The 63,746-nt window shown below is 34.6% G+C and overlaps 6 protein-coding genes across 6 annotated transcripts; 5 read left to right on the forward strand and 1 right to left on the reverse strand.

Moving 5' to 3' along the window:
* The first annotated feature begins 7,245 nt into the window (after nucleotides 1-7,245).
* LOC133175098 (ectonucleoside triphosphate diphosphohydrolase 3-like) lies at nucleotides 7,246-11,337 on the forward strand. Its single transcript, XM_061310229.1, has 7 exons — nucleotides 7,246-7,448; nucleotides 8,692-9,019; nucleotides 9,121-9,307; nucleotides 9,420-9,661; nucleotides 9,806-10,092; nucleotides 10,787-10,949; nucleotides 11,068-11,337. Exons 2-7 carry the CDS (start codon nucleotides 8,695-8,697, stop codon nucleotides 11,223-11,225), a joined length of 1,362 nt encoding a protein of 453 aa, XP_061166213.1. The 5' UTR covers nucleotides 7,246-7,448; nucleotides 8,692-8,694; the 3' UTR covers nucleotides 11,226-11,337.
* A 1,292-nt stretch (nucleotides 11,338-12,629) lies between these two features.
* On the forward strand, nucleotides 12,630-16,841 carry LOC133175116 (ciliary microtubule inner protein 1-like). Its single transcript, XM_061310252.1, has 3 exons — nucleotides 12,630-12,693; nucleotides 16,255-16,339; nucleotides 16,498-16,841. The coding sequence occupies exons 1-3, from the start codon at nucleotides 12,632-12,634 to the stop codon at nucleotides 16,762-16,764; spliced, it is 414 nt and encodes a 137-aa protein (XP_061166236.1). The 5' UTR covers nucleotides 12,630-12,631; the 3' UTR covers nucleotides 16,765-16,841.
* Nucleotides 16,842-16,857: 16 nt separating this feature from the next.
* On the reverse strand, nucleotides 16,858-24,309 carry LOC133175105 (probable RNA-binding protein EIF1AD). The gene is made up of 5 exons (XM_061310240.1): nucleotides 24,202-24,309; nucleotides 23,517-23,616; nucleotides 23,224-23,332; nucleotides 19,240-19,348; nucleotides 16,858-17,180 (listed from the first exon to the last, which is right to left on the reverse strand). The coding sequence occupies exons 2-5, from the start codon at nucleotides 23,601-23,603 to the stop codon at nucleotides 17,000-17,002; spliced, it is 486 nt and encodes a 161-aa protein (XP_061166224.1). The 5' UTR covers nucleotides 23,604-23,616; nucleotides 24,202-24,309; the 3' UTR covers nucleotides 16,858-16,999.
* Nucleotides 24,310-27,874: 3,565 nt separating this feature from the next.
* On the forward strand, nucleotides 27,875-36,390 carry LOC133178161 (collagen alpha-4(VI) chain-like). The gene is made up of 11 exons (XM_061312910.1): nucleotides 27,875-27,935; nucleotides 28,839-29,217; nucleotides 31,086-31,276; nucleotides 31,396-31,974; nucleotides 32,096-32,379; nucleotides 32,460-32,739; nucleotides 33,306-33,713; nucleotides 34,208-34,352; nucleotides 34,752-34,922; nucleotides 35,502-35,698; nucleotides 35,777-36,390. The coding sequence occupies exons 1-11, from the start codon at nucleotides 27,875-27,877 to the stop codon at nucleotides 36,388-36,390; spliced, it is 3,309 nt and encodes a 1,102-aa protein (XP_061168894.1).
* A 2,995-nt stretch (nucleotides 36,391-39,385) lies between these two features.
* On the forward strand, nucleotides 39,386-49,773 carry LOC133175125 (collagen alpha-1(XII) chain-like). The gene is made up of 15 exons (XM_061310255.1): nucleotides 39,386-39,491; nucleotides 41,415-41,793; nucleotides 42,255-42,445; nucleotides 42,554-43,120; nucleotides 43,231-43,514; nucleotides 43,597-43,876; nucleotides 43,958-43,975; nucleotides 44,340-44,897; nucleotides 44,992-45,018; nucleotides 45,820-46,015; nucleotides 47,423-47,593; nucleotides 48,015-48,211; nucleotides 48,298-48,861; nucleotides 49,176-49,226; nucleotides 49,693-49,773. Exons 1-15 carry the CDS (start codon nucleotides 39,422-39,424, stop codon nucleotides 49,758-49,760), a joined length of 3,621 nt encoding a protein of 1,206 aa, XP_061166239.1. The 5' UTR covers nucleotides 39,386-39,421; the 3' UTR covers nucleotides 49,761-49,773.
* A 3,915-nt stretch (nucleotides 49,774-53,688) lies between these two features.
* On the forward strand, nucleotides 53,689-62,213 carry LOC133175136 (uncharacterized). Its single transcript, XM_061310263.1, has 12 exons — nucleotides 53,689-53,851; nucleotides 54,186-54,360; nucleotides 54,813-54,936; nucleotides 56,282-56,455; nucleotides 56,690-56,874; nucleotides 57,239-57,412; nucleotides 58,550-58,788; nucleotides 59,566-59,702; nucleotides 60,341-60,532; nucleotides 60,642-61,246; nucleotides 61,477-61,555; nucleotides 61,638-62,213. Exons 1-12 carry the CDS (start codon nucleotides 53,707-53,709, stop codon nucleotides 61,938-61,940), a joined length of 2,532 nt encoding a protein of 843 aa, XP_061166247.1. The 5' UTR covers nucleotides 53,689-53,706; the 3' UTR covers nucleotides 61,941-62,213.
* The last annotated feature ends 1,533 nt before the right edge of the window (nucleotides 62,214-63,746 follow it).

Raw genomic sequence — 63,746 nt, forward strand, 5'->3', positions numbered from 1 at the left:
GATGGTCTTTCTTTAAAAAATTCCTCAGTGGGTAAACTATTGTACAGCTGACTTTGAAACACCAATGATAGAAAACAAAGGGAAAGCTGTAGATGTGACAGCTAACCGGTTTTTTCTTTTGTATGAACAGTACTGGTATTTCTCACATGAAATATAAACTTTCTTTTCTGAAAACTGCAGGAGGTGTCATTCCAACAAAATCAATGTACCCAATTACAAAATTTTGTATATAAATGCCTTAGTTCAACAAATGGTATTTTCCTTAAAAAATGAAAAAAAAATCTGATAAATGTACAAAAAGTTTCCGTCTTGAAAACAAGCACAAAATATAATAAGTACATATATGTATATGTATATATACATGTATCTGAAACATGTACTTTTTTGCAGATTATGAATATAGGAAACATCGTTATTCCGGATAACTCCTCCTGTACAGTTTTCAAGATGGGAACTTTTTATTTTGCGGATCAGTTGTACACATATTAAATATGTGCATATTACATGAACTTTGTTTATGATTATTTTTAAGAAAAAAAAACCAGCTATTGAACTTCGTCATTTTATTTTGCAAAATATTGCATATAGGTTACATCATTTGTCCGGATAACTCCTCGTACATTTTTCAAGATAGGGACCTTTAAATTTTGCAGATCATTTGTACATATTTTTTCCATTGTAAACAAGAAGTTTAAAGTTTGTCCTGTTCATATCTTTGAAGCCAAAAAGGAAATTAATTTGATACTTTATACTGAATTATTTGTCTAACTGATTTGAAATACATGTAACTTGCTTGTTATTGGTCATATCTTGAAAGACAATCTCATTGCAGCCAGTTTATAATACATGTAACTTCAAAATTGATTAAACCGCTCTGTCTCTCTGAAATGTTCACTTTTCGTTACATATTTTGAGTTCTAATAAATTCCAACATAAACTAGTGCTAATTGTAACGGGAACCGTTACAGATGTTCCCCAAACGGCTCCCCAAATCCCTTATGATGCCCCATTTTCTACAAGCTTAAATAAATTAGAGAATACTTTTGTAATATAGATGGACACTTTATTTTTAAGGGTATTTCATTGGAAAACTACTCCGATATAGCCATATGGGTATTAGCCAATCAAATTCCAGCGCATGTGCTTGCACATGTTTTCTACATTTTTCACTTTAATTTTCTTATAGTGTCTCACAATACATACAGTTGTGTTAAATATTAAAGAATTTCATTGAAAAATAAGAGAGATGTGACCCTTTAAGTATTAGCCAATCAGAATTCAGCATACGCACATGCAGGTCCTTGCATTCAATTTTGATAGTATTATAATGTAGGAGCTCTATGTGCCTATCCATGTCATAAATTTCATCCTGTTTTGTTGAAAACCAAGGGAGTTACAGACATTTAAAGTTTCAACCAATCAGATTGCAGCACACCTACATGCGCGTGTTTTCAAGAAATTTCCTATATAACATTTTGTAGCACCTTATAATATATACTTATATTCTAAATTTCAAAGTATTTTGTCAAAAAACAAGGAAATTATTGAGATTTTTGTATCAGCCAATCAGAGAAGAGCGCACGTGCATGCGCGTGAGTTCACGCTAATTTGACCATGTTATCTTGTCTAGACTACTAATGTTTCTTTATATTTTGAGTTTCAAAGCAATTCATCAAGAAATATCAAAGTTACGGCTTCATCAAGTATATCAGTCATTTCACTCATTGCACACGCGCGCACGTGCATGCATGTGCGCGCAAAATGACCTTCGTTCCGAACACCTACACAACATGCCTATTAACCCTAAAAAGGTTTCATGTCAATCGGATGAGTGGTTCTATGAGAACACTCGCGGACAAAAAAGTACCGGAGAAGAAAGTAGAAAAAAAGAATAATAATAATAACTAGATGAGATCTCGTTGCGAGCAACGAGTAGGTCCTCCGTCCGATTTTTCGATAAGATGAGATACGATTTTGACTATGATCTTTGTTAAAAGATAATAATATATAGACTTCCCTAATTAGATTTCATTCTTTTGATTTATATATATTATTAAAAAAGCTATAGATGACATGCTTTTGGCCCCTCTCAGCCCCTAGTTTGAGGGGTCAGCCCCTTTTTCTTGATATCAATTGAAAGGTCTTGTGATTTTGAAAACGTTTTGTTCAAGAAATATTCAGAGATTTCTTTTCGTTGTGAGATATGCTGAATTGAAATATTTAGGGGCCACCCATCCAAGTCCTTAATGGGGCCGTTTGACAAAAACTGAAAAGGTTCATATTGTTTAGAACATTATTTTGACCAACTTTTGTTCAGTATTGCTTATCAAAATATTCCCCCTTTTCGAGATATAAAGCGTCAAAGATTTAGCATTCTGGCCCCTTGTGACCCCTTATTACGTAACATATGATCAGAATCTTATCAGATATTGTTGTAAATCGTTAAGATAAGGATCTTTGCTTCAGTAATGTATTACAAATTATTGATCGTTAAAGAATTATAGATGAAAGACTTTTGGCCCCTCTGAGCCCCTAATTTGAGGGGTCAGCCCCTTTTTCTTGATATCAAATAAAAGATCTTGTGATTTTGAAGACTTTTTGTTCAACAACTATTCAGAGATTTCTTTTCGTTATGGAGATATGCTGAATGGAAATATTTAGGGGCCACCCCTCCAAGTCCTTAATGGGGCCGTTTGACAAAAACTGAAAGGGTTCATATTGTTTAGAACATTATTCTGACCATCTTTTGTTCAGTATTGCTTATCAAAATATTCCCCCTTTTCGAGATATAAAGCGTCAAAGATTTAGCATTCTGGCCCCTTGTGACCCCTTATTACGTAACATATGATCAGAATCTTATCAGATATTGATGTAAATCGTTAAGATAAGCATCTTTGCTTCAAAAATGTATTACAAATTATTGATCGTTAAAGAGTTATAGGTTGAAGACTTTTGGCCCCTCTGAGACCCTAATTTGAGGGGTCAGCCCCTTTTTCTTGATATCAAATAAAAGATCTTGTGATTTTGAAGACTCTTTGTTCAACAACTATTCAGAGATTTCTTTTCGTTATGGAGATATGCTGAATGGAAATATTTAGGGGCCACCCCTCCAAGTCCTTAATGGGGCCGTTTGACAAAAACTGAAAGGGTTCATATTGTTTAGAACATTATTCTGACCATCTTTTGTTCAGTATTGCTTATCAAAATATTCCCCCTTTTCGAGATATAAAGCGTCAAAGATTTAGCATTCTGGCCCCTTGTGACCCCTTATTACGTAACATATGATCAGAATCTTGTCATATATTGTTGTAAATCGTTAAGGTAAGCATCTTTGCTTCAGTAATGCATTACAAATTATTGATCGTTAAAGAGTTAAAGATGAAAGACTTTTGGCTCCTCTGAGCCCCTAATGTGAGGGGTCAGCCCCTCTTCTTGATATCAAATGAAAGGTCGTATCATTCTGCACAACTTTTCTTCTATATGTTTTAACAAATTCTTAGCAGGTATGAAGATATGAAAGAAAAGGTGTAAAATTTTGTGAGATGTTTCTGAGACATTTTTTGAGCCCTACCGAGCTTCGGCGCCTTTTGCGCTAGAGAGATTTGGACACCTGCCTGCAAATCTACCAACCTTCCCCTACCCTCACTGAAAATCTTGCCTCAATATCTTAAGTCGTTTCGGAGGAGTTTCCAGGACAAGCCGACCCTCTAAAAATCAGAAAATCCTAAATATCTCAAGATAGAAAGTGACGTCATCAACGAAAAAAATTTCCAATAAGGTTCAGATAAATACCTATCAGATCTGAAAGTTTCATGAAAATCGGCCAAGACGTTTTCGAGAACTCGCGTGCACAAAATCGGTTGATTATTAAAGGGTTATAGATTAAGGATTTTCGGCCCTTCTTGGCCCCTAATGTGAGATGTCAGCCCCTTTTTCTTGATATCATCTTAAAGCTCTCATGATTTTGAACACTCTTTGTTCAACAACTATTCAGAAATCTTTTTTTTGTTTTCGGGATATATGCAAAAGAAATATTAAGGGCCGGCCCTTCAAGTCCTAAATGGGGACGTCTAGCAGATATTGAAAGAGTGCATATTGTTCAGAATATTATTTTGAACGTCTTTTGTTCAATACTGTTTATCAAAATATTCTTCCTTTTCGAGATATATTGCGCCAAAGATTATGCAATCTGGCCCCTTAAAGACCCCATAATGCGTAACATATTATATCAACATTATGTTATTTAGATAAAGTGTGTGAAGAAGAACTATTTCGCTTCAGTAATATATTACAAAATATTGATCATTAAAATGTTATTGATTGTATACTTTCGGCCCCTCTCGGCCCCTTATTTAAGGGGTCAGACCCTTTTCCTTTATAACATCTTAAAGCTCTCATGATTTTGAAAACACTTTGTTCAACAACTATTCAAAAATTCTTTTTCGTTTCCAAAATATATGCGAAGAATATATTTAGGGGCTGGCCCTTCAACTCCTTAATGGGGACTTTTAGCAAAAATCAAAAGGTTGCATATTGTTTAGAACATTATTTTGAACATCTTCTATTCAATATTGCTTATCAAAATATGTCCCACTTTTGAGATATAAAGCGTCAAAGATTTAGCATTCTGGCTCCTTATGGCCCCTTATTATGGAACATATGATGTGAATATCATAATATATAGTTGTAAATTGTAGAGATAAACATTTTTGCTTCAGTGATGCATTACAAAATATTGATCGTTAAAGAGTAATTGTTCAAAGACTTTTGGCCCCACTCAGCCCCTATTTTGAGGGTCCAGCCCCTTTTTCTTCATATCACTTTAAAGCTCTCATGATCTTGAACACTTTTTGTTCAACAACTAGTCAGAAATGGGGACGTTTAGCAAATTTTGAAAGGTTGCATATTGTTTAGCACATTTTTTTGAACATCTTTTGTTTAATATTGCTTATCAAAATATTTCCCAATTTCGAGATATAAAGCGTCAAAGATTTAGTATTTCGGCCCCTCGTGACCCCTAATTATGTAACATATGATGTGAATAACATAATATATAGTTGTAGTTTGCTAAGATAAACATTTTTGCTGCAGTAATATTTTACAAAATATTGATCGTTAAAGAGTTATTCATGAAAGACTTTCGGCCCCTATCAACCCCGATTTTGAGGGGCCAGTCCCTTTTTCTTGATATCACATTAAAGCTCGTATGATTTTGAACACATGTTCAACAACTATTTAGAAATTCTTTTTCGTTTCTGAGATATATGCAAAAGAAATATTTAGGGGCCGGCCCTTCAACTCCTTAATGGGGACGTTTAGCAAATTTTGAAAGGTTGCATATTGTTTAGCACATTATTTTGAACATCTTTTGTTCAATATTGCTTATCAAAATATTTCCCAATAATAAAGTTTAATATTGCTTATCAAAATATTTCCCAATTTCGAGATATAAAGCGTCAAAGATTTAGTATTTCGGCCCCTCGTGACCCCTAATTATGTAACATATGATGTGAATAACATAATATATAGTTGTAGTTTGCTAAGATAAACATTTTTGCTGCAGTAATATTTTACAAAATATTGATCGTTAAAGAGTTATTCATGAAAGACTTTCGGCCCCTATCAACCCCGATTTTGAGGGGCCAGTCCCTTTTTCTTGATATCACATTAAAGCTCGTATGATTTTGAACACATGTTCAACAACTATTTAGAAATTCTTTTTCGTTTCTGAGATATATGCAAAAGAAATATTTAGGGGCCGGCCCTTCAACTCCTTAATGGGGACGTTTAGCAAATTTTGAAAGGTTGCATATTGTTTAGCACATTATTTTGAACATCTTTTGTTCAATATTGCTTATCAAAATATTTCCCAATTTCGAGATATAAACCGTCAAAGATTTCGCATTCTGGCCCCTTATGGCCCCTAATTTTGTAACATATGAGATTTTTTATCATAATATATAGTTGTAGATTGTTCAGATAAACATTTTTGCTTTAGTAATGTATAACAAAGTATTGATCCTTAAAGAGTTATGGATTTAAGACTTTTGGCCCCTCTTGGCCCCTAATGTGATGAGTCAGCCCTTTTTTCTTGATATCATATAAAAGATCTAGTAATTCTACACAATTTCTGTTCAATATGTTTTAAGAAAATATTCATAGTTTTGAAGATATGATAAAAAATGTCTCGAAAATTCACTCCTGATTCATGTCCTAAATTTCGACCCCTACCGAGCTTCCATACTAGGCACTTCCAGAAAATTTGAAAACTGAGGTGCACAACTAGAACATGTCCTCTATTATCACTGAAAATTTCAGCACTCTAGCTTTTGTCGTTTTTGAGTTTTTGTGTAGACAAAATGGACACTAAAAATTTGATTAAAGGGCGATAACTTCCGATCGGAAGTGAATTTCCAAAAAATAAAAAAAATGAATAAGGTTTAGATCATGATACATCATCTCTGAAAATTTCAAGTGAATCCATCCAACCATCTCTGAGAAATCGTCTGCACAAAATTTGGACAGAAAATAATAATAATAATAATAATAAAAGTGAAAAAGAAACAATAGAATAATAGAAGGGTCTTCCGTTGGAGACGGAAGACCCTAATAATAATAATAATAATAAGAAACAGAGTAAAAGCAATATGTTCCCAAACTTCGTTTGGGGAACATAAATATCGGAAAGGCGCGCATGCGTATTCTAGTGAGACAATGACATAATTATACAGATATACATCCAGAATAGTCAATTGCAAAGATTTCTGACGTATCAGGTAGATGTCATTTATTACAGAATAAGGTATCAAACAATCAATCTCTACTCTCTTCCATTAATATCTGAAAACAAGATATGTACTTTTTAACACTACAAAATTAACGTGATTGTAATTGAAAATCAGCACTAAATTTCTATTCTTACGCTATCCTTAGAAATTATTTTTCCCCTGCATAAACTAGTTATTAATAGAATGTCTGTACGTCTTCGCATATTCTCAACGACATAATGTTGTTCAAGGATATAATTTGTTCAACATGCACATAGTTAATTAGAACTTTGCTGAGTCGTTTTTTCTGATTTTTTCAGCATTTGCCGTACTAAAATTATACCAACATGCAATAAAAAATATTGCTTGCGTTTTCAATAATATAAACTGAACACATTTTGCTTGGCACATTATTGAATGATGAGAACACTTATCGTAGAAGTGTTTACTACTTGAAAACAGCACTACTAACCATTCTGAAATACCATTAGACTTATTATAACAAATTAAGTGTTGAAGTTGAACTTTTACTATATTTCGTTAATTTTTCTATCCAAACTCCTGAAACTAATGCGTGCAATGGCCTAAGACGGCTACTATTATGGATATATTCGAGGTTAAACTCTCTCATTACCTTTAAACTTTACAGTGGTTCAACAGGACAGAAAATTTCATATAAAGGTAAGATTAATACATATGCATGTATAATGTAATCAAGGTCTTTTTTCCCGAGCAGAAATCACATATGACTAGTATACAACATTCAGAAATCTTGATTAATCTATCGCTTGAATTGACTATATTTGAATATCATTGGCATTTTCATATTATTTAGAAATTGAGTTGTTAAAGACTAAAAGAGAGTGCACATTAAATTTCTCTATAAATAATTGTATGACCCCTGACGATATTCAGTGTACAAAAAATCTTGATTAACACAAACAAAATTGTGCGAATCAAGCTTATAATAAACATTCGAGCTTTGTGGTTATTGTCATGCTAGAATGAATTGTAATACAGAACACAAACCTATTTATGTACATGTGGTGGATCCAGAATTTCTTAACTATATATTCTATCACTGACATGGGTTAATAACTGTATAATAATGAACTCCACCTTTGTAAAATCGTTCTATTATCTCATTCGAACTCGCTGTTTTGAAGAAACAGATAAAATAATGCGAAAAAATGACCTTAAAGAGGTACATCTAATTATACAACCCAATCAGCTGAAAAATTCATGTGTAAGATTCACAGTCTGTTGACCAGATCACAAGGACCAGACCAGGTACCGGTTAGAAGCACCTGTAAAGGTGCAGTCAGCTATGTCGTGTAAGCCTCAGACTGCTCCCTGGCGTATGACGATACCAGTTCCTCCATCACTGTTTTTCATAAAAACTGTTAAATAAATGCTTGAAATTTTCTTTAAAAATTAGCATATTTAATCACAGATGACCAAAAATGCAATTATAACTAAATGAGAGAAAATGAAGAAAACATTTGAAAATTACAGTATGGGGCCACATCTCGCCCAAAATTAAAATTAGTCACGTTGTTTGTTTATTTTCATTCAAAAAGTTATGTGGGCAAAGCGTGGCGCCCATATTTAATGTGGCAACGAAGTACAGAATTTCCTGAAAAATAAATTTAGACACCTTGTCAGGTTTTAATATTAATATTGAAGCAAACGAGGCTTCTCCTACAACATTCAATGCAGATTTGCATTTGAGCAGTATTGATTTATCGAAGATTTAATATATTTTTCCAACATTTGATACAAAGTGAACTAAGTTCGATGCAAACACATTTAATACATTTTTATACATATGCATACAAAAATGGTAAAGGGTAATTTGAGTTTTCTGAATCATAGTAACCGAAATACCGGTACACATGTTTATCAGAATGACGTTCCATTACAGGAAATGGTTATATATATCATCATTAGTATGGTGACCCTCTGTTTGACAGACAGGGCATGCGCAAAGACGATTCAGTATTGTGTTATGCTTGATGCTGGAAGTTCTGGTACAACAGTTATAGTGTATTCATGGCCCGAGCGTAGATCCACTTCATCAACATTCAACATTACTGAAGAATTCTCCCAAAAAATAAAACCATCATTGAGTTCATTTAAGGATGACTTAAATTCAGTTTCGCAGTATATTCTAAATATGACCTCAATTGCTGAATCAAAAGTGCCGTCTTATTCTCATAACAGAAGTCATGTTTACCTCTTTGCAACTGCAGGTAATTACATCTATACATTTTGCTTATATCAAGCACATATTTGACTAAATTTTTGACTAAATCATTTCTGATAAATTCCATTACTTGACTTTTTTGTACAGGTCTTCGGTTTTTAGAAGAAGAAAAAGCCATAAATTTAATGAACACTGTACGAAGTGTGTTGTCTGATAAAAGAAGTCACAAATTCAAATACAGCGAAAGAAGCGTCCGAATTATCTCTGGTGAGGAGGAAGGTGTGTTCGCCTGGATTACTGCTAATTATCATAATGGATTTCTCGCCTCTAATCAGTAAGAAGCAGACTAAGAATTTATTTGAACAAAAAATGCACAACCATTCAAAGAGAACTTATCTCAGATATTCGATTTGTTATAGAATTAATTGCTACAACGTATTTTATAGATCTCTGTCGAAGGGTGTCGGTGTGCTAGAAATGGGAGGCGGATCCACACAAATCACCTTTCTACCAGACGGACCTCTCTTAGCTCACATGTTTACACTCCGAATAGCAGGACGAATATACAATCTCTACTCACACAGTTATTTAAATTTTGGAATGAATTATATGCATCAAAGAATTGACGAATACCTTATCGAACACAATCCACGGGAGACAGATATTCTAAATCCGTGTACACTGATAAGTAAGAATGCATTATGATATTTCACAGACTTAACTTTTGTCATTTTGAAAATTATAGATAATTTTATTTATAAGATACTCAGTACACACCTAAACTGGATTTTATTTTTTTTTGAAACAAAAAGCAAAATGTTCATTTTTCCAGATGATAGTTACACATACGACACTGGAGATAAAACAGTGACATTCCGGGGATCTGGTTCTCCCTCTGAGTGTTTCAGTATTATATCTAGTTTTCTCAAGGAGGCTCACGACACTTGTTACCCAAAGCCGTGTGCAATAGGTTCTATCTATCAACCTTCTGTGGGTTCCGACAAATTTTACGCCATAGCTGTTTATGCCTACGTCACTACTGATCTTAACGCTACAGACTCTTCAGGAAGACTTCATATCGATAAACTAAACAAAACGGCACATATATATTGTACTAAGGTATGAATGCTTTATAAAATAATACACGTAAGTAAATACTTTAATTCACGGCTGACCTTACATTTTGCAGGTCATGGACTGATACTTATATATTCTCTATCGTTTATCTTTTTGGGTTTCTGTTTTTACATTCTCGTTGAAGGAAAGATATTTTTAAAAAGTTTAGTATCGAGAGAGCAAAATCTGTAAGCGGAGACAGTCGTGAACATCATGGACATTCCCATCCTCATAATGTCAAGGACTGAGATAATTCCGAGTCCATTCTTGTTGTGGGACCCCTGACAAAACTTCATTTTTTTCGGGCCAGCTTCTCTGAGAAGCACTAATTAATGAAACTGGGCCTTTTATTAGTGGACATAAAAAGTAAACAAAAAATGAGCAGTTGATACCCCAATGTACTTGTTACAGGTTATTTGTGACAGAAAGGGTTGTGTGATTAGTCGAGAGATAAGAAAACAATCAGAATTCGTAATTTCTCCGAAAGACGTCGCTGCAGTCAGCCAGTAAAAAATCGAATGAAGTTTGTCAGGGGTCCGACGGCCACAAGTGGACTCAGGACCCCTGGCCTTGTGAAGCTATGTCCTCATCTCAATTTTTTTTTATGGGCGATGAAGTAATTGAAATTCTCTATTCATAGTGGTTCTAAGTACTGGGCCAAAAGATTTAAGTTTTTTTAAAAAATGATTTTTTCCAGACTATAGAATATGCAGTCTCAGTTTATAAAATACGTAGAGAGTACGCATCTCGTCGGTGCATGATGGGGCTGTACATTACAGAGTTACTGACTTTCTCTTACGGATTTCCGGTCAACACCGACAGAATTTACTCTTCACTGAAGATCAATGGGAAGTCACTAGGTGAGATTTGACCTTACTTAGTTTGCAAGGTCAATTGCTTATAATATTACTTATAACTCTTTACAACTACGTTTAACTGCTATTACACAAGTACACTGTACCTAATTTTGTATTGCAGACTGGACATTTGGAGCAGTGCTATATGAGAACGAACTATTGGCCGATAATTATCCCTGTCCTCCCATTTCATCCTCCATCAGTGCAGGTGTACCACAAGTCAACAAGCTTGATTTACTAGAATGGCTCCTTATCCTTTGTTTTCTTTTATATACTTGAATAACTGAAAAAATTATGATCAGCCATCAGATTTATAATATTTATTATATGTCAAATTTCCACAGAAAATTAACGATGTTTTCAAGGAGTTGGCATTTATCTAATACAATAAACTTCTGAATGTGTTTTTATTTGCTATCTTGAGAACTACATGTATACAAATGCATTTACGCTTATATATTAACAATAGTTTTTGTGGGGAAGGGGGTTGGGTGGGGTCAATAATAAGCATTCAATTATCTTTCGTGTGAGTGCCCACTGAACTGTTTCTTTATTTTTACAAGGTCCCGAGTTGAAATCTTGAAATTCATTAAAAGTTTCGCATTCTACACTTGGCTACACTTGGGGATGTAAACTTGTCCTTTTTACAGATAAATAACTATTCCGTACAGATCTTTCAAAAAAAAAAATTATCTGACTATTGTGTACGTTTCCCCAGTCATTTTAGGACATATAGTATAAGCATATACAGTGCTTATTTCTATTGTTGCAATTGATGATCAATCGTTTAAAACTGGCGAATCGTGCATAAATGAGATATCATAAAATGAGCCGAGACATGTAAAGGGATCGCACTAGATCATGATTGATTATACATGTACTTAGTTACTCCGAAAAAAGTGTAAAATTTTACCATTTTTGATCTTCAACGGAATCATTAATATTTTTGATTTTCTTTCCCTAAATTGACATTTTTCGGAATTTCAAAGTATTAAGAATTTTAAAGAATTAACCTATCTATAGGAGAGAATTATTTCCTGGAAAAAGCTAGTTAATTACATGTCAAAATAAGTAAAATGGGTTTTTCGTAATTGTGTATTAAAAAATATTAGAGTTGTGAATTTTTTTAAACAGTAGTAAAAATTAATCAATGAAGTTTTATCATTTGAGCTACATATATTTACAATTACATGTTCTCAGTTTGAAGTCAATGGTCTAAATTCAGTTTTAAAGTTTTTTAACACTAGTCCTCCTATCTATGCATGATCTATAGAAATAAAATGATGTATGAAATACAGTATATGCATGAACTATAGAAATAAAATGATGTATGAAATACAGTATATAGCCTAAAGTCATCACCGGAACGGTGATTGATAAGCTTTTCGTACCTGTAGATTAAATAATGCGGCTATAGGTCCGTTATATTTATTATTTAGGCCTATTGCGGCCACGGGAGGACTCAGGATTCCTGATGTTATGAGAATATCATTTAAGACTTATTATAAAAATTATTAATAGGCCTTCTGTCTCCATACATACAAAACTACAGTAACTATATTCATGGACAGCATTTGCCCATCCCTCTCTTTTTACCAAGTTTTATGCCGTAATAGTGAAATCTGTCAAGTAATTCCCACGTCACAATAACGATATTTCTATTATGACGTCACCAATTCGATAACATGGCCAACTTATTACTACCTATAAAAAATCATACAAATTTTGTTCACAATGACCAGATTTGGTAAGTAAATTGGCTTTTTCGTAATTGTATATAAAAAATATTAGAGTTGTGATTTTTTTTTAAACAGTAGCTAAAAATTAATCAATGAACTTTTATTAATGTCGTTATTATAGCGTTCATGAAAAATTCCATCTTGAAAAAAGATGGTTCTAAATCATCTTGAAAAGTATTTTGTTAAAAGTAATTTCACATTTCATTCAAACAGTACAGTTTATTTGTCATTTGTCCGCGATTTATCAATACTCCCCCTCCCCCTTTACTTTTGGTGTAGCCAATGTAAGGATCATTAGAAGACAGGATTATTTCAAAGAGGGTGATTTTAATCAAGTAAAAAAGAATCCCCCCCCCCCAAAAAAAAAAATAAAGAGAGTAAGCAATGCATTAATACAATAAAGCGCTTTTTGTGAGGTGCCGGAAGTAGTAGAACTTAATTTTCAAACTCATTAAACTAGGAATGGACACTTGTCAATTTAGAAAATGTTTGGCAAAGCAAAATCGGATCCGTTTTCCCAGTTACCAACACTTGTTTTATGTGCATAAGACTTAATAGAAAAACGCATAAATGATTTATAATAATATGTAGCTTTTTCTAAACCGTTTCATTAATTAATATTAAGTAATTAAATTAATATTGGTCACCTGTCGTAGTAGGTGCTGGCTAAAAAGACTCCTCACTGCTCAAAGGCGCCGAGTACAGGTCTTTTGCAACACTCCACCGGCAAGTGGTGGCGTTTCAATATGAGTGAAAAATTCTCGAAGGGACGTTAAACAAACAAACAAAGGTATCAAACCTTCTCAAGAGTGAGCTTGCTCTAAAAAAGATCGTGAAAAAATTTGCAAACATTCCATCTGTGTTAAAACAAGAGGCCCATGGCCCACAGTGTTCACCTGAGTCACCTTGGCACTACAGATCTTCGGAATATACATCTATTCCTATGAATAATTTTTCGTCCCCAAGACTGAAGAGGTCATGACTTAACCAAACTTGAATCCATACTAAATGATGATTCAGAATGTTAAAATAAATAATGTGCCCTTTCTGTTCTGGAGAAGACATTTTATAAAATTTTCCCACATTCACATGTATTATGTGAAATTTGATCCCTGATTCTAGCCCCACCCTAACTCCAATCGCATCTTCTTGGACCTTTCTTGCAAGGTCAGATAAACAACTCGAATGTATTTACATCACGGTACGTTAAAATTTTTATACAAAATTGACTCGCTCCTATTAAAGTATTGGATAGACAGAAATGAGTGTCCCATTATGGTAAATTTTAAGTAATTAATTTCTTTACATTCAATGATCCTAAGCTTCAGACTCTACGGATAAGAGGTTTTCCTACACGCATTTCCATGTTTATAAAGGGGGGGGGGGGTCATGGACGCCTACGTAACACATTCGAGTTTGTTTTTCCGTTTGTCAGAAAGGTCCAAGAGATTTCAAATGACCTAACTCCATTGTCTATAATTTAAACACACCTGAATCCACATGTTATGGGAAAGTTTCCATATCAGTAAGATTTAGTGTGGCCTGCTACTCTCAACAATTCTTTTTAAAAATGTCGTATACATAGATGCACTGATTCGATACGCAAGAACATGTTCTAAGTACCATAAATTTTTAAACCGAGGCAAGCTACTGACAAATAAATTCATGTTACAAGGATTTCAACATCCCCGTTTAAAGTCAGTTTTTCGCAAATGCTACATAATGGTCGTTTTAATGACTTTTTTTTTTTAAATACAACCTATCGTTGAGTCGTATTCTGTCTGACATGTTTCCTACCATTTGTTAAGTTATTGCTTTTGTATTAAATTTGATTACAAAATACTGTCTACCAGATCAATACATAGGGCTTACGGTGGGTGTGACCGGTCGACAGGGGATACTTACTCTTTCTAGGCACCTGATCCCACCTCTGGTGTTTCCAGGCGTCCATACTTTTGCCCTGTTCACGTTTCTTTTTTCCTGCTGTATTAATGAGATTGATCGCTATTCGTTATCTTCACCTTTTACATTGGCAGCTTTTGAAAATAAACTATCTGTATGTACTATACTCAGTATGTTTTACTCTGAATTATTATGAATCTGGTTCATGTTTTTAACATACATTGTACATGTACTTTATCAACACCTCCCAAGAATTCTTAACTGAAGCTCTGCTGTTCCCAGAAGAATGTGTTATTTCATGACTCCCCTCTTACAGATAAAAATCTTTTAGAGTCTGGTTTGGTCAAACCAGAATCTGACTCTCACCTTTCAGCTGAATATTTTGTTCCGAGTTCTATGAATGCATTGTAAATACAGTTGAACTTCGTTATCATATACATGTACATCTATATTTTGAATACCATGGATATGTTGAAGTGATTAGAAGTCTGAACCACTTTTCCTTTATGTATTTTAACCTCATTATCTCAAATCCTCAGATATCTCCAATTTTTTTTTCTCAATCCCATCGAGACTGAGATAACTAGGTTTGACTGTATATGTATATATATTAGGGATGTCAACGAATAGTCGACTATTCGACTGTCAGTCGAATGGACCGACGATCGAATAATGAAACGACATTCGAATATTATAATTTAAAAAAATGCAATAAAAGAGTGATAACGATATGGAATTCTCATTTCAAAATTGAGAAACCGTCTTTCCTCGGAGATAGTTGATAAGATAATTTTCCTCTACAAAAAAAACTTGATTTTCCATGTCCGTATAGAAAGTACAGTAATTATAAATGCTTCACTACCGCGAGAATTAATTATCTACCAGTTACTGCTTGTGTTGTTTTTGTAATAAATCAACCATCAATATATATCTGGGCTTTGTTTGTAAAATAATTAATTGGACTTGATTTTATACGATGTACCAATTATCTTTTATTTTAAGATTGCTCAAATGCGAGGAACATGTGACATGTTTTGACGCTTCGATAATTATTAGAACAATTCGCTTGCATTTTAAATTGTTCATAATTAAGGTCATTTTGATAGCCAGAACGATCAATAAATGAATAAGCAGTAACTAACTGTTTAACAATTTAACAGCCACCTGGCGTTTGGATAGTGTGAGATTACCCCCCCCCCCCATTTATTTCACAATAAGCTTTAAAAAAATATCGGCTAGCAAATTTTGAACGCTAACTAAAATAAAAACTAACTGCATGTAGAGACCAATTTATGAATTCGATTGATGGGGAAATCATGATTTTAAGGGATATTAGATTTCTAAATTTATTTCATATAATCTTGCTATCCAACGTTACGCTGCATTAATTTTTATGTTACTTTTTAAACAGATTAAGGGGTTTTGAATTATAAATACGTCATGTACCAGTGAAGTTTGAAATAAAATTTTATTTTCAGAAAATGTTCCGAATATTCGACTATCGTTCGAATAATGCAATCGAATAATCGACTAGGAAAAATAAATATTTTGACATCCCTAATATATATATATATATATATATAAATGAACTGTAAAGAATTCTCAATTGAGTCCAACATGTTACCAAAAGAGTGAAATTATGAAACATGATTTGATTCTTCTACCAGGAAAGATCATATTGGACATGAAATAACATCTCAGAGGAAGAAATGGCCAGAGAGATGGGGATACTTAGTGCAAGAATATAAAATTGTAAGTGTCTTTTTTTAAAATTTAATATCCTATTTTGTTACCCTGAAGTTAGAAGAAGCATACAAAAACAAGTTTCTCCACACCAATTTATAATATACATAGTTATTTATTTGAATCAAAAGATGTCAATGCACAAATTTCAATGACAACCATTACAGCTGAACAGACAGCTCATGGGTCAAGATGTGAGACCCAAATCAAGTAAAGGCAGTGGATCTTCAACAACAGGCCTCAAACTCCCTCCCATCCACCCGTCACAGCATCCAAAGGGGTTCCCTGTGACCACCTCACAACAGATTGGCTGGAAGTCTGCCCGTAAAGAATGTCAGTTGGAAATCTATGGGCGCTATGGCCCTGGGCCTAAATCCAGGGGCCAGAACGGAATTTTGAAACTGTTGAAGTGGCCCCAAGAAGGCTCTCCTTGAGTTCCATTTCCAATGTTTATGAAATTTTATCCACAGAAATTTTTTTAATCCATAATTTTGTTAAATTTAGAATTATTTAACCAAAATAATCATATTGTTCAATAAGAGGAATGTGATTCAAATGGTATTTTGTGATATGTAACAGTTTTATTAATCATGCAATAAAAGTTGATCAGAAACCAGCATACACTGGGCCACTTGACTTTTTTTTTGAATTGTCACATATAATCACTCCTTATCTCTCCTCTTCACCCTCAGAACTGTCCTCCTCACTCTCTTCATACACAGCAATGTGTCTCCTGTTGGCATTTACCACAGTTATCTCCCCTTCATCATATTCATCATCACTAGGGGGCAGCATGTCAGCTGGAATTCCCTCATCTGCATTGCTTTCCTTTAGCACAAATTCAGCTGGCCTGTAGGATAGGAATAGAATTAATATAAACAGCTCTAAAACTGATTTCAAAACTGTAGTTTGATTAGTTACAGAAGATAAAACTTGCCAAGATATTTTTTCAATGTACAGATGCAATGCATACATTGTAAATGGATTTAGGAGATTTATGGTTCATGATCACTCTGCTCTCTCTTATAAAATTTTGCTTGATGAATAATAATTCACCAAAAGAAACCTAAATAATAATTGAAATGCAAATAAATTTAGCATACCCTGCAGTGCAAAATTTGACAGAAATCACTTTTTAACTTGATAGTTTTTTTTTAATAGGATTTTAGTCATTCATCCCAGTGAGAGTTACCTCTCTTATCACAGGGTCAATAAACCTTGATTAGTGAAGATTCTGTGAATTGGCCAAAATATCTGAAATAGGTTTGGGGTGGAGGGGCTGACGAAATATGGGCTTTAGCAAGCCCAAGATGGTTTATATGAGTAACAAAAATTGAAGTGTGACAGTTTATTCAACAACTTTTACATTCTGACCTGGCTGAATGAATCCCTACGCCATTGTAAGGAAGTCTGAATCATCCTTATGTTTGTGTTTAGCTTACTTGGAGACGAAAGCAAACGTCTGGATGATGCAGACTAAATCAAAACATAGACAAAACAATAGGGGTGCAACGATACACTAACCTCACGATACGATACGTATCACGGTATTCAGTTCACGATACGATACGTATCACGATACATGACAGGGTTAAAAAGTCTTTCAAGTTTGTCATCATATTTTTTTTACACTTGACAGGGTTATACAAAATGTTCATATTTTTTAATAATAATTAAAATAACAGTTTGTTAACTTGAATTGGATTGTTAGGTAGATCTTTGAGTTGTGACAACATTCTAAACCAATAATGAACATTTACAGGGAACTACGGGGACCTTTCCTTATAATCTTCCTTTTAAATTGGAATGAAAAAGGAAGACATTCATTCTTTTATTCCTTTTGTTTACGTAGAAAACCAGTTGTCATATTTCTCGTGTTAATATGGTTTAGTCAACAAGACAGCGAATTTTCATCGAAATACACACCGTGATGAAATATCGTGTATTACCAAAGAATACGTTTAGATCTAAAGGGTTTATCATTTGTCTTAACACCTATAACTTATAATTAGGGGTGAAACGATACATCTCCCTCACGGTTCGATACGTATTGTATAATTTTGTCTCGGTTCGGTTATTTTCGATACGATACATTTTGATAGAAGGAAACAAATTCAACGTTGTTTTATGCTTTCTTCTTCTAAATCTAGTCACATATTTTACGAATTTTATTTGCAAATTGACTAGAAGAAATTGATTAAAATTATTTGACTGTCAAAAATTATTTTACAAGCTATCAGTCATCAAAAATTTACGTTTTCTATACTTATTTTTACTGAGTAACGTGTTTTGCCTTATGCCAAACCCGACTGAATAACGATCCCGATCGAAAAATGAACCGAACCGAAAATTAGAGATTTTGCACCGTGTATCAAACCGAGAAAAAATACCGCGGTGAATCGATACCGCGGTGAACCGTTTCACTCCTACTTATAATCACATTAAGTCCTTCTCTGTGTTAAATCTGAGGTCTGTAAGATGCTGGAGATGAGTTTAACTGCCGTAAATGCGTTATCGGCGACATCATGTTTTGCGCGGAAGCCATTTTGAAATAGTGAAAAAGGAAATAAAACGGACAAAACGGATAATTCTGGACCGATTGAACCGAACCGTGATATCAGTTTAGCGTATCGTGAATTGAACCATGGAAAAATATACCGCGATATACCGTCAAACGGTTTATCGTTGCACCCTTACAAAACAACTTGAATTTTTTACGTGGACAAAAACGGAAACATATTGTTTCAAAATAAAAAGTACCAAAATATTGGAAAACACTCGTAAATATCAGATTCTTGGATTTAAATTAGCGGAACTCTGTGAAATATCGTAACAGAATCATCACTGCTTTATACTTCAGCAGACAAATTCTGAACTCTTCAGGATGATATAAGGCTTTGTCAGCTTACCATTTCCCCTCCTCCTGGATATACTTGATTTGCTCTTTGTAAAGTATTGCCGCAATTTCTGCCTTCACCTTTTCACCTTCCTGGATAGGCTCAATAAGTACATAGTCTCCTAGAAAAAAAAAATTAGGTCTTTCAGCATTGTCTCAAGATATGGTCCAAAGTCCACTCATAGCTCTCTCTCCTACCACTGGCTGCTTGAACACATAAAGTCTCATAATCTTGAATAATTAATCACACCTAATGTGTGATGACATGTTATAAACTAACAAGAGGCCCAAGGGCCTTAACGGTCACCTGAGTACAATACAACAATTTAGAGGATCCATAAACTGAAAAATGAAGCTTTGTTGCCCAAAAGCAAGAAAAATAGTATGATTAGCATCAACAAATTAATTGGTCTAGTATCTATCTGCCTATCTGACTTTCCAAGTCATTAAATCTATGAAAGTACATTTTCATTATACAATAAATTATCTTGCATAATTCTCTTATTCTATTAAGCTTTCAAATACATTATTTACATTGATTAATTATCAAAGGTGAATGGCAAAGGGGAATAACTTTGCTCAGCAGAATACAAGTTAATAGAGCCCTGGCCAGGACTAGAACACTTGACTAAATTGTCCAGGTGTTCAAAAATTTGGTAAAAATACCCTTGCATATTAAAACTTTTACTCTGTTTGCCTTGAACATCCCCAGAAGCATAGAAGATTTTCAAAGAAATGCATTTTCACCATAAAATTAAATAAATAAAGCCCCATCCTTACCCAGAACATCTGACCCATTGGCCACGAACTCACAATTCTGGAAGAAGCACCCTTTCTCATTATAACTATACACTTGTTTCTTTACTTTATAACCAGTAGTAGAAAAAATATTTTGAAAGAAATTATGCATTTTCACTATATATAATCAATAGAGCTCTTTCCCCCTCACCAGAACCCCTGACCGAAAGGCCATGAGGCATTCTTCCTTATCATAACCATGCACTTCCTTTGTTTGAAAAATACCCAGGCGCACACAAGATTTTGAAAGAATTCATGCCAATTCCCTATCTAATCAATAAAGCCCCGCCCTAACACCAGAACCCCTTACCCAGAGGCCATTAAATTCATAATTTCTGAGGCAGCCATGCTCATCATAACTATGTACTTAGTTTATTTAATATTCAGGAGCAGAGAAGATTTTCAAAGAATTAATGCAATTTTACTATATAATCAATGGAGCCCATCCCTAACACCAGAACCCCTGACCCAAGGGCCATGAAACAATTTCTGAAAAGGCAGTCATGCTCACCATAACTATATTCTTAGTTAGTTTATTTAATACCCAGGAGCAGAGAAAAAGATTTTCAAAGAATTAATGCAATTCTACTATATAATCAATAGAGCCCTGCCCTAACACCAGAACCCCTGACCCAAGGGCCATGAAATTCAAAATTTTGGAAGAGGCACTCTTGCTCATCATAACTATGTACTAAGTTACTTTATTTAATGCCCAGGAGCAGAGAAGATTTTCAAAGAATTAATGCATTTTAACTATATAATCAATAGAGCCCCACCCTAACACCAGAACCTCTGACCCTGGGGCCATGAAATTCACAATTTTGAAAGAGGCACTCTTGTTCTTCATAACTATGTACTTAATACCCAGGAGCAGAGAAAATTATTGCAATTCTACTATATAATCAATAGAGCCCTGCCCTAACACCAGAACCCCTGATCCTGGGGCCATGAAATTCAAAATTTTGAAAGAGGCACTCTAGCTCATCATAACTATATACTAAGTTAGTTTATCTAATACCCAGGAGCAGAGAAGAAGATTTTCAAAGAATTAATGCCTTTTCACTATATAATCAATAGAGCCCCACCCTAACACCAGAATCCCTGACCCTGGGGTCATGAAATTCATAATTTCAGAAGAGGCACTCTTGCTCATCATAAATATGTACTAACTTAGTTCATTTAATATCCAGGAGCAGATAAGAAGATTTTCAAAGAATTAATGCATCTTCACTATATAATCAATAGAGCCCCGCCCTAACACCAGAACCCCTGACCCTGGGGCCATGAAATTCAAAATTTTGGAAGAGGCACTCTTGCTCATCATAACTAAGTACTAAATTAGTTCATTTAATAACCAGGAGCAGATAAGAAGATTTTCAAAGAATTAATGCATTTTAACTAATGTATATAATCAATAAAGCCCTGCCCTAACACCAGAATCCCTGACCCTGGGGCCATGAAATTCACAATTTTGGAAGAGGCACTCTTGCTCATCATAAATATGTACTAAGTTACTTTATTTAATACCCAGGAGCAGAGAAGAAGATTTTCAAAGAATTAATACATTTTCACTATATACTCAATAGAGCCCTGCCCTAACACCAGAACCCCTGACCCAGGGGCCATGAAATTCACAATTTTGAAAGAGGCACTCTTGCTCATCATAACTATATACTTAGTAAATTTATTTAATACCCAGGAGCAGAGAAGAAGATTTTCAAAGAATTAATGCATTTTCTCTATATAATCAATAGAGCCCCACCCTAACACCAGAACCCCTGATCCTGGGGCCATGAATTTCACAATTTTGAAAGAGGCACTCTTGTTCTTCATAACTATGTACTTAGTTACTTTATTTAATACCCAGGAGCAGAGAAGAAGATTTTCAAAGAAATAATGCACTTTCCCTATATGATCTATATAGCCCCACCCTAGCACCAGAACCCCTGACCCTGGGGCCATGAATTTCACAATTTTGGTAGAGGACTCAATGCTTATTACAATGATGCCAACAGTTTGACTGCTTGATGTCCAGGAGTAAAGAAGAAGATTTTTAAAGATTGCATTATTTTTGGTGGTTTTAGCCCCACCCCTCAGGCCCCAGGGGGGCAGGGACCATGGAATTCACAATTTTTGTTCCCCTTCACCCATAGGTGCTATATGCCAAATTTGGTTGAAATTGGTTAAGCGGTTTCAGAGAAGAAGCTAAAAATGTTCAAATGTTAACACACGACGCACACCGCACGACGCACGACGCACGCCGACGGACGAGAACGGATAGCAATAGGTCACCTGAGTGACTCAGGTGACCTAATAAAAATTATTGTTTATATTAAATTTTATGTGAATTAGTTGAATCTGATCCAATGAGAATTATTTCCTAGAAAAATACTACTCTCTGGAAGATGAAATCCAAACACTCTAGCGTGAAGAACATAGCAACAGTCAACATTGTTTGACAACAGGTGATATTCAAAAAAAAATATGGACTAAGCAGAATTTGCACATTCAGCTTACTATTATATGTACACATATTTGTTTAAAACATTCAGTATAATACAATAAATATTGCATGAAGTTAAGGGTAACATTGAAAAATTTTCACCCCTTGAAAACCACCTCAGCTGTGCTTCAGCTGACAATGGTTTTATTGGGATAAAAATTTTCAATGTTATCCTCAACTAAATACAATATTTATATAAAAATATTGCAATTACATTCAATAATGTACAATAAATTCTTTTCTCATTCAACCACTGCCAGAATGGGATAGGAATGTATGTACGTTTTGGCAGATGTTTGCGATGATGGTCTGCCAAGTCAAATTTGCAATTATTGTTTATCACTTATCTAACAAAATTCATTTTGATGACAGTACATGTATCTTTATTGTCAAACCAGTTCTGAATCAATTCTACATGATTTGATTATAAATTCTTAGTGATTATTAGTCCACTCCTTCTCATGTAGATTAATTCCATCATTAACTTGCTTATCTTATTATTATAACCCAGTAAATAAAATTTACATTATATGTAAGAGATGAATTTAATTTTTGAGAATTCATAAGGACATGAACTATGATGCTTCACGTGGGCATATTTCATGAATAATATAATTGAAATTACTCTATAGTTTTTTTACAATAAAAAATTATAAAAGTGCACAAGAAAAAAAAACTAACTCATTAGATAAATACCTCTTTTGATCCAGACATTTTTTCTAAACCGTGTGGGCATGCTGACAAGGAAGCGCTCATTTTGGGCAGTCTCTACTTCATGCAAGTTATTTCCCCTGCCAGCAGTCACCTGTAAATTATTATATGTATATCACTGTTGTATTTCTGTACTATAAAATGGTGTGTTCTATTAATCAATTGCAATTTGAAAGCATTGCAACCCTCCCCCCTCTCTACCCCCCCCCCCCCCCCCCCCCCCAAAGAAAGTTACTGAGAACTGAATAAAATTGAAAAGATGAATGTGACATGCGTACCCTGACAATTTGTTGATCCTCCGTTGGCAGAATAAACTCATCTAAGACTTCCTTAGTGACATGTTTTCTCTTTGTGGCTTTAGACATCTTAATAATTCATCTGAAAATTTCATCAGATTTGCATCATCATGACAAAATTCAGTCTCATGATCATCCTACCAAATATTTTACAAGTGTGAACAAAGTATTCTTTCATGTTTTAAAAGGTTTACTCCTTACAAATCAGTTTGAAAGTGTTTATTTCTCTCTCTCTGTAAATGGACCCTGATCTGTGTCATGACCACTGTAACATTATAAAGAGTTTAGACTATAAATAGCACTGATCACAGGTACTTGGGTCTTGGTTTATAAATATGTATACCTACTGATATGTAAAAAAAGTAGTATTTTTACAGACCAATAAGTATACATATTTATAAACCAAGAGACCCAAGTACCTGTGGCACTGATGTGTAAAGTAAGTAACAACTTACTGTTGTGAAAGTATTGACAGGTAAATTAATAGCAGTTTGCCATATACTAGTAATCAAAATTATTTTAGTATAATGTCACACTGTGCCATAATACTCATGTTGAAACTTGGCATTAGAAACTGAACACATGATAAATATCAGAGGAACTTCGAGTTAAACTTAAGGGCGTTAAAAAAGTTGTTTCTTTACCCTGGCAATCTACCGCACAATACCTTAAAACTGGAATCAACGATGGGTGATTTGAATCCAAGTATCAGACCAATGATTGAAGGTTTTTCTGATCTTTTTTCTGTCACTGTCGAAACTGACGAAAGTCGAGTGCAATTTGCACGAGATCGGAAATATGTCCAACAACAATTTGAATCCCGAACTCGATTTTATTACGCCAGTGTGTTACGAATCTGGGTGGTTCGCCCCTTATTACCTGTTCGTGCTGAGTGGTTTCGCGTCATTTCCCTGTTCGCCCTAAGTGGATTCGCTCCGAGTGGTTTTCTTCAAACATACACTGTACTTGATGTTTATTTAAGCAAAAGCCGTTTGATCAGTGCATGTTTAGACTAACATAATTATTGAGCACTTCAATTAAATTCAATTGTGTCTATGAGTTGCCGATTAATACTATAAATAATTATGTACGATTTTAACGATGATACGAACTTATTTTTAAAATAATCACAAACGTGGAAAAAATTCATCTATATTACAATAATAATTATGTAAAATACATAAGTTTAGTTTAATCGTTTCAATTTTATTCAGATAATCTCCACGCCTCTTTTTTCTGAAATGTTAACAGAGAAGGCAGTCCGATCCTCAGGTTCTGAAAATCATTTAAGTGATTGAAAATGCTCACAAAAATGTCTCTGACTTCACAGAGTAACGTGAATTTAGTCTTGGTATTTCTTCAAAGTTCATCATTATAGTTAATCACATTATATAGGGAAAATTACCAAATTTTGCGCTATGTAGAGATCTGTATTTTAATCAGATTGGGGGTGTTGGTACCAAAATATTATTTGATAAATTATTTCATCAGGATTTTTGCATTATGTTTAAATTGCTAAGGAAAGCTCAAATTGATTTGTAAACGATAAAGATTTTTTCCCTACTAACTCCACAGAAAATATGATTTATACAATTTCCTGGTCTAAAAAGTAGCTTATCAACATAAATACCATAGATTCCAAAATCCTTATTCTATCATAATTAAATTGCTTCGAAGAAATTGAAGTTATCGTACATGATAATAGTGAAATTAAGCAATAAATTTAGGATGGAGAGGTTGAAAGACTGGCATACATGTACATGTATTTACCTAATTAATTTATTTAATTAATTTATCCAAGGTTTAAAGATAACATTCAAAAATGAATACAGTAAGGTAAAAAGTAAATTTACAAACATCAGATATTTGATTTAAACGTTGAATGTTATCTGTAAACTTTAGAAAGTGACACATAACTCTTAAAACATCCTCCCTTCCGACCATTCAGTTACAGCGTGCTAGTCCGCCATGTACAACAATTGCAGCTCGATTTGTACGATGCATTAGGTTTATCAATCTATTGATCTGAGCGAAAGAAATATTCTTAGGCATTTTCAAGTGCCTGTTTTTCAGATATTGAGGTCGAATTTTCTCTAACCTGGCAAAATGTAGTAACCCTTGGACTTCCGGTCAAAGAACTGTCATTCATGCTTATGAAACGCATGAGCCTGATGAGTCATTATGTAATGCATATTTGCATCTGCAACTCTCTTTTACCTTTATTTTGAGAATTTCCAGCAAGGGCAATGAAAATGCGTGCTTTCAGCCATTTTGAGGAAATATTTGCATCACATCGGGAAAAGAAAGAAGGATTTGTTTTTCGGAATATTAGTGCAATACTTATGATTAACAGCTACAAACCCATGAAAACCCAAATTATTGTTAAATGTTTTATTAAACATGCATTTTTTGATTTCTGTTAATAGGGTCAAAATCAACTTCCGGTAATGGAATGAAAATCATTCAACCGCTAAATTACTGATTTGGCAAAGTTGAAGATGTCCTAACTTTTTAAGTACAAAGTTATAACCTGTCTATAACTTCCTCCCTAAATTTAGGATGTTGCGTTTCTTGTGCGTTTCAGTACATTATTAATGATTTGAAATTAGGATTTACTTTCAGAGAGCCATTAAAAAAATCAAAAAAATATTCTTCAAGTCTGTTTTTGAATTTTTAAAGAACACTGAATTAAAGACGGTGTGAATTTTAACCATATTTTCTATACAATCATGTAAAAGACCTTTTGATTGTTTTTTGCATTGTCCAATTTGTTGGTGTATTGCAGTGCAATACAATGCAAATTATTTTTAATTAATTCAATAAGCAGAATTAACCGGCTTTCAAATGAAAAAAAAACTCATCTGTCATAGAAGTATATTTATTAGTCTGAATGTTTCACATATATCCAAACTAGTCGTTGATAGAAAAAAAAATCAGCAATACGTAAGTTCATCGTAAAGTCTTTTGACGTATTAATTATTGATTGTAAAAATATGGATTCATTTCAAAAGAACAATCATATGAAAATGCATATACAAATACTTCATGTATTCTCTTTTGAAAATCTTTTAAAATCACTGACGTTTTGTTTTGTTTTTTATCTTACAGTTCAAAACCCTTGCTATGCTGAAACTGCATGAGTCACAACATTGTCACTCATCAGATAATCATGAGAATATTTTATCTATTTCAATATTTCACATCCCAACTAGTTCGTTCAACTGAAAATCAACAACACGTAACTTCGTCGTAGAGTTTTTTTGACTCTAAAATTGATTGAAAATTCGAATTTATATTACTAGAAACATCAGATTGGAAAAATATGTTTTAAAAAAATTCCATACAATCTGTTTTAAGACTTTTTAAAAAGTATTATAGTGTGAATTTAAATCATATTTTAATAAAATCACTTAAAAACAAAATTTGACTAAGTTTATAATGATTAGCCAATTTAAAGGGCATTGCAATTATATTTATCTTTTTAAATAAGCAGATATGAAAAAAAAAAACCTCATCCGTCAAAGAGATACATGTATATTCACTCTTCTAGATACATGTAGTTCACATATATACCCACACTAATCATTTGATTTAAAAAAAAAATAACCTACTCATATTAATATACTCCGCGTAATATCCAGTAATTTAATATAATAATAATTTGATATAATAATAATTTAATATAATAATAATTTATAATTTCCGAAATATACATATTCTCTTCATAACACGATATATACATGATATGTTTTAACAAATCATGAACAACAAAATTTAATTTAAGCTATAGTTTTTTCCCTTTCCTGATATCGAAATTTGAGTAATTTGTTATTTTGGAAAAATTAAACATCATATTTTTATTTTGCATCCTTCTAACAATAAGAATTTAATAATTTCTTTTCTTTTTTGTTTTGTTTGTTTGTTTGTTTGTTTTTTTTAAAAAAATATTTCTTACATTTTCTCCCTAATGTTTTCTATTTTATTGAAAAATTTTCTGTGTATCGAGTGTGCGTAAAATTGAACTTCTGATTCTTCTTGTATTTGTCTTTTCCCAATAAGATTCTGATAATTTCAACTGGATGGGTTGTTTAGTAGTTAATACTTTTTCTCTCCTTTTTTCTTTTTCACTGCGGAATTCAACGACGGATCATTCGCGCTCGTACGTGTGTCTGTGTGTGTGGGTATGTCTGTGTGTTAACCCTGCTTATGATTTTCATACAGCTATCTTCTCTATTCTGTCTGCTATTCAGGACAGGTGTTGATAATCTGTCCATTCTCAGCCAGATGTTGGAGTGACAAGTTCACAGAGCGTGCTGGACAGAGTCGGAACCATGCTTGGAATGAAATCATTGTTAGTACTGCTGGCAATCACCGTCCAAGTGTGGGCACAAGTACCCGCAGGTAACACATTTAATGAATTTCAAATATTACAAAATAAAATCCATCAAATATCAAAGGAACTATATTAATTCTTTGTACTAAGATAATAACATTAAGTAAAAAAAAATATGTTGTCTGCTGGAATTCATATAATTTGTTTTAATCAAAAAGATCATGAACTCAGAAATTAAATTTCAACGAGTGAATACCATTTCTTTTCATAAAGTGACATATCAAATAAGTACGATTGATATCGCGATAAAATTTAATCTTCAATGAATAAAGATAGTAGTTTATAAATAGAACATTCGGCATATTGTGTGCACGTGGTACGTCCAATCACAAGTAATGTACACATGTGTTAGGTTTTTTTTTTGATTTAATAGAAAACAGTGATATAATTAAGAATTAATTCATTTCCAATTTGTTGCACAAATCTCATTCTTTATGTCTCATCAGAAAAGAAATTACAGAAAGTATTTTAAGGCCAACAGTGTACAAAGTATTTTTTGTAAACATGGCGAACGGATAGACATGCAGTATCGCAGAATTCACTGTTAAGACAACACCAATTGAAATTTTCTATAGTGAGTCGCTGTTTGGTTTTATTTGTGAAGAGAATTCTATAGAAATTATTTGGAGAAAAAATTAGGCTAACGCAAATATTGCTCTTACTACAAATAAAGTCTCAAGTCATTCTAAGCTTTTTTTTTTGGTTTTCGAAACAAACAGATACCTTCTCGCATTCGCTAAACTAAGTATTTGATGATTCCAGGTCACAAGAGCCGGAATTTTGTTTTTAAATGAAAAATAAGACCATCTCATACTGTGAATAAATATTTGTAGAACTTCTCACATTCATTTTCTGCTGAAATACGATGTTTCGAAAATAAGACAAAGTTTACATTTATTGCATTTAAACAGGATGTAGGTCTAAGCTGGACATTGTGATTCTACTGGACGCCTCTTACAGTGAAGGACAGGCAAATTTTAATAAACAACTAAAATTTGTGGATAATTTCGTTAGCCAATTCAATATAGGATCAGATGCCACTCAGATCAGCGTTGTCCCGTTTGCCACGTCGGTATACAACGCCTTTTCCTTAAATACACACTCAGCCAAACCAGGTCTCATCAGTGCCATTCAAAACATACCTTACAGACCGGGAGCAACTTACCTTGACAGGGCGCTCACTTATACGGAAACTACCTCATTCTTGCCTCAAAATGGAGGAAGACCAGATGCCGAAAAATTAGTTTTCCTATTGACTAATGGACATTGGTCTAACCAAGCTAACACCATGTGCGTATCTCTTAAAAATTATTTCTTATTTAAACTCGCACTTTCTAAAGGAAGTTTGGGATATTGCTGTTGTTATCATGGTCCGTCCGTCTGTCCGTTACATGTATGTCACACTTTCTTCTTCCCCAAACTACTCTTACATTCTAAGCAATAGCCAACTCTTTTCAAGTATGATTGCTGGGCATTGAACAAGTGCAAAAAGACTTTGAAATTTTCATTTTTACCTTGGGTGCAAAATGGGGGTGAAAAATCCCAGTTTTTCTACAAAACACTGGTTCCCTGAACTTCTTTGACACAGATGTTTTTTCTGAGGAGAAAAAACCTGATTACCTGAACTCCTCTTAAAATTTTAGCAGTCATCAACTCATCTTTTGGAATATGATTGGTGGTTTCTTGGAGAAGTGCAAAAAGGTTTATAAATTTCGGTTTTCACCCTGGGGGGATTGGGGGTCAAAAACGTCGTTTTTCTACAAAAAACCCCTGGTTCTCTGAACTTCTACATTTTTCTCAGTAGTCAAATCATATTTTGGAGTGTGATTGGGAGTGTACTGTAGATGTGCAGTAGGATTTTGGAATCTCAATTTTCATTCTGGGAGCGATTGGGATCAAAAATATTCTTATACAAAAACCTGGTTCCCTGAACTCCTCATACGTTTATTTGCAGAAGCCAACTTATCTTTTGGAATATGATTGGTGGTCTCAAATACATGTGCAACAAGGTTTTGGAATTGCTATGATTTTCACCCGTGAAGGGGGATTAGGGGTCAAAAAGCATCGTTTATCCATAAAAACCTGGTTCCCTGAACTCCTGTAATATTTTTCGCAGTAGTCAAATGGTATTTTAGAATGTGATTGTGAGTGTCCTCTAAAAGTGCAAGAGGTTTTTGAATTTTGATTTTCACATTGGGAGACAGCTGGGGGGTAAAACGATGTTTATATCTACAAAAACCTGGTTTCCTGAACTCCTCTTACATTTTGTTAGTACCCAACTCATCTTTTGGGAAATGAATGGGAGTGTGTATTACTGTCTTATGACAGCATCGATTTAAACTTAGCTTTCGAGTTTTTATGTTTCTCCTTTTCAAACGCACATTAAACAGTCTTTCAATTTGTTTTTTCATCATAGCGTGAATGGCCATCAGATGTACTGTGTATCTTATCTGAGGATCAATTGTTTGCTTTCAGTCTTGCCCTCTTTCCTTTCTAGTGGGTGGTGTCCATATCATTGCTACTAAAAGAGTACATTTAATGCAGGCATGTCCAATCAGTCTTCTTTCTGCTTGTTTTTCAATACATTACATGTAATAAAGAATGGTTGTTACTCGCACTATGCATTCATGTAGCTCCTCTTAAGAAATGGTCCATCGCACAATTATATGGATACCGGTATATCAAACTGGAAGATACTTTGTATTCACATTATACTTGTTTACATTCCCTACGAAACTCCCCCCCCCCCCCCCCCCCACACACACACACTCACATACAGAATAGATTTAAACAACAACAACAAAATCGAAACACGTAATTTTAAAGAAATTACAACAGAAACATTTTTACTTATTTCAGAATTCTTAGTATATGTCCGTTTAAGGTAGTTTCAAAACTTATTAAATTCGTGTGCTGTCCGTACTTTGCATATATATTATTGTTTACCAGATTTAAATATAGTTTTCTCTCGTATGAATTCTCCTTACATATTACTTTACCCTTAATCATTAATTATAAAACCTAGGTGTACATAGAAAAAATATATAGCCTTTTACATTCAAAATACGTAACAAATTAATAGTGCTTAAAATTGTAACATCCATGGTCATTATCTCTATTAGTACATAAATCTTATCCTGGTTTGGTTTTGCTTGTAGATCCGAAGCCCAAAAATTGCACTTTTCTGGTGTAGAGGTTTTTGCTGTTGGTATCGGTAATTACGTTTCTAATTTTGAGCTAGAATCCATTGCTAGCGATTATACCAATGTTTTCCAAGTACAGAACTTTGATCTACTGAACACCATCCAAAGTCAATTGACCAACGCGGCATGTCAGAAAGCGGCCTTACGTAAGCTCTTTATTGGATCAAATATCTTGAACTTAGCTCTACCCATTTGACCATCATATAACATTTTCAGAGAAACTAAGAATAACTTCTCTTTACCTAAGTATTTCTTTTAAATTCAGATTGTCAATCAACAATTGCAGACATTGTGTTTGCCATAGATTCTTCTTCGACCATCTCAACCATAGACTTTTCCAAACAGATGCTTTTTATTAAGCATCTTGTAAGGCAATACAACGTGGGATTAAATGACACACAATTTAGTATAGTGTTTTTTGACAAAAGAGTCCATGTAGAATTTCATCTGAATAATTATCAATCTAAAACACAAGTTCTGGGGGCCATTTCTAGTATTACATATCCATATGCCTATGGATCGACAAACGTGAACGAGGCTCTGGAATATATTGCCAACAACACCTTCAAATCCACCAACGGTGGTAGAGCAGGAGTAGAACGCTGGGTAATTGTTCTCACAGACGGAACATATCCATATTCACCGGCTACCGCAACATCGGCCGCATCAGATAAACTTCACAAAATGGGAATAGAGGTCATTTCCATTGGTGTAGGAAGCAAAAGCAACAAGGCGGAGCTGGAAGCTACTGCTACTGACCCACAATATGTTTTTAAAGTAGACACCTACGATGATCTGTACTCAGTGATGACAAACATAGAATCAATCACTTGTGATTATAATGGTACTTTAATATTTAATCAAATTTTGTATTGAGGCATTTTATCTTGACAGAAATAGCACGCAAAATTACTACCTTGAAACATTTCTTTTTTTTTCAATTCGTTGTCTATTTTGTGTGGTAGCTTGTCATGGAAGTAAGGCAGACATCGTGTTTCTATTGGATTCCTCTGCCAGTGAAGGGAGGGACAATTTTAATTACCAACTTCAATTTCTTCAAAACTTTACACTTAAGTTTGACATTGGACCTGACGCTGTTCAGATTGGTCTGACAACATTTTCCACCAAACCCCATGGTCATTTCTGGCTTGACATGTACCATAACAAGACTGACCTTGTTAATGCCATCGACAACGTCCCATACATTCCTGGAAGCACGTATACCGATCTTGGTCTGAAGTTTGCTCTGGTAAGTCCAATGAAGATTTTTTTTGGTGTAAGCATCTTGTGTATAGAACAGAAATCACAAATTGGTACAGTCCATTTTAGAATGAAAGTTTCAGCCCCAAAAATGGAGCTCGAGATGAAAGCATACCTAAAATACTGGTAGTATTGACCGACGGACAATCTACGGACCCAATGGTGACAGCTTTAATGGCTGACCGTCTGCACAAACATGGTATCAAGGTCATCACTATAGGAATTGGTCAGGATGTGCGCAGTTCTGAGTTGACTGTTATTGCTACAGACAAATACCACGTGTTCACTGCTACTGATTTTAAATCCCTCGCATCTGTCCAAAAGGATTTGCAGATAGAAATCTGTAGAAGTGAGACATGCTATTGAAAGATGTACTATGTTGCCTTTATAAAATTCCTGTTAGTATTTGATGTGAGACATAAGACGACTGACATTCCCTCTTTTACTTACAGATGAAAAACCAAGTACAGGCAAGTTTTCTTCGTATTCATTTATGTACTTATACCAGTATTGCAAAGTTGAAATGCAAAAACTTAAAGTAGATCAGCGAAATGAACAATTTCGAGCGTTTACTGATAGGATAGTTTCTATCTCGTGAACTGTTTCACTCTATTTTTATGGAGTTTAGTAAACAGGACATAGTAAAATTGAATTTTTACTGCTTTAGTTTTAAAAGCTATTAGTAATATAAAAGCCACTGATATGTTTTTATAAAACCAAGTCAACATTAATCAATGATACATATTACATGAAATATGTCATTCGCTAATTAATTAAATTTGATTTTTTGCAAAGTTAAACATACCGGTAGTTCACTATCGACAAAAATGGTAAAATACTTTTTAATGGATATATAATTATAAAGTATATCATCAATGATTACAACAGTGATATATCCTTATTCATTGTTTTCAGAGTGTGGTGATAGAGAAGCAGACATTGTGTTCATTCTGGACGATTCCGGAAGTGAGGGTGCCAGCAATTTCAAGAAAGAATTAAACTTTACTGCCGATTTTATTAAGGGATTTCAAATTGGGAAACAGCACGTTCAGTTTGGTCTGGTTACATATTCAAGTTATGCAAGAAACCAATTTTATTTCAACACATACCATGATATACAGTCCATTTTACATAAATTAAATACTGTTTTTTACACTGGTGGAGCTACACATACCGAATATGGTCTCACCAGTGCTAGATACCAATATTACTCATACCATGGAGCAAGACCTAACGCTCAGAAAATTGCCATTGTCTTGACGAATAAAATTTCTTATTCCACAACTAAGACGATTGCAGAGGCTAACGCACTAAAAGCTCTAGGTGTAAAAGTGATTTCGGTTGGTATTGGTAAAAATATCAGTCAAATGGAATTGAATGGAATTGCCACAGACTTACAGCATGTGTTCACTGTTGCAGACTTTGATGATCTTAAGTCGATACAATACAAGATTAAAACTGCTGCATGTTCCAGTAAGTTTATTTCCCACAATTTGTTTCCATTTTGTGAGAATTACTCAAAATAGGCAAATTATGATAAAGGAATATATTTTTCTTGCAGTTCCAAATCCGCCTATTATTGATCCAGGTAAAAAAGAATAATTTTTTAAAACTATATGTATGTATCTATTGGATTGACAAAATTCTAGTATCTATATGCCAATGCATTAAAATATGCATTATCACTAAAAAAACAAAAATATATGTATAATTGTTCAAATGTTGTATTCGATAAGTTAGAAATTATTCGCCAGGAAAAGAAATGTAGTAGTTCAAAAAGTCAAGGAAGGAGAACCTTAAAAAGCTTTGTGTTTCAGAGTGTGGAAAATTGGATATTGTTTTCTTTCTCGACTCCTCAAGGACCAAGAGAAAAATCAACTTCAATAAGATGCTAACGTTTGTTCAGAACTTCACTAAACAGTTTGAGATTAATCCACAGAACGCACAGGTTGGAGTGGTTACGTTTTCTACCAGTGTACACGAGAGAATCAGTCTTGACCAATACAGGTAAAGACAGTAAAACAGCGAACACACATTTAAAGAATTTACACTTAAAGCGACATAATTTTTATTCCCCGTAGAAACAAAACATATAATGAAGTTATTAAATATAATGAATTTCGCTTATAACGAAACTAAATTGTTCATCCCTGCAACACTGCTATAAGAATATTTCAGTGAAGATCAAAGGTAACTTTTCGATGAATCATATCCATATGCGTTTATAGCTAAGGATAAGGTTAATATTTACATTATTTTCTTCCAAGAATGTTTTTATTCATCTTTAATATTGACAGTTAAAAGCCTGGTAATAGGTAATGGACCTTAACTCAAAGTTAAGAATATTTTCTCTAAATGTAGTGATAAAACAGCCTTACTTGCTGCGATCTCTGGCATCTATTATGATGGAGGAGGAACATACACAGACAAAGCTTTACAGTATGCCAGAACACAGGCCTTCCTTCCGTCCCATGGTGGAAGAACCAATGCTAGCAGCATCGTGGTAGTCATGACGGACGGGCGTTCTTTCAAGTACTTTTAGAAATATTCAATACTCATAACTTCAATCAGGGTATCAAAGATTTTAATTTTTATCGTATATACAACTTCAAGAAAAAAGCTGGGTTATGTTTTAGAAGCACCTAATGCTTACAACATCTTTGCAGTTTACATACAGATCGTATGATAGACTAATTCATCATACAAGTATGTTTTTCATGTGTATGCAACATTTATTTTGTTCCTTTATCACACAAAATAAAAGGAAACCAAAGTGCAATGAAAGAAAAGCGTGATTTGTACATTTCATTTTATTTAATGTAATTTCAATGTCCTGTCGAGCCTCTTTAACACAAACGCTTTTGTTCCCTAGCAAACTGTCCGGATAAATGAAGCGTCCGATATAATGAAACGTACCTTCTATAGTATTTAGTATAAATATAAATTCTGTTAACCACAAATTTCGCTCAGAAGGTGAATTGTTTAGCGTTTGGGTTACCGAATCGCAATCTGCCTAAAGTTTATAATGTACAAAAGCATTCTTATGGAAAGTCAAACGAATTAGACAATCCGTGTCAATACCAAAATTGTTTTCTTTCTTCATCTTTTTAGTCATGCAAAAACTCTACAGGAAGCTGCAGCCTTGAAATCCCAACCAAATATGAAGGTGATTGCCATTGGTATTGGATCCGGAGTCAACCAACAAGAATTGAACAGTATAGCCAGTGACTCACAGCACGCTTTCTATGTTGCTAACTTTGACGTCTTGAACAAACTTAACTCGGAGCTTGAGTTCACTTCGTGTCAAAGTGAGTATCATTTATTGCCTTCATTTCTCAGTCTGGATTGAATAAGAGTGTAATTAATTGTAACCTTTTCCTTCTCAGCGTGTGGTTTTATCCAGACAGCTGACATCATCTTTGCACTGGATTCATCCAGTAGAGTAGGACTGATCAACTTACAGAAAGAAATGGACTTGGTTCAGTCGTTTGTGAGAGATCTCCCTGTTGGTCCCAACAACGTACAATTCAGCGTTGTGTCGTTTGGGTCAGTTGTTCAAAATAACTTCTACCTGAACCAGTACACACAGAAGAGGCCCGTTCTAGATGCAATACAACAAACAGACTATGTCGGGGGTTCAACTCAGACTTCAAAAGTGCTGAAGTATATAAGGGAGCACAACATCCTTTCAATGAATGGGGCGCGTTCTAACTCCTCACTGTTCGTTGTTGTCCTCACAGAAAGCATGTCCACAAACAAAAGCGCCACCTTGACGGAAGCTAATTTGCTAAAGGCATGCGGGGCAACCGTTGTCGCTATCGGCATTGGATCGAATGTTGACAGTACCGAACTGAATTCTATTGCTTCAGATCCTAACCATGTCTTCAAAACCCAAAATTTTGACACGTTGCAGACTCTCAAAGAGGATATTAAAAAAGTTGCATGTGAGGGTAAGATGATAAATATTCCAAACCTGGTCTCAGATAATGACATTTTGTAACAGAGAGTAGTTGTAAAATAGTTTCATTTGTACTATAGTAGCGTTTTACTAGTATGTACAATTTTAGTGCCACCACTATTTTTATAACATGGAATAGGAACGTAACACTTCCACAGAAAACAATTTCATGAAATTTTTCTACCTTGGATGGGTTTTTACGTAAACGATAACGTAAACGATAATTATCTAGATCTTTTGCTAATTAGGGATATACAGAGATGGTTTTCTATTTTTAATATGATATTGTAAAGTACTTGCCGGATTAATGCCGATAAACTTGAAAAATATGATCATTCGGTAATCATATAAATGTTCAAACAATATCGCTCAGTTAAGTTAGTTTTGTTTCTTTCACAGGTGTTAATTCGACTGTTGATTCTACAGTACCAACCGTTTAGGTTTGTTACATCGTTTATTACGATTTCATATAATCATTTTAGCTGGAAAACAAACTAACAAACAAACAAAAAAACTAATTAATATGTTCACAAGTATGTCATTTCACATTTATTATTCTGTTTCATTGGCAGACATTGCAAATTTGGAAGGAGAGCGGTATCATTAATGTATGAGATTTTATTAAGACTTTGGTGCAAGTTTTTATCGTAATAAAATCCAGAAGTTTTCTCCTCACGGTGTTCTATGGTCATCATTCGAAAATATATGTATAATTTTAGATAAAATTGGAAAGAAAAATTCTAAACTTTGAGTCTGAGTAGGGCATAAAAGCGTAAAAATCTCATCTCAGTTGAACTGACTAAGCCTTTTGTCGTCTTTTTCGATCATGAAAAGGCACAGTAAAAATAAGTATTAAGCTCACCCGAGCCAAGGATTTTGTGAGCTTTTCTGATTGAAGGGTATTCGGCTTCCGTCTGCCATATGTCATCCGTCATTTGTCGCAGAAGGAACTCAGATTATTTGAAACAACGAACCACAAGAGAGATTGATTAAAAAATAAACAAAATATGTTGGGGCCATTCAAAAATCTTCTTGAGAACAGTAAAGTCATGATTATAGTCGGGTTGAAATGGTGTTGTGCAGATTGAAGTTTGTACCGGGATAAGAGTGGGGCCACGTTACAGAATGAAAAGTTTCACTGTTAATATCGGAAAATCTTTTAAAATGTCTTCTTAAGAACAACAGGACCATGATTATTCATATTAATAAAAAAGTATTCTCAGATATAGTGAAGATGCAAGTTGTAAAAATCATGACTCTTGGTGTTGAGTGCGGATCAAAGTTTTACCTGGGGATATATTGGAAGAATCATGTTCTACTAGTCATATTAGTATGCAAGTATTCTCTTAAGTTCTTATTTCTTAAGTTTGTTATATTATAGTCCCAGGGGTTAGACTTGGGCTAAAATAGGGGATCAAAGTTTCACTTGGGGATGCATGTATCAACGTTCCATCATTAGTCACATTAATATGTGAGCATCCTCAAGTAGCGAAGATTCAAGTCTGTTCAAATCATTGCCCCCTAAGTAGGGAAGACTTGCGCCGCAATAGACCAAAGTTTAACGTGGAAATATAAAACAAAAATTCTTTTAAAATGTTCTTCATAAGAACAGAAGAACAATAATTAATCATATCTATATGCAAATTTCCTTAGGAAGTGCAGATTCAAGCGAATGTTCAAATGAAAGCGAATGTTCAAATGAAAGCCTCATGGGGATAAGGTGGGATCACAACAGGGGATTAATTTTTACATTGGAATATTAAACAATCTCAAGAAGGGCAAGACCCTAATTAGTTATAGTGATATGCAAGCATCCCAAAGTATTGCAGGACATCGCCCTTTGGGGTTCGGTTCAGGTAAAAAAGGGATTCGGAGTTTTTCATGAAATTTTATATATATCATATTAATATGTAAATATTCCCGGGTTGAGAGGTTTCAAGTTTTATTCTTCAAATTATATGGACCCTGGTGTAACGTTGGAGTTTAAATCATCGAACAAATATTCCACAATGTAAACGGGAAAAAATCACAGCAAGGTCATTTTAGTTATACTGATAATGAAGCATTCCCATGTTCAGGTTTATTCATGATCCCTTGATCTAGGTTTAGGCGACAATTTTGGAATAGAACATTTTTTTAGATTAATCCTCTGATGTAGAACAGCAGGGTCAAGGTTACTTAAGTATGCTTTGTAACCCAAGTGAATGGCGTTTAAAAAGGACATTCTATACAAATAAGAAAGACTTCGATAATTAGTTCAGAACCCTTATACTGTACGTGTACAAAAATTGGCGTATTCAAAATTTAGCGCAATCACTGGGGTTGTTGACGCAATCATCGGTGTCCGCGCCAAAGCCTTCAAAATATGAAGCCCAGTTTTTTGAAGTACACATACAGTAGTTTGTCGCTTTGCATAACATCCCTTAGCTCGTTTGTAAGACAATTAGTGATTAAGACCTTGCAAATCAATCCTTGACCCCCCTTGCAAAAACTAAGTTTAGAACCGCTCATACATGCACAGGACAACTAAGAAATTTTGAACCCCATTGATGGCACACGTTCGCATTCTTCAGGGACCAGTAAACACCCATTATTTGTTACATAACGCCGTTTTAATGGAGTCGTTCTCTGATAAAGTTTGGTTTCGGGATAACTAGGAAGTAAGGTCACACGAGATGCAATGCGGTTATGAAGGTATAACCCTGGATCTTTGCTCTTCCTGGATCTTTGCTGTTCCTCTTTCTTTTTTCTTCTTCTTTAGACTCATCTACGTTTGTTTCCTGAGTCTACTATTGTCATATTTATTTCAACCCATCTCGCAGAGTAGCTCAATAAATACACTGCATCGCTTCTTAACTTCACCGTATTCCGAAAGATATCGTGCAATTGAAATAGAGTAAAGATACAACAATTACTACTAATGCAGTATAATACATGTAGCAAACACAGCCTTGCTTTCTTTTGTCCTTTTCTGTCCATGCCTTGAGAACAGGTGTTGATAATCCAACCATTCTCAGCCAGGTGTTGGTGCTATAAGTACAAAGTTAGAACGACTAGACACAGACTGGAAAGCATGTTAGGAATGAGACTAGCTTTATTGCTGGTGGCACTTACTGCCGGGGTGTGGACTCAGGTACCAACAGGTAAATTATCTTAAACCAAATTTGCCATTCCTCTCTTTTTATGACACCAGTGCTTGTATATGATTTCATTAGAATACTGTGATGGTTTTTCCATAGCTGGAGGATAAGTCTACATTTATAAGAATTTATCAAAATGCGTTATTATATGTATATTGTATTGTAAAATCAAATTTCTTTTCATGGTATCAATATGTATAGTGTCAGTGGAATACAGTATATTGCTATCTCCCTAGCAGGAAGGAGATTAACAGGTGTACTTCTTTGAGTATAGTTTATGCTATGTAACTTTGTTACCCAGTCATTATAGTAAAGCATACAATTTGAACTTCTTTTAAGATATTCAAATGCAAAACTTTTTCCTCAAGATATTATACTAGAAGTTTTATCTTCCGGTGCTTCTTATCACGTTCAAGTCCTTGAATTGCATAATTATACACTCAGAATAGTAGCATTTGGTCAAAGATAGTTCTAACGCGTGCATCCAAGGTCCTTAGAAACCGGAGGAACACAGGAGAGAGGGGGCCTTCCCTCTTATAATTTTGCTAATACTATATACATGTATTAGATGACAAATCTTATTAACAGTTGTCAACACCCCTCCTCTCCCCAATCAATAACGTTTGATGACCTGGTTTTTTTCTTGTCAAAGAATATCTGGTTAGGTTTGCTTGTCAAGGAATATATTGTCCCTCCCCTCCCCCAAATGAGATTGCTACAAAAGGATCTGCATTCTATTAAGACAAAGTACTCACGGCGGTAGTGATCGGGAATGTTCACTCCTCCATGGTACCTGGTCCTGGTGTGTTCAGGAGTCTGTTTTTTGCTCTTCTCAATTTGAAATGTGTGATAGGATTTTTTAAGCTACAGTATATAACTGTTCTTTATCTTCACATATCATCCTAAAGAGTCACTTCAAGATTCTCGACAATGAGATTCGCGAGAAAAATCCTAACTGTGCATTGGGAGCCTTATTTTTTCTCTTTCGAATTATTACATAGTTTCTGTTTTCTCTTGACAATCTGACACACTTCTCTGGCTTTCCAGATATCATAAGCCAATACCTTTCTAGATTTTGCGGAACTTTTTTTTGGCGGACACTGAGCTCCATGGGGTTGCAAAAGAGGAGTTTATCTTCTATATGAGTCTTAAGTACGTTTTATATTTTGAATACCGATTTACACAAGAGTCTGAGTAAAACTAACACCAGGTGAGAAATCAAATGTTAAGCGACGGATTAATCGAAGTTATCCTTCATGCGTTCAGTACTTATAAGCAATAATACAAATAATACAAATTTATCTATTGAAATTTTAGCGGGCTTCTACCAAACCGCTAAAATGAGCCAAATTCAGCACCTTTATAAAAAATCCACTGTACTGTACATGCACTTTATTGTATCCAGTGCATATGTAAAAGTATTGTGATATTTGTTTTAAATATTCTGTATTCATTAAATATCAGTATGAATCACATATTTGGGCGGTTTTTGTAAATTTATGCAGAAAGGCGCCAAAATGTGAATTCCGTTTAAATACGTACTGTAAACCAACTATATTATTCCCAACTTTTAATCGCGAACTGTCAGTTAAAAATTTACCCCCAGCGACTAGTTTTGGCAACTAAGGAACTATTCTTAAAGATACACTATGAAATAAATAGTTCGCAGCAAGTTAAAAACTATATAGCGAAATTCGCGGACATTTCTCGCACGCAAGAAAAGTTGGTTTACCCTTTTTGTACATGTACAGTATTCCGACAAAATATCACCAATGGTAACAAGTTAACAAGGTTTGATAATCCTAGATCCTTCTGGATGGACAGTTTGTAAAGTAGTTGCATCTTTAAAACCATATCTGCAATAATTTGCGCTCTAGTTCTGTTCAGAAGTATATTACGAAGGTTGGTTCCTTACTGTTTCTTCAGGATGTAAATCAAAACTGGACATCGTGTTTCTACTGGACGCCTCCTACAGTGAAGGGCAGACTAACTTTAACAAACAACTAAAATTTGTCGAGAACTTTGTCAACCAATTCAGTGTGGGACCCGATGCTACCCAGATCAGCGTAGTTACATTTGCCACAACAGTACACAACGCGTTTTCTTTGAATGCACATTCAACCAAATCAAGTGTGATCAGTGCTATTCAAAGCGTGCCATACAGACCGGGATCCACCTACACAGATAAGGCCCTCAGCTACGCGGAGACCACCTCATTCCTACCCCAAAATGGAGGAAGGGCTGACGCGGAAAAGATTGTAATCGTACTCACTGATGGCCAATCAACTAGTCATTCAAAAACACTGTATGTTATTTATGTAAATCTTGAACATACTGACTACTTTTAATGACCGTTTTAGAAGTTTAAAACTTATAGTGGCAACTTTATTAAAATTTAAAGTAAATTATGGATTTTGTTTGATCTTTGACATTAATAATGTAATTTAAGCCTTATGAACCTATGTATTACCTTTCTGACCGATAAATGAACTTATCGTATTGTTTATTACGTGTATAAGATACACTGAAGGCTTATCTTATATTCATCTGATTCCCATTTCATGTGTAATATGTACGGTTATCTCATTTTACCACAGCTCACCACTAACAGAACTGTCAGTGTTTAACTGAGAAATATAGGGTTTAAGTCTGTACTTCATGACGAAAGCATGTTAAATTGAAGACTGGCACTATATTTAATATACGTTTACCTACTCTCTCATAAGATAATGGTGAAATTGCAACTCTTGATTTGTTTGGCTTTAGACTCCAAGCCCAGAGTTTACACGGTTCAGGTGTAGAGGTCATTGCTGTTGGTATAGGTAATTCAGTATCCAATTCCGAGTTGGAGTCGATTGCTAGTGATCAGGCACATGTATTCCAGGTGCAGGATTTTGATCTGCTCAACACAATCCAAAATCAGCTCACCAATGCTGCATGCCAGCAGGCAGCATTGCGTAAGTTTCTCATCAGCATCATAGGTTGATATTATATATCTCTGTCATTTCATCGAGATTACGAGTTTGCAACTATCATTGACACACATCATTAATTTTATTTCTCAGATTGTCAGTCAGCAGTGGCAGACATTGTATTTGCCATAGATTCTTCCTCCAGTATCTCAAGTACAGACTTTTCAAAGCAGATGATATTCGTCAAAAACCTCGTAAGACAATACAACGTAGGATTAAACGAAACACAATTTAGTGTGGTGTCTTTCGACTCAAGGGTCCACCCAGAATTTAAACTGAATAAATACCAATCTAAAACCCAAGTCCTGGGCGCTGTGTCTAGCATCAGACATCACTATGGTTCAACACACACCGGTGATGCTTTGGAGTACATCGCCAACAACACCTTCACACCTGAAAACGGTGGAAGAGCAGGGGTGGAACGTTGGGTGATTGTTCTAACAGATGGATCATCTACTTCGCCAACTGCAACAGCAGCTGCTGCAGACAAGCTGCACAAAATGGGAATAGAGGTCATTTCAATTGGTGTAGGAAGCGGAGCTAACAAGGCAGAGCTAGAAGCGATTGCTACAGATCCGCAACATGTTTTCAAAGTAGACAACTTCGATGATCTTCACTCAGTAATGTCAAACATAGAATCAAGCACTTGTGGTTTTAATGGTAAGCGAAGATATTATAAATGCTTTCCGTTTATCATATAAAAAAGATAGAAAAGTCATCGCATACTAAATATTACACATTCAAAGCAAGAGTGCTCTTTTTGTTGGTAGTTTGTGAAGGAAACAAGGCCGACATCGTATTTTTGTTGGACTCCTCGGCCAGTGAGGGAGCTGCCAATTTCCAGCATCAACTGGAATTTGTTCAAAACTTCACAGATAAGTTTGACATCGGACCTGACGCTGTTCAGATCGGTTTGGCTTCATTCTCTACCAAGCCACATGGTCATTTCTGGCTTGATACGTACCAAAATAAAACAGACCTTATCAATGCGACTGCGTACGTCCCATACATCCCCGGAAGCACGTACACCGATCTTGGTCTGAAGTTTGCCCTGGTAAGAAAGGATGGATCTTTTAACTTTGCTAGAATTATGTATACAGAGCAAATATTAAAAATTGATATTAAGTTTATTGCAGAATGAAAGTTTCAGTTCTGCAAATGGCGCTCGAGATGGAAGTGTGCCCAAGATATTGGTGGTGTTGACTGACGGACAGTCTACGGATCCAATGGCGACAGCTTTGATGGCTGACCGTCTGCATAGAGACGGCATCAAGGTCATTACCATAGGAATCGGTCAGGGTGTGCGTAGTTCTGAGCTGACTGTAATTGCTACCGACAAAAATCACGTGTTTACTGCTACTGACTTCAAATCCCTTGCTTCTTTACAAAAGGAATTGACTATGGAAACCTGCAGAAGTAAGAAATATTGTTTTAATATCCCATGTCTCCGATTTTTTGAGAAACTTGGAACTTGATGTCCCTTCCTTTTTGTTACAGATGAAAAGCCAAATACCGGTAAGTACCAAATTTACCACATCACAGGATTTATGCAAAAGCAACACAAATTACAAATGAGAAGATCAACACATCCTAAATTAAGTGATAAAGACTGTTGCGACGTTTTTGTCATCATGGACCGGCAAGAGTCGGCCAGTTATATGCTTTTTTGTTAAAACTAGCATCAGTGGATTTATGTAGATTGGTCTTATTATTATAAAGTAAAATATGTTTAAGTACTCTTGAAAATATTTATTATGCATAAGGAAAACATGTTTACGATTCTAAAATTTAGTGCAATTGCTTTACTTTGTTGACCTTTTAATTATAACCGAAGTTTATTATTCTTACATTAAATTTATTAGATTTTTATTGTTACCAGAATGTGGTGAGAAGGAAGCAGACATTGTTTTCATTCTGGATGCTTCAAGTAGTGAAGGTGCCGACAATTTCAAGAAAGAGTTGAACTTCACCGCCGATTTCATGAAGGGGTTCCAAATTGGAAAACAACACGTTCAGTTTGGCCTGGTTACATATTCAAGTTACGCAAGAAACCAGTTTTATTTTAACACGTACCATGATCTGCAGTCAATTTTACACAAACTGGATACCATTTCGTACACTGGTGGAACAACACACACAGATTCTGGTCTTTCCAGTGCTAAATTTCAATTTTACTCGCATCATGGAGGTAGACCTAACGCTCAGAAAATCGCCATTGTCTTAACGGATGGAATGTCCTATTCTACTTCAAGAACAATTGCAAAGGCCAACGAACTGAAAAATATGGGTGTTAAAGTGATTTCTGTTGGTATTGGTAAAAGTGTCAGTCAGACAGAATTGAATGGTATTGCCACGGACTTGCAGCATGTGTTCACTGTAGGTGATTTTGACGCTCTCAAGTCAATACAATATGAAATCAAAACTGCCGCATGTGCCAGTAAGTTATACTTACTGTTCCTTTTATGAATGATTTGTCATGTTTATTTAAAATAAGTTTATGGATAATCGATATTTACGTTTCTTTTTTATAGTTCCTAACCCTCCTGTTATAGACCCAGGTAAGAAAAATGGAGAATTTATAATACTCAGTTATCAGTTAACTTCAGATTTCCATGTTTGTCCGCCTTTTCAACTTCTTTTAAAATCACATTAACTTCAATGGAAAATAAAACGAATGCTTAAGTAGAAACTCTCTTATTGCAAAGTAATAGTCACCACAAAGTTGAAAGCAGAATAAACAACTACTACATGTATTTTAAAATTTTGCAAAATTTTAAATTTTCAAAAATTTACTCATTGTTGTTTCACGATAACATCAGTCATTAAATGTTAAACCCGAGAAACTTGGGGAGACATCAACGAATCAATAATATGCAGATTGAAATACTTTAGAAGAGAAATCGAATTAAAAGGAAAATCCCACTTTTTGTTTTCATGGCAATATTTTTTTTTCTTCAGAAATCAGTTTGACTTGACGCATGTAAGAAACAATTAGGATTAATCTTTTAATGTTTCAAAAGAATTGGCTGGACTTGATGCAGTTACTAAAAAAAATGTGATTTGAATTTTTCATAATTTTTCTGTATCCATGATAAACTTTTAAATGTTGTATGAACAACTAGGACTTGGTGATAATAAAACTATGAAGTTTCATTAAGAATGTTTAAACCATTTGCGAAAATCGCGGACAAAATTATAGGTTGAAGAATTGCAAAACATGTATAGCCCCTGACTTCGTTCGGGTGACAGAATTTTTTGTCTCCAGACTTTTTTTCGTAAAAAAGCAAGGCATAATTCTATAGTGCATCATGCAGGTATTTTGAAAAAATTAACAATGGGAATATTCCGATTTGTTTCAGAATGTGGAAGTGGGTTGTCCGACATCGTTTTCCTATTGGACTCCTCGGGTAGCGAGAGAAGAATAAACTTCAATAAGATGCTGACCTTTGTCCAGAACTTCACAAAGCAATTTGACATTGGTCCACAGAATGTACAAGTGGGCGTGGCTACATTTTCTACCAGTGTTCATGAGAGAATTAAACTTAATCAGTACAGGTAAATACTAAATACTTAAAATCTCTTATCAAATTTACAGGAAAAGACCCATAGAAAATTTCTTCGTAAGAATGTATTTCATTGATGACGAATAAAAAAAAAGATTAATTTGTATCCCATCAACAAAATTTCAAGTATGGCATATGTTTCGAAATCAATTCTTTAATTTTTATTATGCCCCCGGATCGAAAGGTCCCGGGGGTATATTGTTTTTGTCCTGTCTGTCTGTTTGTCTGTTTGTTTGTCTGTTTGTCTGTCTGTCTGTTGTCAACTTTAACCTTGCCCATAACTTTTGATTGGTTGGAGCTCTGACTTTCATATTTCACATGTGTATTCCTTGTGACAAGACCTTTCTTTGGGTACCATCATATTTGACCTTTTGACCTTGACCTTGGAGTTTGACCCACTTTTGCAAAATTTTATGAGACTTTAACCTTGGCCATAACTTCTGAACAGTTGGAGCTTGGGGTTTCAAACTTCACATGTGTATTCTTTGTGACAAGGCCTTCTTTTGGATACCAACCACTTTGACCTTTTGACCTTGACCTTGGACTTTGACCTACTTTTGAAAAACTTTAACCTTGGCCATAACTTTTGAACAGTTGGAGCTTAGGGTTTGAAACTTCACATGTGTATTCCTTGTGACAAGACCTTCCTCTGGATATCAACCACTTTGACCCTTTTGACCTTGACCTAGGAGTTTAACCTACTTTTGAAAAACTTTAACCTTGGCCATAACTTTTGAATGGTTGGAGCTAGGGCTTTCATACTTCACATATGTAATCCTTGTGACAAGACCTTCCTTTGAATACCAACGACTTTGACCTTTTGACCTTGACCTAGGAGTTTGACCTACTTTTGAAAAACTTTAACCTTGGCCATAACTTTTGAATGGTTGATGCTAGGGCTTTCATACTTCACATATGTAATCCTTGTGACAAGACCTTCCTTTGGATACCAACCACTTTGACCCTTTGACCTTGAACTAGGAGTTTGACCTACTTTTGAAAAACTTTAACCTTGGCCATAACTTTTGAATGGTTGGTGCTAGGGCTTTCATACTTCACATATGTAATCCTTGTGACGAGATCTTCCTTTGGATACCAACCACTTTGACCTTGACCTTGACGTTTGACTTTTATTTAAAAAACTTTAACCTTCACCATAACTTTTGAACAGTTGTTTCCAGGTCTTTCAAATTCCACAGGTGTTTTCCTCGAGACAAGATCTTTCTTTTGGTATCAACATTTTTTATCTTTTGGCCTGGATTTTGACTTGCATTTGAGAAACTTTAACCTTCGACATAAGCTGCCATACGGGGGCATAGTGTTTCACAAACACATCTTGTTCTTTTAGTACTTAACTGTTTAAGCCTTTCATCTCAAACTAAATATATGCACCTTTCAGTGACAAGACAGCTCTGTTGGCGGCGATTTCTGGTATTTATTACGACGCCGGAGCAACATACACGGATGAAGCATTACAGTATGCCAGAACACAGGCCTTCCTTCCGTCCCACGGTGGCAGAGCTAATGCTAGCAGGATAGTGGTTGTAATGACGGATGGACAGTCTATAAAGTAATGTTAATTTGATTATAACCATAAAGTTCAGCTTGGAGGGTTTACTTTTACGTCTTCACATGGTGAAATTGATAAATAAAACAAAAGCCTTAAAATGAATCAATCACATCTTTATATCTTACAGTGGCCCAATTTTCATGTGTTGCTTTAATTATATTTAAATTTTGCATATATTAAAAGTTATCGTGAAATAAATCCTTGGTCTGAGTGAACGCATTTACCGCTTGCATTTGCCGTTTGAAATTACTTAATTGCACTTGATGTGTACCTGCGTCTTCAAATGATTTTTTTCAATTTTGAAATGCAATACATGTACATGTATTATATTACAAAGAGTTAAAGTTGCATATGTGACTATATAGCAGCACCATAATGAAGATTAGTATTTTGAATAAATTTCTTCTTCACATCATTTCAGTCACGCCAGAACTATACAAGAAGCCACATCTTTGAAATCCCAATCAAATATGAAGGTAATCTCCATCGGTATTGGATCCGGCGTCAACCAACAAGAATTGAATAGCATTGCCAGTGACTCACAGCACGTCTTCTCTGTTGCTAACTTTGACGTCTTAAACAAACTTAACTCAGAACTTACGTTTACCTCCTGTCAAAGTCAGTTATATTTTTATCTTAAATACTGTATATCTCTTTTGTGATTGATAACAAAATCCGCTTTATACTCTTATATTCCTTTCTAGCGTGTGGATTTATCCAGACAGCTGACATCATCTTTGCACTGGATTCCTCCGGAAGTGAAGGACCAATCAACTTCCAGAAGCAACTGGACTTGGTGCAGTCGTTTGTGCGAGATCTCCCTGTCGGTCCCAACAACGTTCAATTCAGCGTTGTTTCATTTGGCTCTATGGTCCAAAATAACTTCTACCTGAACCAGTACTCACAGAAAAGACCCATTCTAGATGCCATTCAGAAGACAGATAATGTCGGGGGTTCAACTCAGACGGGGGAAGCGCTGAAGTATATCAGGGAACATAATATTCTCCCAGTGAATGGGGCGCGATCTAATTCTTCTCTCTTCGTCGTCGTTCTAACAGATGGTACATCTACAAACAGAAGCTCCACCTTGACGGAGGCTAATTTGCTGAAAGCTTCCGGGGCAACTGTCGTCGCTATCGGTATTGGTTCGAATGTGGACAGTTCAGAACTGAATGCTATTGCTTCCGATCCCAATCACGTTTTCACCACCAAGAATTTTGACGCACTTCAGACTATCAAAGAGGACGTTAAAAAAGCAGCGTGTGAAGGTAGGATGATTGGTTTATGTTTATTGGTATCAAATGACAGTTCTTTTATGCAGTCTGGAAAAGATTGGCACTCGAGAACTTTTCGAGTTCAAGTACAGAGTCCATATCTGATCCGTCTGACTCAGAATTATCATGCCCTTAATATCAGTGGATGTGTTTTGGTCAGTCTTTTATCAGTTTATCTTGTCCAAAAATTTCACTTTGGCCATATTTTCAAATAAAGCATTGGTAAGGCTGAAGTTAGGTAAAGGTCAATTTCAAGCTTTATGGTTTGTCTTCATCGTCGGTAATAAGGTTTGTTTGATTTTTTACAGGTGTCAACACGACAGTGGCATCGATAATCTCTACAACTCCCATGGTCACAGGTCTGTTATCCTAGCAACAGAATACATAAACTGTTCTGATGAGAATATAAATACTGTACTGAAGAGTGTGTACAAAGGAAAGAGTTAATTATAATATATAATTGAAAGCCAAAAGTGATTGCGTAATAATACATATTTTAATATATCAACTTATAAGATTTCAAGAAAATAAGACTCAGTGGACGATTGATATTTAGATACAATTAATTGTAATAAACCTCAAAATAAACTTAAAGGGTTCCTTTATATAGAATAAGTCAAGTTTCTTTAAAAAATGCTGAGTCATAATGAAGAAATATATCTACAAACTAAGGACTTCCAAGATGTGGAAAAAATACCTTATCGAAATACCTTTGGATAACATCTATCTTTAGATAAAATCTATAGATTTCTTTGAAAAAAAAAACATCAAAATGATTAAAACATTATGAGTTCTGAATTTTTGAAGAAAAAAAATATTTTGCAGATACAACGACGGAGGGAGAAATTTATGTCACTGACTTTACCCTGACCACATTGGACATAATTGGATGAGGCTTAATATAAGTGTTTTGTAGAATAAACAATGATGAAACCATGATAGATGCATTTTTTAAAAAGTTCATTGTGTTAAGTTCAATATATTCCCTCAAAGCAATTAATGGTACAATGTCATGAGATTATATAAAGACTATATATACAGGGTGTTTCGTAATATATGTTACATTTTGAATCTTCAATTTGACAAACATGAGAAAAGGATACAGACAAGTGTTTTCATCAATTTAATTCCTGGGTCCATTGGATTCATTATATGTAAAATTACGAACCAAAATACTAAACAATGGACAAAATCTCAACCATTAATGAAAAGAAGTGAAATTTCTAAATTACGTCATTTTTGTTAGTTGAATTTCAACGTAAAATCCTTACAGGACATGTTGTAATTAATCGCCGCCTATTTCTTTTACAAAATAAAGTTGCTTCTGGAAATTTTTATAACCATTGTCACACATTTTTGATGAGACACTCCTCATTTGAAGTTTTATGTTCTTTTTGAACTCATTCAGTAACTAAGATTTAAATTAGGATTGCAGACCAAGTGTTCTTAAGAAACCCCCAGGAAAGAGGTCCAAAGATTGACCTCTGGCAAATGCAGGGGCTAAACCCTCCCTTTTGGGTGTTGCTTTATTGAGAATTTGTATGTTATTAACTTCATATAATATTTCAAAGCTCAATACACACTGAAAATGCTGATATTGCCAGCATCAAACTCGGAAAACATCTATCTGACAATTTTCTTCTAAGGACTTTGCTACATTATTTATATAGTCTCTGCTTTAAAAAGAAAATCTTCGATTTTTGAAGTCATTAGTCTTCCTGGATTATTGTGTCATTTCTCGCATATTTCACCCCCCCCCCCCTTATAAACGCTGTTAAATACATGAAACATTCTGAAAAAGCATCTTAGAAAGCTATTGTTTTTTTTGGAATATTTTCCTTCATCAACTTATGAACGAATCTTGGCAATTTATATTGATAAAACACCTTTACAATTCAGCAATGTGTTGATAAGTTGTATATCCATTTCGAAAAATATCTAAATTATGACATCTTCTTTTATGCCACAATTAAAAGAAATAATGCGATGATTTCCTTGACTTTTTCACATGGAATGAAAATGCGGGATTTGGTGTTTAAAATGATATATGGTTTGTATTTGAAATATGATAGGTAAATAAAATATATAGATTTAAAAATGTAACATATATTATGAAACACCATGTACATGTACAAGACATACATGTATATGCCTGAAATGGCGGAAATACATACAGGTTAAGTTGTGTGACCATTAGCATAGAATTACATGCATCTTCTTAGAGAGTGTTACAATGGTAAATAAGCAAAATCATCAAAATAAGGTATATTTGGGGAATTAATTATGAACTAAATGAGTTTAAACGTAATTGTCACAATATGGGGCGATACAACCCGATAGCTGTGGCTTGGGTGAGCATTTTGATGCATGTGTTTCTCATTTTCTTTTTCCTTTTCTTTTTTTTTTTGGAAACGGTCTCGGCTCTTATCTTTGATCAAAATAAATAAATATATATAATAAAATAACAAAAAAAAAAAAAAAAAAAAAAATAAATAAATAAATAGATAAATAAATAAAAAATAAATAAATAAACTATTTTATAAATTAAAAAGTTGATTATTGAATGAAATAAACTTTTTAAGAAGCTTTCTCTTCGGTGAGGATGACCGTCACATTCATGTATTCTTAAGGAGTCGTAATCAATTTTGTCATATATATATATATATATATATATATATATATATATATATATATATATATATATATATATATATATATATATATATATATATATATATATATATTTATAATTTAAAATTTTACATATTCACCAAGAGTGGTGCCCCTTCATTCCAGGGCTTTTTAGCAATTTTTATCAATAGGGACAGCCACAAATGAAGAATTAAAACAAGAAGGGGAAAAAGAAGATAGGCTGCTTCAGAAAAAATAAAATACTAAAATTGTGGAGTTGGTGGTGGTGGGATAGGTTACAATAACATTATCGACAGAAAACATTTTCGAAATAACACATCGAAATTTATAAATTGGGTTCAATCCGGACTCGGTGTGAAAGTGTCTTCCGGTCCCCCTGCGTACAATGGGTCTGCATTTAGTCTAAACAACAACCTATTTCTCTTTGTACTTCATTTAATAAATAATGTTCTCGTCAAAATGTAGTTCTCTGTAGCGTTCAATATTTATGATCACCTTCGCTAGCCAAGGGTTTCTGATCTGCACCTCTTCTTTTTGAGAAGCGGTGCGGATCCCTTGGCTAGCGAAGATGTATTTATTAGTGATATCAAATGACAGTTTTAATCCCTTGATATGACTCAGTTATCGTACGAGTTAACTTCACCTCTTTATTTACGTTTTGAACAACAAAGGTAAGCGTCTTTGGCAACATGATTATTTTACCTGACATGCGAGACATTTCACGTTGAAGTTGGCAGGTATTTTCTTTTTTTCCGATTTGCAACATTAATTTGAACTAAAGATGTATATGTGTAGGGAAAGATGATTTCTAACCTACTGCTCATCATATGTGTCTCAAATGATGTACGGTGTTTTAAATTGCAATAATTTACAGTGTATACGTGTAATTATATTAATGATGTATAGGCCTATTTTATTGTAACGAATGATATATCCTCGTAGGTCCATGAGTCGTTACCATAATTTGATCATGTCTGTTTTATAAATAAATTTGAAATACTGTTTCAATATGTAAATCGTACCTTAGTTATAAATAATAAATATTTCTTTTCAATTGAACTGATCGTTTAGAAAAATAATGCATGCGTTTATTGATTGTTTACATTTCTTTCAAAGCACCGATGTTTACCCGCCGCAAAAAAAAAAAAAAAAAAAAAAAAAAACAGGTCCTAGTGTCGTGACCTCAGCGGAAATATCATTGATTTCCAATTCGGATATGTGATTTCTTTGACATGTTGTGAGTATTAAAAAGGAACGGTAGCACCAATATACTTGAGACGGGTCGTATATAAGAAAAAATTATATAAGACTTTTTTTGTCAAACGTATGCGGTGAAAGGAGATTTATTTAAAGTGAGTTGAAATTTTGTTTATGACTATATTTTTTACCTGTTTGAACTTATCATCGTCAGCAGTTGTAAAATATGACAAATTAAAGCAATTTAAATAAATTTTTTCTCACGGTGTTTGGTGCAGGAGGTGACACAATCTTGCGAGATACTCGAAGAAAACAAAATGGGCACGACCACTCGACGATGAAGAATTTAGGGTCTCCAAAGATTTGAGCATTCATATGAATATTATATATTTTAAATAATTGAAGGAATAAATCTAAGTCTTATTCGTAGGTAATTGCAAAACTTTGCCCAGGTGATGAACGAAATCTACACGCAGACATACACGTAACTGCAATCTAATTGTAAACATGTAATTGGACATAACTGGATTGATTTAAAAAAAATGTTTTAAAAACTTTGTTATAATAACTTTGTTATAATATCTTGATACTGCTTTATTAATTTCATTCAGTTAATGATCTCATTTACAGTCTACCTTTCTCTTGCGTCACAAGAACAAGTTGTTCTCAATCAAATACAAAGTATGCAACCATCCTGACATTTAAACAGAGAGTCAAATACAGAGGACCATTCCATTTAGCACAGGAAAACTTTGTAAAAAGTAAGTCTGTTGTTTCCTTTTCCTAGCTGACTTTATATCAAAACAGTTTGAAATGAATGCTTCCAGGGTCTTGCATAAAGAAGAAAAACACTTTCAAAATTTCAAATAATGTAAAAACTTTATGATAAAAACTTTTTAAAATCAAATTATCTCGTAAAATCACGTATTATACTGAGCTCATTCATAACCTGAAATTCTGGTTTAAATGCATTTTTTTTTTAAATTTAGGATGTCAAAACAAGCCATCACAACACAGGATTCCATCACGGTGGAGACATCGTTTGGAGAACATGTCATAGAGTTGTGTTATGGCGACATTACAGAACTTCCGGTGGAGGAGAAAGTGGACATCGTCATGGTTTCCGCTTTTATTGGTTAGTTATATGTCCTTTAATTATTATAACATGATAGCATAACGTGTAAAAACAAAAATTAATAAATAAATGTTCACCGAATGGTATGCTTGTAGTCAATTAACATCTTATTAATACAATTGCACTGTATACAGTTACAAGAAATAAATTTCATATTTTCCATCGTAGTGTGTATTTGTAATAATGTATATTTTAAAATGGTGTACATACATGTTAGTAACATGCATCGTTTGAGTTTTACGACATGGGAATTGTGTAATATTTCATGGCACTCTCATGTTCATAACAATTCATATTCATATATAATGTCATATTTGAATGTTGTGTATTGTAGGCGACTATACCCCGGTGCATAGATCTTTGATAGGAGCGCTGGAACACAATCTGGGAATATCCGTGCGTAAACTTTCAAAGCATAAAGACATGGATCTCCGTGTTCACTACTCCTGCTGGATTTCAAAACCGTTACCCCCGGGCCTACCGTTTGGGCGTGTGCTATGCTTTGAAAAGTGAGTATAAATTATCACTCACTGTATTTCAGAATGATGTAGTTATTGCTATAATTTTACTGTAATATTACAAATTGCTTAGTTCAGTGTTGAATTTTTAATCACAGCATAGCACCTCTCGTGTTTAATGTTTTTTTTTGATCAATTTTATGCATATTACATTAAAAGGAATGTTTCTTTCCTAAATATGAACTACACATTGCTTCTGGGAAATTTTCAGTTCAAACATACAAGGCTTTTATGTTATACCGCGTTAGTTCCCGTTATTTTACAAAACTGGTGCTTTATAACGCGAAATGAGAAATTACGTACGAAAGTGGGCTCAAAACATGGGGAAGACAGAACTATCTTAAACTGCTTAACAAAAACAAATCGAATCAAATAAATCATTTTAAAAATCCTCTGTTCTGTCCGCGTAGATCTGTATGTCGAAATTGCATTTGTTGTTGCAGAACTAGGGGAAGTAGTGATGATTCACTCACTCGACAAATTAGAGACGTGTTCAAAGTTTTGGTCCCTGTCCTAAAAAACCAGAACACAACAATCATTACACCTTTACTGGCCACAGGAAACCAGGTAAGTATTAACAACAACATTAAGCACAAATTACGTAGCTGTTGATAACTGGACACTGTATTATAACATTCAACGTAGTTGCAAGGGAAAGTACTGTTCCGTATGTGCATGTATTCTTTATGGTGTTGTGGACACAATTTTTGAACTACTACTTGCTACAGAGCTGTTAAGTAACAAAGAGTAAATGCGTATTCATTTGAAAGTCGAAAGGTTAAGGGTTAAGATTAGTACAAGATTATTCTACGTAGAGTGCCATACAAACTTTTGGTCTCGAGTTTGCTATGAAGATGAGTGTTGACTTGGAAAAGACACCTATGTAAAGGGTCAAAAGAAATAAACTAAGTTAGAAATTAAAGTACGTCGCGGGTTCGAATCCCACTGTGGGACGTGGAGACCGGTCCTTCGGATGAGATTGTATAAACCGACTCCGGAGGTCCCGTGTCGCAGTAGGTGCTGGCACGAAAAAGATCTCACTGCTCCATGGCCGTAAGTGCCGAGCATAGGACAAAATTTGCAGCTCTCCACCGGCAAGTGGTGGCGTCTCCATATGAGTGAAAAATTCTCGAGAGGGACGTTAAACAACATACAAACAAACAAACAACGTTTCTAACTGTGTTTTGGTCCCTATATAAAGATCAAAAATTGATATTTATATGTACGTTTCAGTCTTGTTACAGAGATGCATGGGTCTAGAGAAGGATGATATTGATTTCAAGGTCAAAGGTCAAGGTCAAAGACATTGACAGGTGTTAACTAAGTTACAAGCACACTTGAAAGAGTTTCCCCCTGACTTTTCAAATCTCAATGATGAAACACAGTCATGCTTCCTTCAAATTTTTGTAAAGAGTGGTGAATTTTTTTTTTTGACAATTTGAAAGTTAGCAGACAGACAAACGAACGCATTTTAATCAGAGAATCTAACAAGCTTATGCTAGATCCAGAACATATTGGCTCCATTTGTCCCACCGAGTGTAAAACCAAGACCAGTAGTTATTACAATTTCCGGTCAAATGTTAACTTTGAGACAAAGTACAGTGACAAATGTTTCAGAAAAGCGTGTACAAATGCGCATAACCAGGCCCGTAGGAATTAATCAGGGGACCGTGCCCCTCGTAATTTTGTCAGAGGAATTGTATACGTGCCCTCTCATGATCTTTATTTGTGCTTGTCAAAATAATTTGTAAGCTTGCCCCCCCCCCCCACTCCCGCCCCCATTAGAAAACTTCATTCAGGATAAACAACATATCAGAGTATACAATTAGACAAGGCCCCAATGACAAATGGTACTTTGTGCAACAATAAGTGAAATGTTACGTTTTTCATTCATTGCTTTTTTTTTACACAGCGCTCAGATAGGACATTGGTTCTACAGGCGACAGTGCAGGGTGCCATCAGCTGGATCCAGGCAGGACTTCCACTGAAAAAGTTAAAAATAGTAGTGTTTGGCGATCAAGATGATGATCTTAACAAATGTTTCTCTAGTTTAAAAGGGGTACATATGAAAGCACACAAGAAACAGGTTCGTCTGTTTGTTTTTTTTATTAAAAGAAGGGATAGAATACGTATAGAGACACATGGAATTGATTCCTTATTATCCGTTATTCCCTATACATATCAATGTTTATTTTAAAATGTGCTTTACGGTTACAGTAGTGATTACTGATTTAAGATAAGTTCTTTTTTTACTGTTATTAATACAAAAAAACCCCATGTAATATTTATTTTATATTTTTAATTCACTTTCTTTTAGAAGAAAAACGATCCTTCCTACGATATATTTCTTGTTTACCAACCAAGTGATTTGACAATAGTAAAGACATTATCCAAGAATCTTTGCAACCGGAAAAATGATTTATCTATTTACTCCAATCCTTCCACATTTAATGAGAAAGAAGTATGGCAACAAAGCATCTTTGATCTTATGATGGGAAGTAAAAGGTTTGTGATACATATTGTATTACGTCATTTTTAGGTCATCAGTTGTAAGTATTCTTGTGTATTCTATTATTAGTACGTGCTGATCATGGCTCTTAGGATCAAAAGTTATAAAAAAGGGAAAGGGCATAGAGTAATCCAGAGTTTTAATTTGTCATTATGAATGAATGCATCTTGGCAGTTTTCATCAAAAGCATGCACTCATATGTCATGTGGCTTAAAAAAGGGGATTTCAATATTCTGTATCCATTGGTCAGAGCCTTGTGGACTACGGGCCATATAAGTTTGCTTTATGAAAAAAAACAAAACCAATCTTCATGATATATATCTTACTCGTTATTTCAGATACCTTTCTTTCCCTCCACAGAATTGTTCCAGTACTGACCTCTAATTTCGTTCAGAGTGGAGAATGTTTGGAGATGTTTAATATGGCGATCTGTTGTACCCGTCGCCGGGGGAAGGATTTTCTAGTCCCCTTGTATTTCGAGACAATTCAAATTATTCCAGTCAGCATTAGTCTGGTTCAATTCCTTGACTGCAGGTACATTGTATGCACGGTGCCCCTAAAGCACTTCTCAAAAATTACCCTGTACATGTTTCAGTCTTTGTCCAAGTGATCTTGTCTATTTTTTAATGTTACACAGAGAAACAAAGGAAATTCGTAGTTGAAACAAATGTTCATGTTCTTAGTGATTAAAGTGACGAAAACTCAAAGTTGATTGATAGATTATTTGCATATGTATTACATCTCTTCGAGAATTTTCACTCATATTGGGATTTTACCTGTACTCGGCACTCACGGCCATTGATCAGTGAGAGCTCTTATACTGCAACATGGGAATTATGTTTATACCCGTCAGTGTCACCCGAAAGCCCGGTCTCCACATTCCGTATTGGAATTCGAACCCGCAACCTAAGGGTCAACTGAAAACTTTACGACTGTCAGAACAGAATGTTCAATCCACGGCGTGACGCATAACCTAAGGTCATTTGGAAACAATGATAATCACTGGCATATTTATAAATAATTATAGCTATGCTTGGGTCCAAATTTTACAAGAGGAGGACTGCTGAAAGTAATATACTTGATGCAAAGCTTACCTTTGATTTGAGAATGTTTAAACGAAGGTCATCCAAGAAAATTTAAGATCATCTGCACAAACTTTTTTTTCCCGGGGCAATATTGGAGAAACATTAGAACCTCACACTTGATATATGAAGATTGCGTATGTCCTGATGAAATTTCTGGACGAAAAGCCGCATTCATTGATTATGGCAATGTCAAAGTCTCTAGCAAAGGAAATCATTTTTTGGGGGACAAATTCTGTTTTGTCCACTTTTTGTCCACTTAAAACGAACACAAGTGAAGCATTTGTTACAGTCCTTGGGCGGACCGAGGAGGGAGATTAGGTGGTATCATTCATAAGCTGTATTTGAACATTAATGCAAATTGAATGTTTACACATTATTTTTCAAACTATTATCATATCAGTAAAAGAAGTAGATGAGATTTGATAAAAAAAAGGCCATATTTACTATCAGTTATAGCTCAACGACAAGCAAATGTATGACCAAATAACATGGCTTCCCAAAATTAGTTGTATTTTTATTTCAACATTTCATTGCTCAATTTGCCAACCTTCCTGGGGATACAAAAACACACATATATTTGTTACAGAGTACGAAAGGAGGGTGAGACGGCTGAGGAAAAGATGGAAGCCGCATGCGTTCGACTTTTATTGACAGAGCCAAAAAAGGAGGAACATATTATTAATGAGAAAGAAGACCAATTCAGTCATGACGTCTTTATTTCGTACGCTCACAAAAATCCCAATGAAGGACACTTATTGCTAGAAGAGTTTGAAAAACAGTTTCCAGAACTTGACGTTTTCTTTGATAGGCAGGATTTAGAAGTCGGTAAGATTAGTATTTTCAGTGTTTAAATTGGATTTTTGGAATTACAAAAATAAATAAGACTAACGTTTCTATTTCGTTTGGGAAAGGGGGGGGGGCACTTCTCTTGGACAAAAGGCTTTCCTTCATATTTAAAAATCTTCTTGCCAATTTAAGGGGGTCCGTGTTTGAAAGGTAAGGTTTCGATGTTATAAATGGTATATCACTTTATGTATTTGAAACTCTGTTAAGGGGAAAGACGGGGTCTAGACCTCCCTGACCCCCCCTCCCCCCTTCCCGGATCTGCTACAGTACTGGTGTTAACATATCACGTTTATATAAGGACACATGCTACAAACAAAAACTTGGATGCATGGTTTGGTATACCGTATATTTCTGGACTTGTTTTTGGTGGTAAATGATGCATAACTATTTATTATAAAATCTCTAAAATACATAGAAAGTGTAGTCTTTTAAAAATGCTCAGACTTATTTGCGTTTTGCCATTTCCCTGATACATCTATACATTTTTTTTTATCACTTTATGGGACTGATTGAGAATTAAAAATGAATTATAAACTTTATGCTGCTAAACTCATTCATTTTACTTGTATAAACATATATACTTTGTTATTTTTATCCTTTTGGAAAAAAGACATGTTTGTAACATTTGTTCTTAGAGCGTGATTATAAAAATTGTAGTGGAAAATTTCAGGAACTTTGGGTGAAGGGGAGAGGTTTAAATTTTCAACGGCAGAGAAAGTCATTGTTCCTCATGACTCTGTTTCTCTTTTGACTCAGGCGGTCTGTGGCAGAAGAGTCTGTATTACTCCCTGGACTCGGTGAAATGTGTTATCGCCCTTGTATCAAGCAGTTATCTGTCGTCTGTGATTTGTCAAGAAGAATTCAATATCGCTTTGTACCGATGTCATAAGACAGTAAGTATTCATATCATGTGTGAAAATAGCTCTTTAAAATTTAAATGGATGTTTTCCTCTCAATGTACATAATATAATAACAAGCGACGGCTTTTGTCTACTAACCCGCCACAACCCCAAGTTTGTGAAAATAGAATGGATACAAAAACCCGTGGTTTACGACTATGAAGTAACTATAAAAGATAACTTTTTAAAAATATTTTCCCCAATTTATTTATGGTCTGATGACACGTTGCTCGAATATCTGTTTTGTATTTCTTCGTAATATACAACAAATTAATCATAATTATCATTATCTTGTGGTTTTTAAAACTTTTTTCAAAATGTCTAAGTAGACGAAGACACCAAAGAATTGTGATCTTGGTAATGTTAGTGATTTCCAGTAGGATCATATTATAGTAAATAACATACTGTGGTATTTTGCACACATGCCTGGTAAGGTACCTCAATTTTTTGTGAGGAAACTTGTTAAAGTACAATACTTCAATGACGAATTCTTGGAAAAAATTATATATTACTGCCGAACGTTTCGTCTGACCTTAATTACATTTGCTCTAGTTGAATTTGGACAATGAAAGATATAATTTGAATTGCAAAGTCTCAAAGCTATTATATGATGAATATTATCAACTTTTCAGCCGGAAGATTTTCTTCTCATACTTGTTTGCATTGAGGATCTGGCATCTGTCCCTTGTATCTACGGTGAACATAAACTGATAGACGGCCGAGGAAACCAGTACAATGAACTGGTCCCCAATCTTGTTAAGGATGTAGCATACTGGGTTCTAGAAAAGAAAAGACCACATTATGTCGCAAATACATCTAAAAAAGTATAATATTCAGAAAGAAATAATATAAATGTTGTGTAAATCTTTACATTTGTATTTTTTGTTGAAGTGTGGACTTAAAGAGTAAAACAACGTTTATTTTCCTGTGCAGGTTTCTCAATATTTTGACTTTGCAAAGAAGGCTGAAATTCGAAAGAGAGAAATATATGACAATTATAGAGTGAAAATAAATAGCATCGAGAGAAAGGTTCCTTTTGATATGACACCTTTGGACCAGTCTCCTTGTCACGTGGTGGTCAGCGTCAGTCAGAATGACCTCAGTTTGGCCACAAGTTTGTTGTTTCAGCTACAAAAAATTAGTCCAGACATCAACACTGTTCTTATCAGTGACAACACAGGCATTGACTTGAAGTGCTTACAGACAGCTCAAAAGATCGTTGTTTTTATATCAAAACAGTATCTAGAATCAGCTCATCACTTAGAGGAACTATTTATCGCCATCATTCGCCAGCGGAGTGAAAAAGAGAGGAAGGTGTTATACGTCTGTCGAACCATGGAAGTAGAGGAACCTTCCTTTGCAAATTTGTTACCAGTAGATGTGTGTTTGGGGGATGAGTTCTGGGGGAAGATGTTCAAAGAATCAAGCAAAACGGTCAAGCTGGATTTAATGGAATTGAAAGGGTCATTCTCATATAGATCGCAAGACTTCGCAGCCATGACCAAATTAGCAGATGACATATTGCTTGAATTTACAGGGTTTGTACAGAGTTCATTATGGTTGAGTGAAGAATTTTTTTTACATTTCTGTTGTATATGCTTTGCGAACGTAACAACTGTCAACCAGTCGTTCATTTACATTCCAAATTACATATTTCAAGGTTGAGGGTACTCTAAACCAGATAATATATTGTTAAGTGTAAAATAATGAAATTGCAATCACATCTGGAAACTGATAAGACGATAAACAAAAAATACTTTCATTTCAGTCACACACATTCTAAACAATCACCAATCATTGCAAATGCAGGGAAGGAAAACTCAAATGTGATGCTGGCATTAGAGAAGGTAGATACATTTCTGAAATATAGATTTATTGCACGTTATCAAGATAAATAATATTTAAAATTTTAAAATATCTTTTTTCCAGTGTCTTTTAAAAACGGGACTTTCTTCCAAGAAATTGGGGGCAAATTCAATGGAAGCTATTTCCAAATCTCCGTCAAAAGAAAGCAGCCTGTCTAAAGAGAGAACACATGATGTACCAAAATCAGAACCTCTCACCTCACCAAATATCCAATCAAATGGATCAAATGAGAAAACAGATGATGCACCAAAATCAGAACCTCCCACTTCAGGGAGCAACCAATCAAACAAGTCATTTGCAAAATCTACATCTAAAAGTGCATCAACTAACACTGGAAACAAATCTTCATCATGCAATATTCTCTGAACTTCTACATCAACTGGTCACACAATTTTTTTTACCTTTTTTGAAACTCACCGACTCCTTGTAATATTTACAACTTTGTTATATAGTTAACACTGCATAATTACTGTTATTGTATACATCAGAGATAACTCGGAGACATAATATGATTAAGAAATAAATGCTCTATTTTTCTATATTTGCTAAGATATATTGGTCAAAGGAGGATTTTGTACAGTAACACGGGTACAATATGTAGTGATATTTATTGCCTGTTGTTATTATTATTCATTTTTATTAGGATTATTTTACAATGTATAAGGCTTAATTAATAAAACGCAATGAAAATACAATATTGCAGTTTCTTATAATGGTAAAGATTAAACTAGAGATGTGCATTTAATATCCTCATTTCAGTTGGCAAGGAAGACATTTTGGTGTGTGTGTGTGGGGGGGGGGGGTGGTCACTTTAAATCTCGTACACCGTAAGACAGAGGCGCCCGCGTGGCGCAGTGGTTAGAGCATTTGCTCTAGAGTCCCTCAGTAACGAGTTGATCCTTACGTCGCGGGTAAGGACCGGTCCTTCGGATGAGACCGTATAAACGGAGGTCCAGTGTCGCAGTTGATGCTGGCACGAAAAAGATCCCTCACTGCTCAATGGCCATGAGTGCCGAGTATAGGTCAAAATTTGTAGCCCTCCACCGGCAAGTGGTGGCGTCTCCATATGAGTGAAAAATTCTCGAGAGGAATGTTAAACAACAAACAAACAAACGAAACAAAAACTGTAAGGCAGATGTGAATATTTAGTATTTTTCGCCGTAAATATCAATTTTGTACAATAGAATCTTTATAAAGATATCCGACCAACTTTTTAGTAATATTGACAATTTGAAATGAAAACGCAAAGTTACTTTTCAAGCGTATTTTTAAAAATATTTCAAAGTTCCCCATGGTCACTTAATTATCTACAAAGCTCATGGACAAAGGTTTTCTATTTGATCTTAATTTTGGAATAGTTTTACAAGTATGGACTTCAAACGTCATTACGTACTTAATATCAGAGAAAATACAACCAGTGGTTAGGCAAATGTCCTTGTAGAGTAAAATGTAATCAACATTGCCTTCTAAAATTTTCTCTACTCTTTGGTACACTTTTCATCAATATATATGACAAATTTCAAATAGATACACCGTAATATGCTCAAATAAATAAAATATGGCATTTTATCTTTTGTATGGTATCGCCCTAGGGCGCATGATTATGATAACGTCAGTGTCTAATGCAACGTTACGTTTCATCTCTGCTAAAAAAATGGATCTGTCCCCAAACAAATACAAATTCGGGAATTTTATTAATGCACACACTTGAGCTCCCCTTTGCTCCCTAATTACAGGCGAGGGACCTATCTCGCACACAAGGACTTTCTGAAGATGTTACGCACAATACTCTAATACAATGTTTAACTAATTACATGTAGGCAATCTCCCGAACAGCATTTTTGTCGACGGTCTAGAGTAGTAGCGTTTTTCGCTATTTCTTGTAGCCGTTTCCCATGTTTTTTTTTTCTATCAGGGGACTTGAAAAAACTTAATGTTTTGTATCGCATCGCCCAAGGGCGCATGGATGACAATGTCAGTGTCTAAACGCAACGTCAGGTTTCATTTCTGCTATAAAAAGTTGGACTTGCCCCACATAAATTCGGAAATTTAACTGATGAAGCAATCGAGCTCCCCTTTATTCCCCAGTAACAGGCGAGGGACCTACATGTACATATATTTACATTTGCTGTGTTTTTCTACTAAGCCAACTGTGAAATGAATTTGAATGCC

The sequence above is a fragment of the Saccostrea echinata genome, unplaced genomic scaffold, assembly GCF_033153115.1.
Source record: "Saccostrea echinata isolate AGI-Se365-2 ecotype Australia unplaced genomic scaffold, CSIRO_AGI_Sech_v1 ptg000002l, whole genome shotgun sequence".
In the NCBI taxonomy this organism is placed as follows: domain Eukaryota; kingdom Metazoa; phylum Mollusca; class Bivalvia; order Ostreida; family Ostreidae; genus Saccostrea; species Saccostrea echinata.

What these genes read in the sequence shown, in the direction of transcription:
- LOC133175098 (XM_061310229.1), top strand. Translation starts at nt 8,695, where the DNA reads ATGGTTATATATATCATCATTAGTATGGTGACCCTCTGTTTGACAGAC. An exon ending in TTACCTCTTTGCAACTGCAG is followed by an intron (nt 9,020 to 9,120) that starts GTAATTACATCT and finishes TTTTTTGTACAG; the next exon opens with GTCTTCGGTTTTTAGAAGAA. An exon ending in AAATCCGTGTACACTGATAA is followed by an intron (nt 9,662 to 9,805) that starts GTAAGAATGCAT and finishes TCATTTTTCCAG; the next exon opens with ATGATAGTTACACATACGAC.
- LOC133175116 (XM_061310252.1), top strand. Translation starts at nt 12,632, where the DNA reads ATGGCCAACTTATTACTACCTATAAAAAATCATACAAATTTTGTTCAC. An exon ending in GTTCACAATGACCAGATTTG is followed by an intron (nt 12,694 to 16,254) that starts GTAAGTAAATTG and finishes TTCTTCTACCAG; the next exon opens with GAAAGATCATATTGGACATG. An exon ending in TAGTGCAAGAATATAAAATT is followed by an intron (nt 16,340 to 16,497) that starts GTAAGTGTCTTT and finishes CAACCATTACAG; the next exon opens with CTGAACAGACAGCTCATGGG.
- LOC133175105 (XM_061310240.1), bottom strand. Translation starts at nt 23,603, where the DNA reads ATGTCTAAAGCCACAAAGAGAAAACATGTCACTAAGGAAGTCTTAGAT. An exon ending in AAATGTCTGGATCAAAAGAG is followed by an intron (nt 19,349 to 23,223) that starts GTATTTATCTAA and finishes TTTTTTTTCTAG; the next exon opens with GAGACTATGTACTTATTGAG. An exon ending in ATCCAGGAGGAGGGGAAATG is followed by an intron (nt 17,181 to 19,239) that starts GTAAGCTGACAA and finishes CCTATCCTACAG; the next exon opens with GCCAGCTGAATTTGTGCTAA.
- LOC133178161 (XM_061312910.1), top strand. Translation starts at nt 27,875, where the DNA reads ATGAAATCATTGTTAGTACTGCTGGCAATCACCGTCCAAGTGTGGGCA. An exon ending in AATCACTTGTGATTATAATG is followed by an intron (nt 31,975 to 32,095) that starts GTACTTTAATAT and finishes TTTGTGTGGTAG; the next exon opens with CTTGTCATGGAAGTAAGGCA. An exon ending in TAACGCACTAAAAGCTCTAG is followed by an intron (nt 33,714 to 34,207) that starts GTGTAAAAGTGA and finishes TTTGTGTTTCAG; the next exon opens with AGTGTGGAAAATTGGATATT.
- LOC133175125 (XM_061310255.1), top strand. Translation starts at nt 39,422, where the DNA reads ATGTTAGGAATGAGACTAGCTTTATTGCTGGTGGCACTTACTGCCGGG. An exon ending in CCCTCCTGTTATAGACCCAG is followed by an intron (nt 45,019 to 45,819) that starts GTAAGAAAAATG and finishes GATTTGTTTCAG; the next exon opens with AATGTGGAAGTGGGTTGTCC. An exon ending in ACGGATGGACAGTCTATAAA is followed by an intron (nt 47,594 to 48,014) that starts GTAATGTTAATT and finishes ACATCATTTCAG; the next exon opens with TCACGCCAGAACTATACAAG.
- LOC133175136 (XM_061310263.1), top strand. Translation starts at nt 53,707, where the DNA reads ATGTCAAAACAAGCCATCACAACACAGGATTCCATCACGGTGGAGACA. An exon ending in CATGGTTTCCGCTTTTATTG is followed by an intron (nt 53,852 to 54,185) that starts GTTAGTTATATG and finishes TGTGTATTGTAG; the next exon opens with GCGACTATACCCCGGTGCAT. An exon ending in TGATGCTGGCATTAGAGAAG is followed by an intron (nt 61,556 to 61,637) that starts GTAGATACATTT and finishes TCTTTTTTCCAG; the next exon opens with TGTCTTTTAAAAACGGGACT.